Genomic DNA, 61,775 nt, shown 5'->3' with positions numbered 1-61,775 from the left:
ATATCCTGGGATATGGGGGGAAGAGAACCAGGATGGAAACTGGTGGAAGAAAGGGTGGGAAAAAATCTCCCACCTCTGTCGCTGTACATTGTCTTTGCTATCTTGTCTAAGCCCAATTTTTCAAAGCCATCTCCCATTCCCTGAAAAATCAGTGGGAATTTTACTCTACTTACAATGTTACACAGGCTGCTTGAAGCAAGATCCATTCAAATCAGTGGGAAAATTTGAATTTACTTAGATCTGCATTAGATTGCACCTTCACATTTGCTTTTAATAAAACAAAGAATCCCTCTTCTACTGAAGCTGGACATAGTTTATCAAATATATCTAAAAATCATAGTCCAAATGAACCACTATATAATACAAGTTAATAACAGTGATTCTAAGTAGGATCTGAAGAAAGTTGCATCATGCAATATAATCATAAAAGCTGAAAAAAAAGCTACCTTGTTGATTTTCTTCAAGTCATTTTTCTGAGGCACTCTGTCTTCTATGTGATTTTCAAAAAGTTTTACAGAGCAATACTGAAAGTTTCCACAGGTTAGTATTTCACTGAGAAGTGATACAACAAACTTTTCTGATATTGAGTATTTGACCACAGCAACAAAGTTTCTAAGGCTATACATTGTTAATGGAAAGATTTTAAAATTCAGGATTTTCTTATATGACATATAAAAATCAAAGATGACATTCAGCTAGATCAAGAATAAAGCATCATTTAATTGGAACACACTTTGAAACTGAACAAAAAAGAGCTGCTCTAGATTACTTTTTAAATAGGAAAAATAAACCTTATTACTTCCTTAACTCTTATCTCCTGCTCAATACCTTCAAAATACTTCTATATAACATTGTAAGTAATTTTTACAATGCTGACAAAGTGTAAATTTTGCTGATTGCATCTGGCCTCCTTTTTGGCAATCCTAATACAGAGATGACTGAATTGCTGTCATGCCTGTGTATTTCTTAGTCACCTACAAAATAATTTCCAGGTTTAAGAAAGATAGGGTTCTAAATTAGAAAGACAATACATCAACAGATCAAATCCTGTTTCAAACTCTGATCAATATCTGATATTGCAGGATGAAGAAAAAGCCCTGTTCTTAACCATCCACCTATTTATCAGTTACTACATGTGAAGAAAGGTGTTCTTTCTGATCTTTACAGGCAATCTGCTTAATCTTTGATGAATAAGATTTGAATAGCCTTATTTTTACCTTATTTTATAAATCTAATGGGAAATAATTAGGTTTACATAAATAATTCATCCACAGTATTTGATTGTTGGAAGCAAACCAACTTTGGACAATTCCTTTATTCTGAAATCACAGGATGACTGACACCAGCATGTACAACAGGAGAACAGAAAGCATTATATTATATTGATGAATTATGTCAAGGACATGCACCATATGGTGTTCAATGATAAACAGAAGTTGGAAAAAAAAAGGAGAGAGGATAGCAATGACTCTTTACATGAGGGTGCTTCTGTAATGTTTAGCAGAACAGCTGAATGGCCAAGAATGAGTATGCCACTATACTACTAAAGATATTGTAAAGTTACTAAGATTTTAAATCTAGTAAATCAAAGTTTCTTTGTACATTATAGACAAAAACCTGAACGTGTGCAAATCAACAGCAAAATAACCATTTCCTTCACTATGACAAAAATTTCCCTCCATTTCTATAATGATTTAATAATTAAAGCTTTTGATAGTATCAAAAACTGTAGTAGTATCATCTTTTAAACATAGATATCTGACTTTTCTCAGAGGTTCTTTGACTACTGGTACAGTATGGGCTTCACATGTATCCAAGCAGCTATACAGTAAAGCTGATCAACTGCCTTCTGAAATCAGTGGAAGGTCTCGAAATCATTTTGATAATCACCAGTTCAATAAACACAAGTTTTCTGAAAGAATAATGCACCTCCTAGAAAAAAATTAAGACTTTAGATGGCTGTTAGAAATAGATGAAAATTTCTATTAGGAAGAAAAAGCAAATTTTCTGTTTGTATCTTTAGTATTAACAAGTTTAGGTAAGGTACAATATGCAAGATAGGCCCAGTGCTATGGTCCTGAATGTACCTCCACATCTACGTCATTGTCTTCTTCCACAGTCTTAAACATCTAAAAAAACACTTACTTGATCTTTTAGGTACCTTGTTCTAAGGCACTTCTCCTGCAATGCCCATAGAAGCTTGTGAGTTTACACTTGTAACAATGCTTAAATAAATTTTCATATATGATACTGCTATAACTCATTTATCCTTATCATGTTCTCTCCTTGCTGTTTATTAGCTCCATTTGTTATGTCACATTTAAAATTAGATTGGGTGATATTTGGCGAAGGAATCATTAGTAGGTTTCAATCAGAACTCTAATTATGTTGCTACTGGAGGGTGCTGAGGAAGCCATAGCTGAGTGAACAGATGTACTCATTTTTAATAGGGGAAGTCATGTCATAGTAAATTACTGCTCTATTTTCTAGAATATGGGCCAGTTGAAGGACTTGCAGGTAAAAAGTGGTAACAGAACTGAAACTGAAAAGGCATTACATATCTGACATACTAAGCGCAGACACTTTGTGCTGCTGCTCAGACACTGCACACTGCTGCAGAATGCAAATAGACCCAAGGCTTCTTCCACTGGTTACCAACAAAGCAGCAGAAAGGCAGAGCTTCTGGAAAAGATAAACAAGGTGCTGACAGGAAAAGGTACAAGAGAAAGGAAGTGTTTATTGCTTGGCAATGTGAAAGAACCACAGTAGCTTTTTCTGGGGGCAAGATAATTTACCAGCAGAGGCACTAATGGCCTGAAAAGCCAAATTTCTGCTTCCTAGAAGAAATAGTCTGCTCTGGCTGAGTGGAAGAATGACAGAAAAGATATAGAAGCTAATTAAGAGCTTACTAAGCTAAGCAAGAAGCTTATGATGACAAAAGGGCCTAGGTCTGTAGGCCCTGAATAAATACATACAACTTGATCCTGTCTAGACTAAATCCCCACGTAAAGCAATGGAAAAAAATGAACAGTCCAAGCTGCAGACAGACACCATATATCTGAGTTCACTAGACGCATGCACTGTGATGGAAATGAGACTGAAGATAAATGTGGGGGAACACAGCAGCTGGACCAGACAACTCCAGCTCAGCATCCTGTCTCTCGCAGCAGCCAAAGATGCACAGGACAGAGTAGAAAAGCAGGGCAAATAGAATTTCCCTGGACATTCTCCCAGTCTTCAACCATTGTGTCCCAGGGGCTCTTTGAGCCAGATGTAGCTTCCACAAATTTAGTATACATTACAGATTTTTCTTCTGTGAGTTTATGCGGCCTCCTCCCTGAACTCATGTAAACTTTTAGCCTCCACAGTATCCTGTGGCAAGGACTTCTACAGTGTAACTATGCCCTGAGTGAAGAACCACATTCTTCTCCTTGTTTTGAACCTGTCAAGCGCTACTTTGAGTTCATGCCCCTTAGTTCCCACAAGCAGCATAAGCCTCCTGTGCTCAAGGTCTTCCAGTCCAGCATGACTGGTCAATGAGTACTGAAGCTAGGACCAGGAAGTCATACAATATTCATGCTTCTTTATACTGGTGAGAAAGGCCAAGGAATGCATGTCAGCACTGTATCACTGATCATCTATACTACCCAAGACTAAGCATGTTCCTTGGCACAATTTTGTCTCATTCTCAATAATGCTTTCTAAGCCAATGCCAAGGCGTGCTCTGGAGAACAGCACATGCTAGGGATTGTTCCTAACAGGCAGCATGGAGAAGACAGCACCACTTCTGGCTTCCTTCACCTTACCCAATCCTCCAGCACTACCCTAGCAGGCCCTTCATCCTCCAATACATGCCATATGCACTCATGTCATACCCCAGGGTATGTCATACATATGTTCAGTGTGGTGCTCTGAAAACTTCACTCCGGTAGGATGCAACTCAGCCCTCACATTATATCAGACAGTCAAGATGGAAAATACCACATACAAAATAGTTTTTATGTCTTAGACACTCCCCACTGGGACCAGAGGAGATTGAGGGCCAAGTGTGATGTAGTCTGTATGCTAGACACACCAAAGTCTGTATCACGCGGCTTCAGGCCCAGAGAATGGTCCTTAAGCCTAGTTTGATTTAGTAGCACACATACAGCCTTAGTTTACATCTATACTGATAGACCACACAGGGCCAGGGCCCACATCATTAAACTGTTTACAAGATCCTTGCCATGATTTTGGCTTCGGCCAGTGAATACTCGCTCAAAGCGAAGCCTCGGTATTGTCTGGGGAATAGCAAAGGTCAGGAGCTTTTCTCAGTAGGCCCCATGGATGGGAACAAACAATTGGTGTCCTCCTCCATAACGTCTGGTGACAGCTGGTCTCATTAACAGAGAATGGTCACTCTCTGGTTTTATTTATTAGTACAGGTGTTTGTTGTGATTAGCAAGTAAAGGGCAGTTTCACAAATAGAACTGTACAAGTTTATGTGGCCTTTCAGACATGATCTGCAATGTAGTATGTCTAGAGCTCTCAAGTAGAACCCATTGGCCAGGTCCAAAAAGATGTGCTAGCACCCAAAGAGGCAAGATATGCTGATCTTGCTCTTTACCTCTTCACCTCTTTCCTATAAAGCTTGTTAGCTTATCTTTTAGGTACAAAGAACTCATTTCAGTTCTGACCTCTGATACAGACTTCTAATCAGCCACCACACAAGGATATTACAAACTGCTAAAAGGAAAGAAGACTAAATGCAGAGAAAGTAGTAGAAAAAGAACAGGTTCCAGAAAGGAAAATTTTGTAGGAGACAGCAAAAGTGATGGTCTGTGCACATGTACTTTGACTGCTACTCATAACCACAGGATCCCCGTAAACAACTGCCTTAATGAAGAGCTGTTTGGAAACAAGAAGGTCCCTTATCACCCAGATCAGAAGCTATGAAATAGAGGCCATTTACAAAACTACCAAGAATGGTCATAGGTCTCTATATGAAAATGAAATAAAGTTGAGGACAGGGCAGCAAAAATAGCCCTAATGCATCATTCTGACAATGTGGCTCCACAAAATTTCAAACTGAGTGAAGCTGGCACAAGCACGGTCTTGCCAACCCCTCACACCCAGTTTAGTCTATAGGAGAAATTCCAGTGACCTTGACTGGTAAAAAATAATTACTTTCATTGCCCATTTAGCTCACTAAACCCGCTTTTCATGGAATTAGATAAGTACAGTAACAGAAAAGGGTAAAGGGTAGAAAATTGGGAGGGGGGGAGAAAGAAGCACAGCAGCCACAACTTAGATCATTTAAAGACGTTATAAAGTGCTAGCCTATGCACCTTGTTTCTCTATCACAAAACAGTGCTGTCACATATGTGCAGCTAGAAAAGAATTCATAAATTTTAACAACTGCGTATCTGAAGGATGAACTTAATGATTCTTCAAGGCCTGCACAGCCTGATGGTTTAAACTGATTCTTCCAGATGATCGACACCTGAGGCAAAATGAAACAAGAGAACAGCTTTGCTGTGAATACAGCAAATTATTCATATGAACTCAGTCCTACTTGCACTAAAGTTTAAAAAGAGGCTCTTCACACAGTTGAAGATGAGTTCTTCACTGTAAGAAAATGTAAATTCAGACAGACACTTGAAGAAGTGGAAGGACAAAATAGATGAAGAGAACTAATGCAAAATATTTATTTAACCTATTATGTCTTATTTTCCTTAAATTCAACAGCACAGCACTCTGTTCCTCAAGGTGTGTTTAACATTTAATGCTGGGTTCTGCATTGCCTACTTTAACAAAACCCACTAATTTTAAAGTTATCTTGCCTAAGAAAGATAAGAACCAGAGGAATGATCAGAAGACCTTATGACACAGTTTTCCTTTTTGTCCAACAATAAGAAAAGCACCTGTTTTGTCACTACAGAGTTGTAATATTGGGGAACAGGAAGTCAATCATCTAATCTCAGCTGGCAGAGCTTTTCAGCACAAAGAGCTCTGGGACTGTGGTACTTTCCAATCCGTATCAATAGCAATACAGCTGTAGGAAGACATATCAATACTAATAGCTTTTCATAGTAGGTATTGTTCTGTGGTAATTTTCCAAGACCACAGTCATGTAACAGTGTTATGTGCACAAATCTACTGTTACTAAAGGCAGATAAGCCTGTGGTAAACATTTTGAAAACTAAATTTCAATCCCAAATTTCTTTTGTCATTGTGTATCGGATGTTTTAATGTATAAAACAGGACATGGTTTAGTGGTGGACTTGGCAGTGCTAAATTAACAGTTGGAATAGATGACCTTAAAGATCTTTTCCAACCAAACCGATTCTATGATTCTATGTAGCATGTTTTGTTGTTATATATATATATGTTTATAACATAAACATGTATTAATTGAGGGTAGAAGAGTATACTGCTTTTAACTGAAAAGGAAAGTGTGAATATAAATTGTTGTTGGTCATACACACGGCATTACTTTTCATCCAGATCACAGAGAACTGTTCCCATCTCAGTAAACAGATTCCACCTACTTATATATGAACACGGTTGGCCTCAGATTAGCTAGCAAATCTGAGTAAAATTCTGATGAGTTTACTGACTGACTAAAACATCAAAACTTGAAAGATTAGCAAACTTTACTGAAACTGACACTGAACTTCAGATGAAAGCTCTTCTGAAAATGAAGAGTCTCAGGAGAAAACTAGGAAATTCAAAAGCTTTGGTATGTCCATTGATTCAACAAATTCCCCTCTAGAAGGGAAAAGACAAATTAAGAGACATGAGCAAGACTGCTGTGGCCTGAATAAGAGAGATCCTACAAACAAAATTTGATGATTTCATAGGAGATGAAATTATGGTAGTCAAGCTCTGAAATATTAGTGAGTCCATAAAACATAGTATGTGCTATAGAACCTTCGAGTTTCTTGCGGCAATATAGGTGCTCTGATGGGGACAGGGTGACATAACCTAGAGTGACAGCCAACACAGTGGCAATAATCTACTAAGATATTTGAAACTGAAAAGAAAAATCCATCTCGATCAGCTAAGCAGCCTGAAGGATCAAAGGATGCCAAACAGTCTTCTGTCTGAAAAACACAAGTTGCTGTACAGCAAAATAGTACTTGGACTTGTTAATGGCTACTTGGATCGCTAGCAGCAATCATGCTGTAAAGCTATTTAGGAGGTCTGTATAATAACGCTCTAATTTGTTCTAACACTGTTTTAATAATTGATTTAAAACTGATTAAAAACAGTGTGTATATATATATATTTAAATACTGGATCCGGGTCTTATAATTTTACTTCAATTTGTGTATAAGATGGAGCTTCTTTTATAGTGCCTGACATTGTGTTACTTTCTAACACCACGGCTGCTGGTAGTAAGAAGCTCAAAATGTCATTTGTAGTTAAAATCTCTATTTTCAGATACATTGTCTAGTTTATTAATGCAGAGAAGTCGTTTTACCTTTTGACCTTTCTGCTGGACTGAACAAAATCAGTGAAGATGTATTTTAACAGTCCTTATATTTGAGTGAATTGTGACTGCAGCTGAAATTGCCGGTCTCCTGTACTATTCACATTAAACTTGGCCAAACCATTCCATTTTAGATATTCACTTATTTTTGTTTAGATTTATAGTGACATTAAAAAATTAATGAAGTAGAAAATCAAAGCGTTCTAGAGCATTTTAATCAGATATAAAGTACCACAACTGCAATACTTCATGCAGGCCCAGGTTTTAGAATGATAAGTTTTTTACTTAACAAACTAATTTTGTTCATCTGCTTAATTACTTTTTACAGCAACAAATAACTTAACTGAAAGCTAAAGCGTAAGCCCATGCTTAAATGCAGTGCTGAGCTAGGGCACAATTCCCAACATTTTCTCCTCAGGATAACAAGAAAACCTATGGAAGTTTAATGACCTAGTAATAAAAAGAGCTTAGGGCCCTTTCAGAGATGCTACACATCTTCACTCCTCCTTGATCTCTTCGAGAGCTGAACGTATCTAAAAGCCTACTGGACTGAGTCCTACCTGCTTAAGTCTGAAAATGATATGTTTTCACTGATACTTTTGAAAGCCTGGAGTATCTGTCAGAGCACTTGCTGGAAGGTGGCATGTGTTAGTAAAAACAGTATCTCTGAGGGCTGGAAAAAATGAGTGGGTTATAAGGAGTTATCACAGAAGTTGCAATTAAATTAAGCATAACATTGATAGACACAAGAAGAGTAGCACATCACTCAGAAATTATTAAAAAGTCAGGCGAATGAGCAAAAGATCTGAAAAAGCTTAAAAAGGCTAGTCATAAATACAGCTAACCAAAGAGAATACCAAAGGAATTAATGGTCAAATTCAGAGATTACTCTAAAGAACATCAGGTGCTGAGTGGAGAGAAGAGCCACACATGAGTAATTATAGAGCTACAAAATCTAAATTTAGAAAATGGCAGAGGAACAGGACACTCTGTGGTGCTGACTAGAACAAAGGGACTCAAAGTGTAAGCAGTGGGCAGGATGTTGCTGCTGCAGCTTTCACAGAATCAACCACGTACAAGGGCAGTGCTGACAAAGCAGTACAAGGTGAATTTGCTAATTCATGGCAATCTGCAAATAAAACTGATTCATGAGTGTCTATGAGAGTAACGTAACTATTTTGGATAAATAGGTAACATGGTACTAACTGATGTGCTTTCTCTTTGCCCCCACTAGGTTTATGTGATCTTTATGAGCAACTTGAATGTCTAGGTTAATGAAGCTATTACCTGCACTATGGCTTTCTAAGTGAAAAAATGTGAACACAGAGTTGATAAAATATCAACAGTCACATGAACTTTTCACGTGATTGTATTTTTTTCACAGAAATCATGTAAGTAAAAAAATTAGGCTGACATTTTAGCCTATTCATGTGTATACTCACGTTTTATTACTTTAAGAAATTCTTCTTCTGCTTTCCAATAATATCATTTGTGCATGATGCTTCATTTATTAGGGCTATTACACAAACAATCAAAATGAGAACTTCTCTATTATATACATATTCTGTGTATAGTTCTGTATATACTTATTCTGTATATACATAAATGCACATATATAAAGGCACACACATAGATGGAGCTTGCAAATTCACAGTGTGATACATAGACTATGGGCAACCCATTGATTCATAATGAGGCTGCAAGTGTGGGATGACACCAAGACAAAGAACCTAAGGACCGTATGTTCCCCTGACACAGAAAACCGGCCTCTTTTTGCTGGCCATCTGTAGAGGTCAAGAGGTCGAATGCACACTGATGAACCTGGTCGCAGGCAGGGTGGGCAGACCATGACTGCCTGAAGGGCTCTTTTCTTTCAGCCCCTTGCTGCTTCCTTCCCCGCCAGCTCACCCTCACGTCTGGCTGGCGGGGTGCTGGGCCATCCCACCAGGAGGTCACCTCAGGTGCTACCTCTCTCCCCTAACATGCCTTCTGCTGACCCTGCCCTGGGAGGTCAGCCCGCACCGCTCACCTGCCATTGACAGCATGCCCTGCTGCCACCACTGCTTGCATCAAGTATCTGCGTATGACTTGTAAAAAAAATAATGAGTTAAGATTAGTAAAAATAATGAGTTTACCACAAACAGCAAGAGATCCGCGGCTGTAAGCAGGCAGCAGCAGTCTCCAGCGCTGGTGCTAGCACTGCTGGGCTGGGTGTTTGCTGGCCCTGCTGGGGGCATCCCCAGTGCCATGACCAGGTTTCCCCAGTGGCACACGCCCACGCTGGACACATGTAAGAACACAAGACCCCTTGAATACTGTGTTCAGTTTTGGGCCCCTCACTACAAGAAAGACATTGAGGTGCTGGAGCGAGTCCAGAGAACGTCAACGAAGCTGGTGAAGGGTCTGGAGCACAAGTCTTATGAGGAGCAGCTGAGGGAGGTGGGGTTGTTTAGACTGGAAAAACAGGAGGCTCAGAGGTGACCTTATTGCAGTCTACAACTACCTGAAAGGAGGTTGTAGTGAGGTGGGTCTCAGTCTCTTCTCCCAGGTAACAGTGATGAGACGAGAGGAAACAGCCTCAAGTTGTGCCAGGGGAGGTTTAGATTGGCTATCAAGAAAAACTTCTTCACCGAAAGGGTTGTCCAGCATTGGAACAGGCTGCCCAGGGAAGTGGTAGAGTCACCATCCCTGGAGGTATTTAAAAGACGAGTAGATGTGGTGCTTAGGGACATGGTTTAGTGGTGGACTTGGCAGTGTTAGGTTAACGGTTGGAGCTGGTGATCTTTAAGGTCCTTTCCAACCAAAACGATTCTATGATTCTATGCCCAGCCCTCAGTAACCGCAGTGGCACTTGCTGCCCCCGGGAGCACGGGCTTTGCAGCTTCCCACACAAAACCTGCCAGGCCACGGAAGGAAAAACTGTCATTTGGGAAGGAAAAAAAAAAACCCAAAGCTGTCGGGGGGCCGAGCGGGCGGCGGCGAGTCCCCCACACCCGAGTCCGGCCGGTCCGAGGCGCGGTCGCCGGCATCCACCCGGGGAGCCGTGGCGGGGGGGAGGCGCAGCAGCGCGCTTCCGTCCCTCCGCGGAGGCCGGTGAAGTTTGTCCCTCGGCCGCCGCCGTACTGGCCGCTCCTCCCGCTGCTGCGGGCTGGGGCTGTGCGCGCGCGGCGGTACGGCGCGCGCTTTTCAACCGCCATGAGCCTGTGGGTGGACAAGTACCGGCCCGGCGCCCTCGGCAGGCTGGACTACCACCGCGAGCAGGCCGCGCAGCTCCGCAACCTGGTGAGGGGGTGCCCGGGCCCGCCGGGCGGCCTTCCTGGCGGGCTTCGCCCTTTGCCGCTGCGGCCTCCAGCCGTGGCGGCGGGGGCCGCCTGAGGCGAGTCCGCCAATGGGCCTCTCTCCTCCCCGCAGCGGGGTCCTCCGGGAGTCGGGATGCCGCGGCCTGTAGAGCTGGTCCTGCGGGTCTGCGGGGCGGGGTCTGGGAGCTTTTCTTCGGTGCAGGCCGCAGCCTTCGGAGGAGCTTCCCCGCCGGTGGGAAGGCGGTCCGCTGGCATCGTTCCCTGCTCGGCAACGTGGCCTTTACGTTGAGGAAAAGGCTGCGGGAAAATTAGTGGCTTAGTTTTTTTAGGAGTGATGTGCTTCCTGCTGGTTTTGGTTGAGAGTGATCAGTATCTCTGAGACTAGGGCTTACCTTGTTTACTTAAAGTTAGGTGAAGTTGTAAGGTGAGCAGCGGGGAATAAAACTCAGGACTATGGATGTTAAAGGACTTCCCCCCCCGCGCTGTGCTGCCTTTGCTTTACTAGACCGATTCGCTATGTGTTTCTCTATGACTGTTATACCTAACTAATGGTAATTCTCACTGTGGGGTTTGGTCAGATGTTTTCCAGGTCATGCTTTTTAGCCTTTCAAGAAACAAACTCCTAATTTCATTTAAATACAGATTGTCTATTACTTGTTTGGCCAGATTCAAGGCTTGCAAATGAAACAACAAAGAAGTTTTGTATATATATCTGCTTTAAACTTTGTTTAAATCCTTTTTACTGTGTGTTTATTGTAGCTGTCACTCTAGAAATCCTGGAAAATATTTAAATGCTGGGGTGGTGTTTTGGATGGTTTTTTTTGTTTTGGTGTTTTTTTTTTTTTGAGAGGTGATGTGTTTGAAGTTAGGTGAGTTACATATGGTCTTCAGAAAAATATGATGTTGTATAGGAAATACTGCTTCAGGAAAGACGTTCAGCAGTTCTCATTCTAGGTACTATGTTGTGACTGGGCTGCATCTGGAAAAGTCATTTTATGTAAACTTGGGTGAGAATGGAAGGATGAATACTCTTTTTATAAGGAAAATATTATTGTAGGTAACTAATCTTGTTGCTTTGTATTCAGGTTCAGTGTGGTGACTTCCCTCATCTGTTGGTGTATGGACCATCAGGAGCTGGAAAGAAGACAAGAATAATGTGTTTGTTAAGGGAATTATATGGTGCAGGAGTGGAAAAACTGAGGATTGAGCATCAGAGTATAACGGTAAAAAAAAAATAAATCTCCCATCTGCTGCAAAGTAAAGGGGATATTTATACACTGATACATTTCTGTTGTGAGGCCTTTTTTTGAGTTTTAAAATGGGGTTTTTTTTGCATTCAGTATCTTCAAGCTTTTTTGTGTATTAACCAGACTAGTCTGGTTACTTGAACAAATGCTTTTGCCCGATATTCTTGTTCCTTAGGTCTTTGTGTGTTTTTTTTGTTGTTGTTTTCTATGGGTTTTTTTTTTTGTTGTGCGGTGGTGGTTTTTTGTTTTTTTGTTTTGTTTTGTTTTTATTTCCCCCCCCAGGCTGGTTTGGACAATAGCATGTGCTGTCATAGATTAGCTCTCAATTAAATGTATAGAATTTCATTTGTCTGTAAAAGTAACCCTTATTTTTAAATGATTAGCACAGCTTTCCTCATATATGCAAGTTGTAAGTTGTTGTCTTATTCCCATAGTGACAATTACAGCATTGCAATTTAAATACTTTTTTTTCCTATCTGCCTTGGTTTTAGGCATTTAATTGATTATTATTAAATGCTTATATTATCCATTCAAAATCCTGATTATGGAAGGCTTAACCAGCAAGGGGTTATCAGGCTTTATTGATAAGTAGGTTATTCAGTGCTTGCTTTTTAATTCTCAGTAGTGGAACAAATTTAATACTTGAATTGGATGATAGAAATATAGGGTATATTTAACTGTTCAAACCCAAATTTAGAGGTGATAGAAATGCTGGTGTTTTCTTTAAATCAAGTATGGACTTGAAATCCTTTGCCAAGACAAGTGAACAACCTCTTTGGGCTTGTCCACAGGTTTTCCCTCCAAAACTTTTCTTCGGAGGGATCAGGTATGATTTATTTTGAATGGCTGATTCCAATAATCAGATTTGTTGTTATGAAACTCAGTAACTGGAGTATGCAGTAATGTATACTGTGTGTTCCTATAATAATTATTACTGTTATTATTCTACAGGCTGGATGATATGTCAGTACTCCTCCTTTGGAGGTGGGGTTGGGGGTAGGAGATGTGTAAGTTTAGTGTCTCAGCAGTTCTTTGATCTCTGAGACTTCTGGTGTGCCTGTGAGCTATCCAGTTGTAATCTGTAAGATAAATTCGTGCATCAGATTTTTAGAACACTTTCTGAAATTTAATATTCTTACTTTCTACATAGGCACCTTCTAAAAAGAAAATTGAAATTAGCACCATTGCAAGTAATTATCACCTTGAAGTTAACCCAAGGTAAGTGTACAGTAAAAATGTCCCACAACAAATATAAGCCGCTGGTCATATTGCAAGTGGTTTCAACCTGGGTATATAAGGGCCTGGTTGCCCAATTTATTGCCTGAGCAAATTAGATAATGGTTTATGGGTTTGGACTGCAAATGGGAGCAGGGAGAGGATTTTTAATTGAACAGCTCTAAATGAACAAAAATTTGCGTTGCTGTAGACTAAAGACAGTAATGTTCTGCTTAACTAGCCACATAAGCATGCTGATGTTGAGGACTGGGTAACAAACAACTCTGGATTCATAGATTTAACCATTTAGGTTGAAATTGAGAACTTTTGTTGGAACCAACACCTGTATATTGTTAGTTCGCTCACAAATACAAAAATAAAGTGATTTGAAAGTAACCCAGGCTTACCCAGTAACTCTTAAAATAAAGAGTTCCTCAGGGAAATAACACCACCACAAAATACTGGGAATCCTGTCATGAGCGAGGTCAGATGTTGATTTAAATGACAGAAGCTATAATGGTGTACTGTATGTCTTCTTTGACAGTTGTGAAATTGCTGGTGATAGTTCACTGACTGAAAGTAAATACTTGTATTTACCTGAAAGCTTTTAATGTTGCTTTAAATCACATGACAGTAGATGTCATTGTTCTTTCCTCATATATGCAAGAGGCTTTGGTTATGTTGGCTTTGTTGTCTGGGTTGCAATTATAAGAAAATGCGTATCCTGAAGTAACTTTTAGCTTTGTGCTTATTGCTAAATCTTTTCTCTCATTGCTCTGCGTTTTAGAAGCTCTTCTCATGTACCGTGCCTCCTTTAAAAGCTTGCTCTGCAACTAATCTGTGTGCATTGCTGGTATTCTAATACAGCCCTGCTGACCAGACAGTGAACCTACGTGCACTGTGTTATAGTCTGTGAGGTTTGATTGAATTATAATACTGTGAAATCATGTTGTGCATCTTGAGTAACATGAGAAATGGTTAACAGGGAAAGGAAATTAACTTCTGGGAAGGACTCTGCAGATGTTGAATTTATTAAGGAACTTTATTAGATAGAACTGTTTTTTTTCCTCCAAAAGGAGGATATTGTCTGAATTCCAAAGTGTTGTCTGCTGGTCACTTGACTGCCTTGGGTAGATGCTTTAAAATAGGTCCTCCTGAGTAAGTGGGTAGTGAAAGAATTAACGAACAACAAAAAGTAAACATTTGTATGGTAACTCTGGCTCTGTTCATTGTTTTCCTGGAATGTTTGCTGTGGTGACATAATATCAAGGATAATCTTTCATCATGAAATTATAACCCTGGGTTGTCTGTTACTGCAGAGAATAACTGATCTTTAAATATTAGGAAACTATTTGAATCGCTTTCCATTTCCAAAAACTGGCCTAGCTCATAAGTGGGACTGGCTTGTTTTGTTTTGCCTTTTTTTTTCTCCTCCCCGCCGCCCCCCTGCAAACACAGGTCTGCTCCCTGCAGTCAAAGTCAGCGTAGCCTCTTCAGCAGGTTGTGAACTGTTGAGCTAATATGCTTCTGTACATTCTGCTGCCTTCTTGGCAAGAATGGGGAAGATCTAGTTGAGTGGTGACTAGAACAGGACAGACAAATGCCTTTTTCATTTGTTTGCCAGTGAAATATTGCAGAGCTACTGCTGCCTCTGTGAAGGCAATAGTCTGGGGATGCTAGAGTGTGTGGGGTTTTTCCCCTCTTTTTCTTTGCTTTTTCAGTAATCTAGCTTGCAAGTCAGTCCCCAATGGTTGTCAAATGTGAGTCAAGCTAGCTGAACTACTAACCTGGGGACTGAGAAAGCTGTGCAGTGCTATTCTAGGGGATAGTAAAGGGAGGATAGAAGAGGCGGGAAGGAAATATAGTATTTCCCCATGTTTTCCTGCCTTCTAAGAGGAAAAAAGCTAACCATCTGTGCTGTAGTAGTGTCTGAGTATCAGTCTTTTACTACTAACTCTTTAGCTTCATTGTGTCTGCCATTCAAGTTCACATTAATTGTATAGGTTGTTCATAGCATGACGTCACATTTTCAGGGGAAAAAACCTATGCATTTACATCAGTCCTTTTGAGTAAGGCATCCTATTATGTGATTAGACTTCATTTGTCTTCCTATAATGGGTAAAAATGTTCATATTACATGTCTTTGCCCATATCACAAGTAAGAAAAGTTTAGATTTCTCATACCAGAAAAATAAGTTATATTTTAAAGAGTTAATAAAACATTTGACAATGGTTTCACTACTTCCCGATACAGTGCTACTAATCCAGCTGTGCCTGCATAAGCTTTGGGTTGTTTTTGTTATTGGAAGGGTAACTTTCAACAAAGTATGTGTGTTGAGCTTAATTCTAACCTTAACAGCTTCTGAATTCTTTTGGCATTCTTGTTTAGTCAGTTGACCACGGGGCTGTGTAGGAGGATGTATTTTATATGCAGTATAAAGCTGTTGTTTTAAAACAAGTTTTATTCAAACTCCTGGTACAGTGATGCAGGAAACAATGACCGTGTAGTAATTCAGGAACTCTTGAAGACAGTAGCACAGTCCCAACAGCTTGAGACAAGTACTCAACGAGATTTTAAAGGTTAGTAAAAACAGTTAAAACCAGTCAAAGTACTTTTTAAACTTGTTTTTTAGAGATTTCAGCTGATTGTTTTGTTTGCACCTGTATATTGCACAAGAGCACACATGAACCTTTCCTAAATTAAACAACCTTCCATTTTTCTTCCACTGTTGAAATATTTTGAGTGGTTAAATACTCCATATGAGATTCTGTTGTGGTGGTTTCTTAGAAGGACATGGTGTAGTTGAATGACTGTGGCTGAGCAGAGGGAGCTGGGATTCTTGCTGTCTCTTTCCCAAGTCTACCATTGAAATGTACTATAACTTAGTTTGATGATCTACAGTAGTAGTTGAGTTATGAGCTACTGAGGCTTAATATTGAGTTGAGGGCAGGATAACCTTCTGGTAAATGATACTGTGTGAGATAGGTGTTAGCTGCTTATTTGTAGCTTTTTGGGGGATGAGCTGTCTTAGGCAGAAAGTTTAGAAGCATTTTATTCATAGTGTATGGAAGGACACTGTGTAAGAAAGTGAAGGCTTTCATTGAGTTTTCCAAGACACATGTTGCTACAACTGGCTTATTTTTCCTCCCCATGACTAAATTGAAAGCAAAATCAGAACTGTATAACAAGAAATTGAAGGAGAGAGGAAAACTTGACAGATAGAGTAGAGCAGAAATAGTTGAAAATGGTCATGGATTTACTACTTTGTCTTGCTTTCCTCACTGTTCTCAGGACATACTGTATTTCACCTAAGCTGCTAGACACTGATTGGCTCTACCAGTTATTGGTGTATATATCCTTACAGTGGCAGCTCAAAATATGTGGTAAGCTGGCTGGTCTCCTTAGGCTGCATGTGTAACCAGAAGAGAAATGGGAGAAGAGTAATGGGCTGATGTATTCCTCCAGGCTGTTCTCACTGGACCATTCAGAGTACTGAAATGAGCTGTCTATGAGTTGCCTGTGGAAGAACCTGTAGAAGGTAGCTAGTCAGGTTTCCTGCTTCATACTAGGTGTCGCCTGGTTGTTCTGAAGCATTTTTGAAATACATTTTTTTTTTTCTTTTTTTTTTTCTTTGAAAGACCATGGAAAGGTGCTGCAGCTACAATAACAAGGCAGCTTTCTGCTACTCCTTTGTTAAGCTAAGACATTGGCTTTTAAATATAAAATGTATTGAGGGAAGTCTTCAAGAAATTTTTGCTGTTTGATATGTCCTTTTGCCATAAATTCTTTTGCATTTCTTACTTAAAAATTCCTTTAAAAAGTTACTACACTAATTATCAAAGTGAAAGCTTCTACACCTACCTAGATTATTTCTTGGCACTGAAGTGTTGCAGGCCGTGCTCTGATGAAGTTGACATTCCAGGACATGAATACAGGGTGTGATGGAGCAGAAGATTATACAGTCAAAAAGGCATGCAGGTTGTCTTAATCTTTTATTTTCCTGCCTGTGGAACCATGGTGTCTTTTTCTGCTTGTATAATTTATTTGGGTATTATTGCTTGTATGTCAAAGTACTAATTTTCTTAGAAAGATTTTATATTAATAAAAAACCCCACTATTTTTAATCCTTTTTCAGTGGTGCTGCTAACGGAAGTTGACAAACTCACTAAAGATGCTCAGCATGCTTTGCGAAGAACAATGGAGAAATACATGGCGACCTGCAGGTTGATCCTGTGCTGCAACTCCATGTCAAAAATTATAGGACCTATTCAAAGTAGATGCCTGGCTGTACGAGTGCCTGCTCCCAGCATTGAAGATGTATGTTGAAACAGAAACAAAAATAATTTATTTAAAAACTAATTACTAGATAAGTTCTTGCTGTGGACTTAAGTTTTACTTTCACAAAGTGACTTAGTTTTAATTCGTGGTGGGTGACTTGTGAAGCATGTCTTACGAAAGACCGGTCCATCTCTGGTCCAGAAATGTTTCAAACAGGAGAATCTGTAGGTGCTAAACTGTTTGCTAAGTGTTATGCTCCCTGGTGTTTCGTGTCTAGATTTGCCATGTATTGTCCAGTGTGTGTAAGAAAGAAGGCCTGACTCTTCCTCAGGAACTGGCTCAAAGGCTTGCAGAGAAATCTGGCAGGAATCTTCGGAAAGCACTACTTATGTGTGAGTCCTGCAGAGTACAACAGTAAGTCACTGCTAAAAATTAATGTAAATTACACTCTCAGACACATAAATGAACTTACTTCTGAGGCCTTGTTAGAATAGGTGCCAGTTTGCTTTGATTTCAAATTTTTAAAAAAATATTATTATTATGTAGGTATCCTTTTACTGCTGATCAAGACATTCCTGAGATGGACTGGGAAGTGTATTTGAGAGAAACTGCAAATGCTATTGTTGGTCAACAGACACCACAAAGGTAGGTGAATCCACTTGCTTGCAGCTATAAATTACGGTTTTGGTGTACTCTTGAACCTAAAAAAAAAAGTTGTATTTAAAAATGTGGCATCTTTACTTTCATTATATGTAATTTTCTGGCATTTCTACTGGAGCTGGTACTTTGCAGCTGGAGGAAGTGAGCTTTAAAATTACCAGAGGAGGCTGAGTGAGCTTCAGAAACTGAAGGAATTGTTGATTTTTCTCCGTTGAAGCTTTGTAATCAAAAGTGAGCATAAGCTTAGTTGCATGTTGTGCTGTCTGTCTTTTTTTTTGGGGGGAGGGGGTGTCGTTGGATTTTTTTGTTTGTTTTATGTAAGGCTTATGTTTCACCGTCTTTAGCATAACGCACCTTTGTAAAAGAACTGGTCATGAGAAATCATTGCTTTTTTTAATCACATTAGGAGATGCCCCCTTTATCCATCTCGGTGTCATATGCTGTCACGGTTTAAAGCTGGGCCAGCTATTAACCAGGTGGCAGATGCTCTCTGTTAACCCTCTCCCCCCCCCCCAAGGGAAAGGGAAAAGGGAGAGAGACTTATGGGTTGGAAAGTTAAAACAGTTTTAATAAACTATAATAATGAAAAAGAATATAATAACAATAATAATAGAAATAACCAAATATATACAAATATGTACAAAACCAAGATCAAGAGCTTGGAAATCCTCCTCAGGCAGAGTTGCTCCCCCCAGCACATGCAGAGGGGAAAATGCAGTAGCTCCACCCAGCACAGGCAGAGGGCAAAATGCAGTAGCTCCCTGCCATCACACCTGCAGGCTTTTAACTGGAAAATTGGCAAAGCTGGTACCAATCAGTGGGAGACAGGAGGGCCCCTCCCTCCTGGGCCCCACCTCCAGGAGGCAGTGGGTTAGTGATAAATAGGAAAGTGAGAATGACGTGTGTGGGATGGAATACCTCGTTGGTCAATCTTGGGTCACCTGCCCTGTCTGCTCCTCCCTGCAGGTGTGAGCCCCCTTCGGCTCTTCACTCGTAAGCAGTGAGGAATTTAGCAGTGACCTTGGTTTCTCTAAGACTAATTGGCCTGGTTTGGGCCAAACCAGGACATATGCACAATCACAGAATCACAGAATGTCAGGGATTGGAAGGGACCTTGAAAGATCATCTAGTCCAATCCCCCTGCCGGGGCAGGATTGCCTGGACCATATCACACAGGAACGCGTCCAGGCGGGTTTTGAATGTCTCCAGAGAAGGAGACTCCACAACCTCTCTGGGCAGCCTGTTCCAGTGTTCAGTCACCCTCACCGTAAAGAAGTTTTTCCTCAAATTTAAGTGGAACCTCCTGTGTTCCAGCTTGCACCCATTGCCCCTTGTCCTGTCAAGGTATGTCACTGAGAAGAGCCTGGCTCCATCCTCTTGACACTTGCCCTTTCCATATTTATAAACATTAATGAGGTCACCCCTCAGTCTCCTCTTCTCCAAGCTAAAGAGACCCAGCTCCCTCAGCCTCTCCTCATAAGGGAGATGTTCCACTCCCTTAATCATCTTCGTGGCTCTGCGCTGGACTCTCTCTAGCAGTTCCCTGTCCTTCTTGAACTGAGGGGCCCAGAACTGGACACAATATTCCAGATGCGGCCTCACCAGGGCAGAGTAGAGGGGGAGGAGAACCTCTCTCGACCTGCTGACCACACCCCTTCTAATACACCCCAGGATGCCATTGGCCTCCTTGGCCACAAGGTCACACTGCTGGCTCATGGTCATCCTGCTGTCCACTAGGACCCCCAGGTCCCTTTCCCCTCCGCTGCTCTCCAACAGGTCTGCCCCCAACTTGTACTGGTACATGGGGTTGTTCTTGCCCAGATGCAGGACTCTACACTTGCCCTTGTTATATTTCATTAAATTTCTCCCCGCCCAACTCTCCAGCCTGTCCAGGTCTCTCTGAATGGCTGCGCAGCCTTCCGGTGTGTCAGCCACTCCTCCAAGTTTTGTGTCATCAGCGAACTTGCTGACAGCGCACTCTAATCCCTCATCCAAGTCATTAATGAATATATTGAATAGTACTGGTCCCAGAACCGACCCTTGCGGGACTCCGCTAGACACAGACCTCCAACTGGACTCTGTCCCACTGACCACCACTCTCTGGCTTCTTTCCTTCAGCCAGTTCACAATCCACCTCACTACCCGATCATCCAGACCACACTTCCCCAGTTTAGCTGTGAGGATGCTGTGGGAGACCGTGTCAAACGCTTTACTGAAATCGAGATAGACCACATCCACAGCTTTACCATCATCTATCCACCGGGTTACATCCTCATAAAAGGCTATCAAGTTGGTTGAGCATGACTTCCCGTTGGTGAAGCCATGCTGAGTGCCCCTAATGATCCCCCTATCCTTGATGTGCCTAGAGACAGCACCAAGAACAAGTTGCTCCATCACCTTTCCGGGGATGGAGGTGAGGCTGACCGGTCTATAGTTACCCGGGTCCTCCTTCTTGCCCTTTTTGAAGACTGCAGTGACATTCGCTTTTCTCCAGTCCTCAGGCACCTCTCCCGTTGCCCACGACTTAGCAAAGATGATGGAGAGTGGCCTAGCAATGACTTCCGCCAGCTCCCTCAGCACCCGCGGGTGCATCCCATCAGGGCCCATGGATTTATGGACGTCCAGGTTGCTTAATTGGTCCCTGACCCAGCCCTCATCAACCAAGACAGATTCCTCCTCTATCCTGACTTCTTCTGGGGCCTCAGGGGTCCGGGGCTCCTCAGGACAGCCTCCAACAGTATAGACAGAGGCAAAGAAGGCATTCAGTAACTCCGCCTTCTTTTTATCCTCTGTCTCCAGGACCCCCACCTCATTCATCAGTGGGCCTACATTGCCTCTAGTGTTGGCTTTACCTGCAATGTATTTGAAGAAGCCCTTTCTGTTGTCCTTGACCTCTCTTGCAAGGTTTAATTCCAAGGAGGCCTTAGCTTTCCTAATTGCCTCCCTACATCCTCTGACAACAGACTTATATTCCTCCCAAGTGGCCAGCCCCTCCTTCCATGATCTGTACACCCTCTTCTTCCACTTGAGTTTGCCCAGCAGTTCCCTGTTCAACCATGCAGGTCTCCTGGTACCCTTCCTTGACTTCCTACCTGTTGGGATGCTCTGATCTTGAGCTCGGAAGAAGCAGTCCTTGAATGCTAACCAACTACCTTGGGCCCCCTTACCTTCTAGTACCCTGTCCCATGGGATTTCCCCTAGCAATTGCTTGAAAAGGCCAAAGTTGGCCCTCCTGACGTTCAGGGTTGTGATTCTGCTAGCTATTCTGTTCCTGCCACATGAGATCCTGAACTCTACCATCTCATGGTCGCTACAACCAAGGCTGCCCTCAACCTTCACCTCTTCAACCAGACCCTCCTTAGTGAGGATAAGATCCAGCACCGCTCCTCTCCTAGTTGGCTCATCCACCATTTGCATCAGAAAGTTATCATCAATGCACTGGAGGAACCTCCTGGACTGGGGATGGCTGGCTGAGTAGGCCTCCCAGCAAATATCAGGGTAGTTGAAATCCCCCATGACAACCAGGCCCTGTAATTGCGAGACTGCTCTCAGCTGCCTGTAGAAGGCCTCATCACCCTCCTCATCCTGATCCGGTGGCCTGTAATAGACACCCACAACAGTATCACCCCTGCCAGCCTGCCCCTTAATTCGCACCCACAAACTCTCAACTCGCTCCTGATCCACCCCTGGACAGAACTCAATGCATTCTAGCTTCTCACTCACGTAAAGAGCAACTCCACCACCTCTCCTTAGTGGCCTGTCTTTCCTGAACAGGACATAGCCATCCATGACCACATTCCAGTCATGCGAGGCCTCCCACCAAGTCTCTGTGATTGCCACTAGATCATAGCCCCCCGACCGAACACGGATTTCTAACTCCTCCTGTTTATTCCCCATGCTGCGTGCATTGGTGTACAGGCATTTCAGGGAGCGAGCTGAGCACACCGATTTCACCCCAGGGGGATGGGAGGCCTCCTGGTCTACCTCAACACTAGAGCGTTGCCCCAGTGGTGCAAGCCCATCTACTACCCCATCCCCCTTCGAATCTAGTTTAAAGCTCTCCGAATGAGCCCTGCAAATTCCTGTCCCAGAACCCTTTTGCCCCTACGACATAAACCTTTCCCATGTATCACTGTCACACCTGTTGTCTTATAAAACCAGCCATTATCAAAGAACCCAAAGCCCTGCCTGTAGCACCAGTCTCGTAGCCAGGTGTTAATAGAGAGAATCCTACTGTTCCATCCCACGTCATCACCTGAAAATGGAAGGAGGGAGGAGAAAACAACTTGTGCCCCAGACTCTTTCACCAACCGTCCCAGGGCCTTGTAGTCTTTCTTCATGCCCCTCAGACTATGGGATGCAGCTTCTTCCCCACCTGTCTGGAAGATCAGCAGGGGGTAGTAGTCTGTGGCCTTCACCAGGTTGGGGAGTTTCCTGGTGATATCCCTGATTAGGGCTCCAGGCAGGCTGCAGACCTCCCTGTGATGAGGGTCAGCTCTGCATATTGGGCCCTCCGATCCCTTTAGGAAGGAGTCTCCAACCACTAAAACTCTTATCTTCTTCCTTGTGGAGGAGGTAGCTATACACCCGTCAGGTTTTTCTGACTGTGGTGGGACCTCTGATATAGGTTGCCTCTCCACCACATCCCCGTTGGACCGGCTGTATTCCACTAGGGCTTCATATCTATTGCTCAGAGGCAGCTGTGGAGGCAAAGTAGGCAAGGAGGACACTCGCCTTTTGCCACGGCCATAGACTTGCCTCCACTCACTCCTCTAGGTTATCGTTTTCCACCTGAGAAGGGCAGAGTACAGGGGTCCCTCGATCCTGGGGGCTCTCTGGCAGGTGTTCCCATTTTTGTTGCAGGGAGGGCAGAGCCCGGCTCCACCAGTCTATCTCCATTTCAGCCTCCCAAATGCTCCTAAGCCTTTCTACTTAGGCTTGAAGCCTTTCAACCTGGCTTTGCAGCTGTGCCGCTCGGTCGAGCGGATCATCTACCTGCTCACAGCACACACAGCCCCCTGACACCACAGAGACGCTGTAGCATTCCCTGCAGCCCACAACCTGCACCATCGCGTCCTTCCGTGGGAGCTCTGTCTGGGTTCCCACATCCATTTTGGTCTTCTTCCACCGGGTAGATACCATTGTTCTTTCACTGAGCTGGGAAATACCTGTTGGTGCCACCCCTGGTTCACAGCTCCTTGGCACCTTCCTTGCCTTGTGCACTGGGAGGGAGTCAGTGCCCTCCCCAACGAGCTGCAAACAACTGCAGCCTCTCCTGCCCTGGGACACACCCAGTCACTGCTGACTCACACAGTCACAGCTGAGTCTCCCACTCCCTTCTGGCCAGGGACTAGTCCCTGCCCTCCAGGAGGCTTTTTATCATCCTATCACAGGGGGTGGAGTGTTTAAATCGCCCGCAGTGCCTCCGACTACGCCCCCTCCTCTCCTGATTCGTTGCCGGGAACCTCCGGGTCCGGGGTCAGGAGGAAGCAGCTCGGGGCTGATGCTCACGGGGGGCTCAGGGGGGGCCCGGAGTACGAAAAACCGCCCGGTTAAGCCCGATGTCGCCCTCGCCCCCGCACTAACCTCAAGTCGCTGCCGCCGCTTTCGCTGCTGCCGCCGCTGTCAGATCACAATGTGATCCTTTCAGTCTGTTCCATGTATTACATGAGATGTCACTTAAATTCTTGTATTTAATTTAAATGCTTGTAGCCTCTGACCTCCTGATATCCAACGCTGAGAATTGATACCAGTGTCACTTTCTGCCACCTAATCATCTTACCCCCTCTTGTAAACAATGAAGGTGGAAAAACAGCGTAAATTAATCTTGTGGTTCTAATCAGCTTTGTGATGTCTCCTCACTAACCTTAAGCATGAATACTAATTTATATATGAAGAGGAATTAAAGGGAGACAAGCTTGAGGCAAATTCTAATACCCTTGTAGCTTCTAAATTAACTGAGACAATTGTAACTAGAGTATATGTAACTTATCTTATTACTGTTTTGAATAAAAGGTGATATGTAGCATTTGAATTGAAACTGACTGCCTTGTGCAATGCTTTTGGGTTTAAAATAACACACAAAACCAAAAACAGAAAAAAACTTTGCTTGGGTTGACTATTTTTTCCTGCAGTATATTTCACAAATAGTGAAAACACGTTAGTATGCTTTGGGGACATACTTCTGATATTTTGTGGTGTCTTTCCAACAGGCTTTTAGAGGTCCGTGGACGGCTTTATGAACTCCTGACACACTGCATTCCTCCTGAGATTATAATGAAGGTAATTCAGCTATCTAGCTCTTAACGTGTTATAAATACCAACACTGTGACAGTCTCAGTTTCAGTTTTAAAAAAGAAACCACACCAAAACATCACAAATTATCCAAATATTGATGAAAAGCTGTGTCCTTTCCAAACAGACGTAAGTGACCAAAAGATACTTTTCTCTTGTGTTTCTTTCTGCTGGAGTAACCAAAATAGTCTAGGTTATCGCTCTGAAGCAGTAATTAAAGACCTCGTTCCTGCAAAGACTGATACATAGCATTTGCTTCTCATGACCCGCAGTCATTAAATACCTAGACTGTTTAGTTAGGATCATGCCTAAATATATTTAGGCATGATGGTTTTGAGTTGTGTCGATTTTTGGGGGCACAAAGATTCTGTTCTCTAATTTGGAAAATGTAAATGTCTAGTTTATTTTTGTTGCAGGCTTCCTTGTTCACACCTGTGTTGAATGGTTTACTAAAACTTGTTCTGTGATCACAGAACAGCAGCATCATAGCTGAGTAAAAACAAAGGAGGACATGCTTTGTCCCCCTGAAGGCTTCTCAGGCCGGTTTCTGTATTGAAGCATAGCCATATTTTATGGGCTAATTTTGATATGGCTTGTTTTCTTTTGTAAAAGTTTTGGTTTTATAAGTTGAATATTTGCTATGTCCCTAGTGGAGAGGTTTGCTGAAGGATGCTAGACCAGCAGGTCTCTTCAAAGACAGAGGTCATCTTGGGAGGAAGAAAAGCAAATGGAATGTGCATGTTTTTATTTTAGGCAGGTTGAAAGGATGCTGAAGACAACTAGAGCAGAACAGAGATTAAAGCTGATGTTTGCAACTTACACTAGGTGGGCTTTGCCATGAGACATAATTCCAAGATAAGAAGTTTCTTTTCACATTAACTGATTTCTGCTATCTGACAGTTTTGGTAGTCAAGATGTTTCTTTAACCTTCCTTTCTTATGGTAAGTTAGTAGATCCTGCCTTGCCCTGTTTGAGGACTGTGGTTGTCAGGCCAAAGGTGGATGTTTTCTACCCAATTCCTATTGATAAACTTGAAATGGTCTAGAGATACTTGTCACTCAATGCTGACTGTTTTAATAGAGATGGATTTGCAATAATTTTATTGCTGTCTCAGTTCTAAAATAATGCATTTTTGGTTTTTGTAATGACTGAAGTATAGTTGTAAAGTGTCTTGTGTGTGTCTGCATGTATGTATGTACATAAATGTAAACAGATATACTTCAATTTTAAATAAGCCCTTGTTATTTATTAATGTTGTTTCTCTTTGTGCTCAATGCTGTTGAGAAAGGAAGTAAGTGATTTTAATACACTTGCTATCTTGGTAAAAATTGTCCCCAGGGCCATGAACCTGCATGCAGTAGAGGTTATCGGATTTGGAGATGAGGTTAACATTTTCTTTATTAAGGCATAAGTAGTTCCAGTATATGATTTTTCCCATCTAAGAGCACAATAGGTAGCATCTATTTTGACATGAGGAACTTATCTTGAATGAAAGTTTGAGAGACATAGTTCCATGAATCTAGTTCTGTCAAATAGGTGGTGTAATGATTCTTGAATATCTTTTCTGTTGGATTCAGGAGCAAACTCATGGCTTGGCTATTTTCAGAGAAATTAGGTTATCCTTTTAACAAAAAAATGTATAATTTTTCAAATACTGTTCTGTTTTTTTCCCTTTTAGGGCCTCCTGACAGAACTTCTAAATAACTGTGATGGACAACTGAAAGGAGAAGTTGCACAGATGGCGGCCTTCTATGAACACCGCCTGCAACTGGGCAGCAAAGCCATTTATCATCTGGAAGCATTTGTAGCAAAGTTTATGGCAATTTACAAGAAGTTTATGGAGGATGGACTAGATGACATGCTGTTCTAACTCTGATGCCCAAAGTTGTACACGGCATGTTGTGTTGTGATGCCAATAATGTTGCAAATGTTGTCTACTTGTCCATGCTTGATTGCATGTGGGTCTAGTTCAAAGTCAAATATTATATTTTGCTATTAATATAAAACACATTGAACTAAAGAACAATATTTGTTCAGTTTTAGAAACCAGATGGATTGTTTGACAGCCACAAATCTATCTTTAGATCCATACAAAATACATCGACCTTTCAGAAAGACAAGAAGTCACCTTGGAGGATGTGTAAGATCGTAGTTGCTTTGCAGTATTTGTAAGCTGACTTTAAGAAGAGAGAACATGGGTACTGCATGCTTGCTTTTTGATTGTTTGGGGTCAAGGCTGTAAGCAAAAGATGTTTTTTCCATCTTGTGTCAAGTTCTAGTTTGAGCATGTATGTTCTGCCTACTGATTTATATATCTTGCTGTTTGGCTTCTTTTTATTTTAGCCTTGCTGTTTTCTGTGGTATGCTGACACAATGTTTTCTGACTCGTTTGTAAGCAGTTGCATTGAAATTGTGGGTAAACAATACTTTTGTGTTGCTTGTAAATCAATTTGACAACACGGCACATTTTGTTTAGAAGGAAGATGCCTATATAAAGCAAGTCCACTTGCTGTCTGACACTTTCAGGTTCACCTCAACGTACATAATGATGTTCAGGTAAAGATTATTCCTTTGACTGGTGTTTAACTAAGGGTAAGGTTTCAACTTTTAACAAATATTCTTTCACCTCTTAAAATGATATGTGAAATTTTTAAAATGGCAAAATAAATTGTAAAAATATGAACAACAAAATGCCGAATTAATATTTTACACTGTGACTGCCTTTTGCTTTGGTGTAAACCATCTTTCAGAAAGATGGGATATATGCCCCCTCCCCCCCGCCATTGTAAGGCTAGAGGGAGCCACTGAAGTTTAAAGAAAAACAAACTCAAAGAGCAACAACAAAAAAACCAACCCCACAAGATAATAAAAAAACAACCAAACACCACCTATGCTTCTTTGTGCTGCAAGTCTTTCTCATGTTATGCCTATGTACTATGGTACCCTAAAAATGACTGAATTAATGTCCTTTGTTACTTTGATCTGCTAATTTAGGCTATTGCCAGATAAAGTTTAAAGATAAAGTGAATTCCCATCCCCTGTTCCTTTTTTTTTTTTTAGCAGGGAAGGGTTTAGTATTTGGGGATTTTTGTGTCAGAGCTAGTTATGCATAATGGCAGTTTTTTTGGAAACTAGAGCTCTCCCCTGAGTAACTGCTAAAGAAAGAATCTCACTAGTTAGTAATAACTGTCATCCCCTTTAAAATGTACAAAAGGCAGTATTAATCCTTGAAGAGGTAGTGTCACTGCTGTTCTCAGGAACTGGACCATCCCATGTGTGGTGTTAATGCACAGCTTGCCTTCAGATTCGTTCTCAGTAAGATGGTGTTGGCTTGCTTCATGCTAAACTGGTCTCCTTAAAACTGAAGAAGTCTAGAAGATGGATTTTTTTTCTTCCATCTGCTCTTGTCACCCAAATCCACAGCACTGGTAACTTGTCAGAGTGTAAATGTCTTGACTGTCAGAGATCTTAGAAAGCCATTAAATCAGTGATAGTGGAAATAAGTACTTAAGCCGACTACAAAGAAGAGTACAAGAATGGCAGAGGGGGCATAATTATGCATGTACAAGTTGTGTGCTCTTTCAAGAGCCTAGTCTTATCTACTAATTTTTAAAAGCTAAACAAACTTTCCCATTTGCCTACTACAAGTACAGTGTGTGATGAAGTGAAAGTGTGAGTTCAAAAGATCATGAGACACTTCCCCCTGCAAAAAAAAAACCCAAACAAAAACCCCAGAAACTAATGTGGGAGAAGAGGAATGTATGTAGGGATTTGTGAAATACAGTTGAAATGCACAGGGACAGTGTTGATGTGGAGGGTGGAGGGGCAGCAACTAGATTGTAGGTTTGTCAGTTGGAGGAGGCAGAAGAGCAGCTTGCTGTTTTGTTTCAAAAGATCTCAGCAGCTTTGTCTAGGAGACTGAAGCCCCAACGTAAACCTCTAGGTGTTCTTGCTGCCTCTTCTTGAAGTTCTGTTTTTATCATTTTCTGCCTGGGACGAATCAAGAGTAGTCAAGGATGGAAAAATGGGATAATGCTGAGGGACTGCTGACAGAGGAAATGGCTATCACTGTTCCCAAAAGCCAGCATTTCCCCCTGCTGATCCTGCTCCTGCCCCTTTGTCTTCCACAGTCTAGAACACATAAATTTAAACACAGGGGCACAGTGTCTCATAAGTCTGCACATGTTTTTCCTTCCTACAGTAATTTTTAAGGCAATTTTGCCTTAGTATTCATAACAGGCTCCCCAGGGAAGTGGTCACAGCACCAAGTCTGTCTGCTCAAGGAGCACCTGGATGACACTCTTAGTCACATGGTTTAGTTTTAGGTAGTCCTGCGAGGAGCAGGGAGTTGGACTCCATGACCCTTATGGGTCCCTTCCAGCTTGACAGATTTTACGATAATGAGCAGTAAGCGTTGTGCTCTTTTGGGAACATCCTAAGAGGCTGCTAGCCCCCTTGGATGCTGCTTCCCCTCCCTTTTGGGTAGCCGTAGTACTTGCTTAGAGGCAGTGTGGCAGAGAACTGAGTTCCTGGACTGCGCTGGAGGAAGCAGGGACCAGTAACCCCCATCCCTCATGCTGTGCACTGACAAGTGGGGCTGATGGGTATGTACGAGTAGGTGGCTGTCAGAAACAAAAAAGAGTTTTCTGCCATTTCTTCCCCTCGTGAGGCTACCATGTAACCCTTTTACCAGAAAAGCAGAACCTTAGCCTGGTAAGTAAGGGTGTCCCGGGGTGGGCATGGCTCCCTCCACGGCCTGCATGCACACAGCCCAGCATCAGCGCTGTGCTGGACCTACGCTGAGCACTTCAGACCTGATTCACAGATCAAGTGGGAGAGGCAGCGCAGACAGACTTTTAAACACTGAATAGCACAGGACCAACCTCGAGATGATCCATTTCTTCAGCTGATTTCATCTTTTGAGACCTGCTTAGAATTGCTTCTGAAGTGCATGCTGAGAGGCTTACCCTTGCTTTCATCCAGAGTCACCTCCTGCTAGTTCCAAATGAAAACTCCAAGCTGCTCCCACCCAGGTGGGACTTAAGCACTGAACAACTCTAAAAGGTTGCAGAGGAGTCAGCTTCCTGCTAGCACAGAAAGTCAGAGGTGAAACTGGTTTTAAAAAAAAGATCAAGAAACTAAGGGCAGCAACTACTTTAGTTAAAACTTTCTCTGCTCTGCACAGATCAGCTGTGCAAACGGCGAGTGGTGCATTCAGACTTTATTCCCCGTTTCTGAAGTCCAAGTGTTAACTCCTGTGGGAAACATTATTTTAAAAATCACATTATTTTTTAGACATCCATGGTACACAACTCTACTTGAGCATTAATCATAATAAACATATTGTCTGATTGGAAGACTGATTTTAAAAATGTATTTTGTTAAATAAATTCATATGAGCAAAGCTGACATGAGGAATGTCCTCTTCTCTACCAAAGAAGTACCCTGGTTATCGCAGGGTAGAAGGTAAGGTAGGTAAGAGAAGAGTTCATTATCACAATTTTTCCTTCCAGTGCAGGGAATTCAAGATTATTACAGTTCATTGATATAAAATAATAGCTGTAATTTATCTTGCTGGAAAGAGCTCTGGTATGCCTGAGTAGCCTTTAATCCTTCTTACTTAACATTTTATGCCTGCGCTAACAGTTAGTGCTATATGAATTTGTTGCATTTGGATTTCAATCAATGACCCAAACCAAAACCCAGAGGTGTAGTCTGCTAAATAAAAGTTGTCTTAATGTGACAGTGAAATGTGCTTCTCCTTCTTGAAGGCCAGCTTACTTATCTTGATGTTTATTTTTCATAGGAAGGGAAGGAATGTAAATATGCAAGCATGCAAAAGAAATTAACATCTATTGTTGAAGTGCCCTGCAGGCTAATCAATAGTACGTCAGTCAAGTTGCACGTCAGGAATTAGCTGCACATCACAAAATGACCAAGATGAAAAGAGTTTGCCATTAACTTCAATACGTTGAGGAATTGACTCAGGATTTTCTCTGTCATCAAAATTGAAATTATTTTCTGTCCAAATTAACTAGGACAACTGGAGTCTAACTCCATATTTTTTTTTTTTTAAAGCAGCAGATGCTTTGCTTGCCTGAAAAATGAGCCTATTAGCCATTAAACATTCCCATAACAGATTTTCTTATACATTTGTGTACAGTGTGCGTGCTGAACTTCTGGAAGAAACTGTATACTCTGTTCTAGCAATCCCCGAGCTAGTAAATACTGTGCCAATCACTTGAGCATTTGGGGGTATTTTAGTGGGGATGGTTTTGGCATCTCTTAAATAGGAGTGAAACATAAGCTAATACAAGCAGAAGGGGCAGAAGGGGCCTGAAGCACATAACTTCACCACTGACACCACTGGCCCATCTGCGTTTCTCCTAGCAGAGGTGCTGGGGCACCCATCACCATCTCTGTCCTGGCATCTTCTTGGAGCTGATCTTCAGCCCTGTTCCAAGACGTGGAGCAGGTGTCAGTCTTTCACCATGGACCTTGTATTAGGAACAAGACATTTTAGATGTCATCTAGGATGCTGGGCAAAAGCTAAGGTTGCCATCCTCTGCTTCCCTGCAGCAATGCAGCGGTGGGAGCGTCCTTGCTGCCTCACTACAGTGCTCCACCAAAATCAGTCCTGGTCCAGTAGCAATGTGTATGGGTGGTTCAGCAAGACAGGAGTACCCGCAGCTTGGAGGAATGTCTGTTTTGCTGTGTCAAGGGAAACCTCTGCCACTGATAAAATGTACTTTTATCAGAAATGTGTCCCTGATAGTCCTTTAAGTGACATTCAGCTCTTAATCAAAATTACAACTTGTTAGGCCCATGGAAGTCCTGCACTTACTTTTAACTCTCAGGCACCATCTCACAGAAGTTAGTCAATCACAGTTATTATTTTTCTACAGACTTCTCAGTGTTATTCCCCAAGTAGTTTCATGCCATGATAACTGCTGGAGTGCAGGCTCCTAGCTCCACCTTGTGCATGCTGTCTTCTGCCCAGGGTCCCTTCAAACCATGTCTGTGCTGCCTTTGAGATTTCTCCTCCTCTTCAGGTCACCTTCCCACCTGGTTTGCAAAGAAAGCTGAAATATCTGAAATTGATTTCCAGGAATGAAGGTGGATGGAAACAGCAAGAGCCAGTTTGAGAGTGGCTAGAGACAGGTAGAGACATTCATTTGAAACTCCTGTGAGATTTGATGAATCAGTGGTCTGCACAGCTGCATTTGAGGGAAACGGGAGCACTGAAATCTCTTAAAATAGCAGTAAAAGCGCAAATTGATTGTAATTTCTGAAAATGATGGTCAGTGAGCTACTTTTACTGCCTAATAGCTGTAATTCAAATCCAGCTCACTCACCTGTTTTCCTCACTAGCCCATGGGGTTGGCAGGGCTCAGGAGGGGGCAACTCCACTCCTTTGGTGGATGTGGTCCACTGCAGCCATGGTTCGTGGGCTAGAAGGAGAGCAAGCAAAAGAGCCTGGTTTGGTGCATGAGAAGGCACTGAGGACGGAAAGAGTCCTGGCATATGACTATGGCTACTATATGCCCAATGCAGTTTCTGCATGTTCCCCTGCCCTAAAACACGGGATCTTCAGGTAGCCCCAGTACTTCCCCTCCTCAAAGCTCCAGGCTGCTGTGTCCATCAAAGCACTCTGCTTTATAGCCGCCAGTGCTCAGGTCCTCCTGCCTTGCACAGTCAATGTTTCCCAACCCAGTGCTGCTGTCTTCTATTCCTTGGTTGCTTCCTAACCCAGAGCCCTTGTTTTCATGAGGACACTCCAAATTAAATAGCTATAATACCCCAGTCAGTCTTAAATCTTTCCCCTCTCAAACTTCCTCACAGCTTTTCTGTCAGTCTGGCACCAGAGTTGTTCCTTTTGCTGCCAGGCCCCACCATATACCTGTTCTCACTCCGGTCTCTTTGGCTGTGGCTGGTACGCCTTGCCAAGGATAACAGTTCTTCAGCAACCTTTCCTGTGAAAGACAAGATTTGCCTCCTGCCTCCACTGCTTTAGGTTGGAAGGGACCTTTGAACGTCATCTTATCCAACCCTCTGCTCCAAGAAGGTCCAGCCACACCAGGTTGCTCAGCCCTCACTGGATGAAGTTTCAGTATCTGAAAGGACAGTGTCCACCACCCCACCCCGAGCCTGTTTCACTGCCCTCACAGAGAAAATATTTCCCTAATTTTCTCATTTCTAAAAATTTCTAATTGGAACCTTCCCTTACACGTTTGAGCTCAGTCAGGAGATCCCCACTCAGCTATGCTGCCCTTCTGCCACATCCGCTGAATTTGCCACGCATGATATGGAGGATTCCTGTGCTTGGAAGAGGTTGTGCTCCAACACGTAGTAGATCAGCAGGCTGCAGTATAAAACATTTTCAATTTTTATTTACAAAGCTGTGTAGAGATACCTGAATATGGAGGTGAAGGAAAAGTGGTGGGAAAAAATGCTGCTGGGCTTTATCATTAGGAAGCTTGCATTTTGCTAGCCAGACTGGTTTTGTGGAAGGTACCTTTTCTGTTCATGTTCCCATAAAGGCTCTATGACAACTCTGGCATGGCTTACTCTTAAGATATCTTTTTTGGGTATTTTTAACCTCTTTTCAAGCCTCTGTATAGAGTTATAAAGAGCAGAGTTTGGGTATGGGGGAATTGAAGACTGAGAGATGAAGACCTCCTGTCTTGCTCCCTCTCTCGGCTGACCCAATATTTCCACAAGATTTTTTTCTTGTTTTTGCCTAGGACAATTTACTTTGCTGTATTAAATGCAATGCTGTTAGTTGGAAGTCTGTGACAGCCAGTGAATGGCACAGTTTAACAACAGCTAAATGTTGCCAATGTGGGCTTTCACTGCAAGCAAGCTGGTGTTCTTTTTTAAACTTGCAACAGTATGTTCATGTGAAATGATTTGTTGTGCCAAATTATGAAGGCGACACTTAGCACAGTCCTGGTCACAATGAGATCTGAAAGGCATGCTAGTAAAGCACATGTTTTGAGTAATCTGTGGAATATTTTCTGTGCTTTTTACCAGTTGGAATCCTTCTGCAAAGTGTTGCTTTCAGTCTTGAGTGAGAAGGAAGGAAAGGAAATCAGGAGCCTCATCAAAGAGAAGAAAGAAGTCAGAATGACAAAGCAGACAAGGACAGATCCTGAGGGAAGACAGGTATAGTCATTAATTATATTTACATTTCAAAGATGAGTTAACTGCGGTATTCTAAATCATATGCTACACTTGGGTTCCTTGACGCACACCATGAATAATAAATGCACCCAATAGTTACGCAATAGGCTTCTTCCACTTTTAATTTAATGGGCAATCTTAATTTGAGAGGTCAGTACAAATGCCTATGGTAAGTGACAATCTTAGGCCAGTAATTACTAATTAAGACAGAAGGCAAGATGCTGGCTAAGGCACTTTGAAATAGATCACAGATAACCTTGCAGGAGCTGATTAACTCAAACAGAACACCTCCTTAGGTGATAGCTACCAAGTGATACTGGAACAATTTTTAAAATTAAAAGGGATGAGGGAAAAGGATTTATGAAACTCTTGGCTGAGTTTCCTCTGGAGAAAGAATTTTGATAATAAGTGGGATTAGCTGTTTTCCAATTAGCAGACAATTAGAAGAAAGACTTTTACCCCGTGGGCAAAAATCTTTTATAATATACTCATACTCATCAAATCTCTTTATGCCAAAGGAGGATAAACAGTGCTGTGCTCTCGTGCCTTAGGTCTAGCAGTGTAAGCAGCATTGGCTGCAGCTACCATGCCAACTTCACGTGGGCTGCGTGGGACTTGATGTGACACTGCTTAACGTGGCAAGCACTGAACAGAGGACCCCAGGCTGTGCTCATGGATCCCAGGATGGCCGTGGACAGCTTCCAAGGGGTCCACAAAAGAAATTAGGAACAGCAAACCAACTGTCTGTGGAGAAAATTGAGTAATCCCTGACACTGGGAAATTTTTAGGGACTGCAAAACAGAAAAAGCAAGAAGACATTGGCTTTATTAATATTAGTATCTGTAAAGGTGATCATCATTTGTAGATCAGAGGTAGTGTCAGACATTGGAAGCTTCTCTGAAAGTGTCCCTTGTACAGGTGAAGCCTCAAATGACCATAAATTCAGAGTGGCCAATGCTGTAACAGAGCTGAGCTAGGCTGCTGCTATATGTCTTTTTTTTTTTATTTCCAGCTTAACAATGAATTTTTCCACATGGTTTCTACAAACAGGGATATGTAGGCAGCACTGCTTGGCCAAAAGGCGGCATGGGGGAAGAGTCTGTCTGATTTTACTTTTGTTTGTGCTCTTCCATCCTCAGAACTTAAATGATTCCTATGTACTTCCACAAGCCACAAAAAGAGATGAGCAGGTGCAGAACATAAGCCCTCTAATCCAAACAGTTGCTCAAGGTGTATTTCATTATTTGTCTTCTAAAGGGGCTATTTCTTGCCATTAACTCCACAGGCAATACGGAGCACAAAGCTAGACTTACAGGTCTGCATTCTAGATGCCTAAATGAGGCAAGAAAAATTGTGACCTTCTATTTGAAAATCCAGCTCAGAAAAGCAGAGAGCACAAGAGGAAGACAAATTAGGACCAAGCACTGCTTAGGAGTGCAGAGCATTTCCCTGCTGTATCATTTGGCAAAGATAGCACCTACCCTGAGGACTACAAATGCATACTGTAATGTAGAAATGAAGGAATGAACTCAGTCCTGGTTTTGCTACTGGCATCCAGATCAAAATGGGAATTTCAAATAGAGCTTATGGCATTTTAACATTTGTGACATGAATAAATGTGAGGAAGTATTAATACGTTATCCTGCCAACCAAATCCATCTTCTTTACTTTCTTTCCCTGCATAGTCAGGGTCTCGTCCTGTGGCAGCTTCATTTTCAAGAGGCTGAATTTGCTCTGATCCCAGGAAGCGCTCAGAGCCCTCCAGGGATAGTGGAAGCTATCCTGCATGGAAGCACGTCTAACCCATGCCTTAGGCAGCACTTTGCTACACAAGAAGTGGGCCTTTGCAGTTTGTTTCGTTCCAAACAAGGACATTAACTCCTTGTTGAAGGGGAGGGTTACTTTTAGAGCTGCTGACAGTTGTCCAGAGGTTAAAATTCCTTCCAGTTAGCTTAGTACTGTCCCTGTGACATGGATCTTGTTTGGGAATGCCTGACCCGGAGCAGGCAGACCAGGGGTGTCGGCATGAGGAGAAATCTAGTGATCACTCATTGCACCCTAAGGAAGAACTGGAGATGATGAGCACCTTCCCTTCAGCGAGTGGTGGAGCAGGCTAAACCCTTCCAAGAGGACCAGTCAGGTTCAGTTAAAATACCCGTGATCGTTTCCAGGAAAACTAAACATCAAGTGTGCTTGAGGGCAAGGACTGGCAGCTACGATCAAAGGCATTTTTTTCTGGTGCGTTGTGTGCATTAACAGCCTGTTGAACCATAGGAGCAGACATGATGGAGAGGCTCAGAGCTGCAACGCACTGCGCAGCTGCTTAGCGCAACCTGAAGCTGCACTGAAAAATAGGGAGATGCTGTCAAGTCCTTCTGGCAATGGAAAAAAAGCGTACAAAATGAAGGGAGCGGTGTCATCAGAGCCAAAGGGCAGCAACATTTTGTGACTGAAAATTGTTTTCTTCACTTGTACAACGATACTAACGTTTAGGGGAAAAAAAAGGAGCACTGCAGGGGCAGTCATTACAGATGGAGGAGACTGATTAGCCCCTCTAGCTTTTCCACCTGAAAATACAAGATGTACTATGATGCCGCTGATGTGAACTCCATGGGAGGAAGTAAAGGAAATGTGATTACAGATATTATATCCAAATTGAATTAAAGCTGCATTAAAAAACTCAGATTACTGTATGGTTCCATGCTACGTTTGAAAACTGACGTGCGGAAAACAGACTCCACAACCGGTAGGGTCATAAAGTAGGTATGTTTATTCAGCGCTGGGCAGCACGGGGCGGGGTAGTCCCACCAAAATCGTGTGCCTTCGCGGTAATTCAGCTTGTATTTATGTGGCAAAGTGTTACATATTCATCATAATTTCAAGGACGCCTATACATATTCATGACTTTCCCCGAGAAGGCGGTCTTTATTATAATAAGTTCCTCCTGGTGGTTATGGGCCGGGGTCTCAGGGATGAAGGCCGTATGTCTTCCTCGCTGTGCACTTCTCACCTTTTCTTCTTGCACAGGCGCGGTAACATCTTGGCTCAAACCGCAAGACCAGTTCTCGCTGGGTTTCCTATAACCTTAATGTTCTGCAACTTGTTCTATTGAGATATGCTTAGGCAGTTAGTTTATGCATCAGGCTGATAAAGAATTTAAAGAATTTCTCGACCCCTAGGACAGCTCACAGGCAAAGAATTTCTCGACCCCCAGGACAGCTCACACCCAGATCAAATAGCAAGTAAAAAAAAGGAAAAGGAGTTATGTCCCTTATCAAAACTTGAGATGAATCTGCTACTGACAGACACATAAAGAACATGCAGGGGCTTATTTCTCAGAAAACAAGTTTGATCTCTGACTTGCTGATTCACAAATCCACAGAAACAAAGGCAGGAAGTAAAATTACAGACAGACCTCCCTAGCACATAAATAATCATCAGCAAAGCAGCCGTATTGCTTGGGATTTTTGTTTGTGTTTCTTTCAAATATTTACCTTGCAACCTTAAGCAAAGTTATTTACTTCAATTTGTTTATCTAGAAAAATTGGAGAATGAATCTGATCTTCTTTGCAAAAAGCATTAATATTGCATGCTGATTTTAATATTTTCTCAGTTGACTAGCGGTCACTGGAACACTTTTCTGTCCTATGCTCATTCACTGTACAAAGTTAAATGAGTTATTAAATCCTTCTTACTCCTCCTAGTTTTGCTGACAGGGAGAAAGAGCAATCCTTAAACTGGTTTATAATATTTATATATGCTATATACTTAAGCATACATGTGAAGCTCACTTTTAAAACTGTTTTTTGGTAGGGTCATGTAGTGGCATACCTGGAGGCAAATATCTCTTTGCTTTCTTGGCTGTGACTGTTACAAGGCAATGAAAAAGATCTCAAGACTATGACAGTGTCATGAATTACTGTCTCTGCCATGAGGGCTCTATACACCTAGTAATTCTCATAAAAGACTGTCTCATATGACTAGAAGTATCATATAGGCTGACAAAGTGAATTGTAGTAAAATAGTGCATCTTTCAATTACTTCCTGTGTTATGTTACATCAAGTGGCAGAGTACAATAAATTTTAAACTAAAAGGTTGACATGAGTGATGATATAGTTATAAATGAATAACTAAGACTTTTAATGCACATGTAAAAAAAAAATCCATCAATCACCTTCCACCTATTTTCAAGCAACAAAACACAACAGGCAGCTGTTTATGAAAAGGGATCAGTGTGTTAAAATGTGCTCAGTCTGAAATAATCACTCTAGAAAAAGAAATTTCAATAGAGATGTATTTTAAGAACAAAATCAAAGAAAACAAAGTCACAGAACCTGAGAGTTTCAAAGCAGTCTCCTCCTCATACACCTCCCTCTCCTCCAAAACAAACACAAGGCTATAAAAAGCTTCAGGAAAGATTTTCAAAGGCGCTGAGCTTTCAAAACCAAGAAAGCCCCTAAGTATTCCCCGTGCATTTCAATAAGGAAATTTCCCCTAGGTCTTCCACACTTCAGTCTTTTCTGCAATCACGAACCAATTGGTGTGGCCAAAGTATGAATGAGCAATAGGTAGCTCAGGAATGTGATGCTCTATCAGCTCAGCCAACTCCCCTTCTTTAAAACCGTGGCAGTACCTCAGCCAGGCCCCACCACGAGCCGTCTGCTGTCTGCTCTGCATGCATGGTCAGGGCGCCTCATTGGCTGTTTTCTGCAGAGAAGAACCTACTCTGCTTTTGTTCTGAGGTTGGCAGAAAGCTCCTTGGTTTGGGTGATGATCTATTTTAAGTTGTTGTCCGGCAGCTAATTCTTTCTGATGTGAAATCAGGTCAGGTAAACACATGCTGCTGTAATCGTGAAAAGTATCTGCAGTGATAGGGAGCTGTATAGTTGGTTGCCCTAATTCTGAATAGCAACTTCTGAAAACCTTCAAGCAGCGTGACATGGGCAGCACAGGTTTTAACAGCCACTTCAAAAGCTGTTGTATTTTGAAAACTCGGTTTGCAATGTAGAAAAAAAGTCAGAAGTGCATTTCAGAAAGCCACGTTCTCTGTTTTTTTCCAACTTTTTTTTCTCTGTTTAATTCATTCAGCTCAACACTGTAATTGCAGTAACTAATGAGCCTTCTTGGTGCCACTGATCACCCAAATCTAATACTGAGTCAAATGATCTTGAGAACAGAGGCCATCTCAGAGATTTCTCTAACACCACGCACGACGCTTTTTTCTCCCCTCCACAGGAAGAGCTCCTTGCTGTCCTGTGTACCTCTGAAGTCCCATCCAACTTATGACGGGGCTGGTTCAAAGCCAGCTCTTTGTCCTTGTGAAGAACTGATTTTTGTACTCCACGTGAGCAAGGCTCACCGGAGGAGCAGGAAGGAGGTGAAGGATTCCAAGGAAGAAAGACATCTTGCTTTTCAAATCTTCTCCATTTTTGCTCCGTTGCCCACACATATATCATTAGCTGGCCTCCTACTCTAAAGATATGAGCCATCTCTTTTATTGCTCACATGTGCCTCTCTTCCATTGAAAAATGGTGACTCACTAGAACAGAACAGATAAGGTGAATAAGTATCCCTCGAGGCACTAATGAATACAGAGTGTAAGGACAGGGACAGCCAGTGCTTTGCACCACAGGAATACATCATTTATCTTCCATTGTGCTATGCATTATTGTACTATCTCTAACATGTGAAAAGAGTTCATAACACACTGACTTATTTTAAAAACACAGCAGAATTTAGAAATGTTGACACAAGTGACATCTTTCAGATTGGCAATAAACAACACAACAGTCTTGTTTGCTCAATGAAAGGCTACCACTTGGTCAGTGGCAAAGCAACCTGGCCCTTTTTTATCCTCGCATAATGCTCATCTGCAACCTGAAAGAAGCACTTCTGAAAGACCGAGGCCATACATGGTCCTTGCAACAGCCATGCTAGTGATCCTACTGACGATAACCATTAAAATGGACTAAGTTCAAACTGCCTTCCCATTTCTTCTCCTTTATTGACAGACATCAGTAACAGAGCAGGAAAAATGAACAGTCACTATAAGACTGGGATATATTTAAATCATCAACACATGGGTGAAAGACACTTAGCCCATTAGCATTTGTCTACTTCTGCCATTAACAAGCATATTTCATGCAAACAAATAAGTAGATAATTCCACTCTTGCTTGATAACCCCCCACACTACACAAACACATGTGACGTGGAGAATGCCTCATCGTTACGATGGCGAAACTCAAGGAGCACAGCTTCGCTTGAGTCAGAACTGAGTTTAAATTTGACTCTCATTTCAATAAAAATTTTGGCCCCAAAAAGGGCAGTTGGTCTCCTGATTTGGCAGAAATTTGCCGGACGGCAGTTCTGCAGGTTGGTTCCTACTCTCAGACTGTGCAGCTCTAGAGCAATTCACAAGAGACATCGAGGTTGATCAGGTCTTGGTGCACAGCAGGGACTTCAGCAAAGTTTCAGCTAAATCAAATGAATGTTACATGAGAAATAAGAATAGGAAACAACCCTGGAATAGTGCTGGAAAGGAAAGGGCACATACTGAATGCTGAAAAAGAAAAGCAATAGAATTAGTGATATTTATCCAACCTTGTATTTTCCTTAGTGAAAATGCCTGTGCCACTTTGGGAAGATATTTCTGGACATACCACTTGAGGTTACAATGATAAACCAGTTTTTGGTTAGGCTGTTGAGGTGCTGGTTTCCACAGAAAAAACCCAGATCTTTCAAGGAAAAAAAAAGGTGCTATCTTTCCATTCTTTCTAGAAACATAACTATAGGAACGCAGGCAGAATCTCTGTATGTGCAGCCTCTCTGTGTCTGTCTGCGGCTATTCACCATCAGATCCATTTTGCCTCAGAAAAAGAGACACTTTGCAATTAGAAGAATAACAGCATGCAATCCAGCTGAGATAGGAGAACACTCTCCCTGCAATGAATGATGCATTCAGAGTCTTGTGTCAGCAATGTGAGGATCAAAAGGCAAGCTTTGAAGAAATAGAGTCTTTTAACATTTAGTTATTCAGCTGCTCTGCCTATAGGTTTCACTTGTTTGAGATGAACAGAAATCGATTCCAAAAGCTCAGTTCTTGTAGCACCAGTCAACACGTTGACATTGAAACATTATGGCCTTTTTAATTAAAACAGCACCAAGTATAATTTAAGAAATTACAGCATATTAATAAAATCTCATGCTGAGCAAAACTTCAGTGCTGTCAAGATAAATTTGTCAGATAATTTTAAAAGCTATGGGTATGTATTCCATTTAAAAATGCATGACTCAAGGAAAGAGAGCAACTGCATGGGGCAACATCACACTATCCTAAAATCACAAATTATCGTGCGAATTATTGCACATGATTGTTTTTAATCAAAGCCAAACGTGTCAGGCTCCAAGATCACCACGCAGTCACATTCACCTAAAGGAGACAGCTTATAAAAAATCATTTCTTTCTTTTCCTTGACATTACATTCCTTGCATGTTGAAACTGTGTTTAAACTGAATAATCTGTACTGTGCAGTAAAGGTGCTGTTCCAGAGATGGAGCGGCTCACATCAGCTGGCAGAGGCAGAAACATTCACCGAGGGCCTGATTGCAGCCCAGCTGTGACATGAGCCTGCTTCCCTCCTCTCCACTGGAAATGGTTCAAATCTGCTTCTCCTGCAACTCCTCTCATCCTGATGAGTAAATGGCACTGGGGGTGATATTTCATAGAAACATAGGATTGTTTGAGGTGGAAGGGACCTTCAAAGATGATCTTGTCCCAACCTCCCTGCCATGGGCAGGGGCATCTTCCACTAGATTGGGTTGTCAAAGCCCCATCCAACCTGGCCTTGAATATTTCCAGGGAGAGGGCAGCCACAGCTTCCCTGGGCAACGTGTTCCAGTGTCTCATCACCCTCACAGTAAAGAATTTCTTCCTAATATCTAATCTAAACCTACCCTCTTTCAGTTTAAAACCATTGCCCCTGTCCTGCCACTACAGGCCCTGGTAAAAAGTCTTTCTCCAGCTTTCTTACTAGCCCCCTTTAATCATTGTAAGACCACAATAATGTCTTCCTGGAGTCTTTCAGTGCTACACCCTGAGAACAATCTTTCACCAGCTATTTAACATATTTTAAGGTGATTTCCCACCATCCAAACACTATAAAACAAGGGGCCAGATGCTTGAAAGTGCATTTGACATAATAACTTGTACTTTAAATGAAAATTAGTTTTGTCCTAAATTACAATAAATACAGAAGCTTGCAGGTGGTGAAAACAGTATCAGGGCAGAGGAAACTCATCCTGGGTTGGAGCAAACATCCCTCCAATGTGGGGCTATGGCAGCAGTCCGCACCAGATGTTTGGGAAAGAAAGAAGGGAAGAATAGTGATGCTCTATCCCCTCGCCTCCCACAGTCAGCAGCCCAAGAGCTTCATCAGCCACAGGCCAGAGCTTGTATCTGATAGCCACTGATGGGTCTGTCCTCCATGGATACTTTCATGGACTCACCTGTACTTCCGATTACACAAATTCATATGTCAAAGGAATCTGCAATTTAATTGTATATTTTCTAGAAAAATGGTTCCTTCTGTTCTAAATCTTTCCCTGTGGTTCTCCTGTTGTAAGAAACCACAGAAATTTACTCCCTATTCACTAATTTAATATCATTTGTGGGTTCCAGGGTGCTATCCCCCTCTCCCTCAGGAGCAGTATGATGTATACACTTTTTTAATGATACTTTTATGATTATACTCATTTTCTTCTTAGGTGAAGAGCCCTAGCCCATTAATCTATCCTCATACACAAACAGTTTGTACCTTTCATCATTATAAGGACCTTTAGTATTTCATCTATATCCTCCCAGAGATGGAGAAAACCTGAATTTCATGCAGTATTCAAGATATGGATGCACCAGGTATTTATCTTCTACCATTCTTCTGGATTTTCATTTTTGCTTTTAATATTTCAATACTTTTTTGACCAGGTTTGAACACTGAGCTAATATTTTTCAGGGAAATAAAAATGAGTCTGCTAATGGCTTCAGTATCTCTTTCCTGAGCAAGAATAGAGGGTACCACTGTGCCTCTACACTTAGTTATTTTTTTCTATGCACATTACCTGTCATCTATCCACAAGTACTTTTCTGCAATTTTGCAGCCAGTCATGAGTTTCACAGGAGACTTTTTTTTGCAGCTTTTTGCAGTCAGTAATCCTGAATAACCAGCAAACTTTATCACTAGCCTATTCATTCCATTTGTAATTATAAATTGCATAGGAATCTGTTGAATAGCAGCCTTTTCACAGGTGCCATGCACCTACACTAAGCATTCAAAATTGAGTCTTTCAGCACTTTCCACATTCATCTGCTAGCGTTTTACACTTCTGGCTTTCCCTTTCACTTTTCCTTAAGAGTTTCTTCCTTTTTGGTAGTAAACTTTTATGCAGTGTAAACTTTTACAGCATTTTTGTTCCTAGCAGGAGGTTCGATTACATTCACATTACGGGCAGTGAGATAATGTGGTTCTTGCACAATCACTTATTGATGTGGGCCTGATGCACCATTTCAGACTAATAAGAGTTGTTTCCCTTCTGTGGGTTCTCAGATTAATCTTTCCAAGAGGCTTTGTGCCCCTGTGTATCATTTACACAACCTACATATGGATAATTGTGGTTTCTCAATGTTGTGCTTTCTGCCCTCACAGCCCTTGCAATCTCTCTTAATAATCTGTGGCAATTTTCCCCAAGTTTATCGGAGAGTTAGTGATACATCCTTATTATTATACTGCTCTCCTCTGTTGCTGTCTACCTACTATTGTTTCTTCCAGAAGTTAATCCTCATGCTTTTTTCCACAGAGGACTATTCAGAGCTTTTTAGCTGTTATGCAACCCTTGTAACAAAAGCTAGAAAACCCCCTTAAATTCACTACAAAAAGGGCTTTAATGAACATTATATCATCATCATATGAACCAACACCATGCCATGGTGATGAGGACAAGTAGAACCACGTTCAATTTTTTAAACATCCAAATGAACCATTGCAAAAAAGAAATCTAAGCACAAAAATGTTTGTTTGGGGTAAGCATAGGTGCTTGTCCAAACTCCCTGACAGCTCTTTGCAGCATCAAGGCCTTGCTTCATGGATTAACGGTTGTTATAAACAAAGCATTCCTTTTCATTTTGGCCGTACGTTCCCCTAGCATGCCTAAAAGTCAATCCAAATTAATTTTGTGCCATGTACTGCTCATTCCCACCACTTTTGCTTAAAGTAAAGACTGAAAGTGAAATATTTTCTGTAACTGAAAAATACATAATGCAGTTCTAGATTCCAAAGGGAGGGGGTGGGGAGGGCAGGAGAACATTTCAAAGATTCTTCTTTATTTCATAAGAATATAATTAATTGCTCCTTCTCTTGATTTAATACTGTGACTAATCCTACTAAAAGGGATTATTTCGAACAAGCAGACAATGCAAGATACATTTTTGTGTCATTCAGCTGTCTTCAGAGAACTAACCTGAAAGCATCAACAACTTTGTCTGAATTTTTTTTTAGAAGTCATTTTCAAAATGAATATTTTAGGTCAGTGATTCAATTTAAACCCTGTTAAATGGCAAAGAGAAATCTGTGTAATCAGAAATTGCTTTTCTCTGTCAAATTTCTTTACTGAAGTTAAATCCCTTCAGAGACATTTGGAAAGTAAGGATCACAGAATCTTTATCTCGGAGACTCTTTTGTGTATACTGTATGTACACTTCAGATGTTACTTTATCTCTGTCAGCTCTAATAATAGGAACAATTGCAACATACATAGAAGGCATGATTCTAAGTTAAATATAATTTTATTATCTTCATTATGGTGGTATCAAAAATAAAAAGGGGAGGAAAAATACTAATATAGAATCATAGAATCATAGAATGGTTTGGGTTGGAAGGGACCTTAAAGATCATCTAGTTCCAACCCCCCCCACCACAGGCAGGGACACCTTTCTACTAGACCAGGTTGCTCAGACTCATCGAACCTGGCCTTGAACACTGCCAGGGAGAGGGCATCCACAACTTCTCTGGGCAACCTGTTCCAGTGTCTCACCACCCTCACAGTAAAGAATTTCTTCCTAATATCTAATCTAAATTTACCCTCTTTCAGTTTAAAACCATTCCCCCTCATCCTGTCACTACTTGCCCTTGTAAAAAGCCCCTCTCCAGCTTTCCTGTAGGCCCCCTTCAGGTACTGGAAGGCTGCTATGAGGTCTCCCCAGAGCCTTCTCTTCTCCAGGCTGAAGAGCCCCAACTCTCTCAGCCTGTCTTCATAGGAGAGGTGTTCCAGCCCTCTGATCATCTTCGTGGCCCTCCTCTGGACTCATTCCAACAGCTCCATGTCCTTCTTGTGTTGGGGGCCCCAGAGCTGAATGCAGTACTCCAGGTGGGGTCTCACAAGAGCAGAGTAAAGGGGCAGAATCACCTCCCTTGACCTGCTGGCCATGCTTCTTTTGATGCAGCCCAGGATACGGTTGGCCTTCTAGGCTGCAAGCATGCACTGCTGGCTCATGTTATATATGTAATATACCACAGAATTATTTAAAAGAATTACTGAATAAACTTCAAACAGTGCTTTCATTAAGATTTTTTTCCTATTAAAAGCATAACTCATTAATTACGTAGGTTGGAAAATTTGTTCCTTCTTTAATTTTCCCACATTTATGGTTAGCATTAGCGAATGAGGTTGCTGCTTTTATAGAAGTCATTATAATGATGAAATTTAATTAACTTATCAAAGCCTTCATTCAGGAATATGAGTATATGCTTAATTCTAAAGATCTGAGTAGCTACACTGGTTTCAGCGGGATTACTTCTGCATTTATATTAAAGGCAATTCTGAAATGCTTGTCACAGCAGCATAGAACTGGGGACACCTATAGCTAAAACCAGCAAAAGAGGGTAATAAAATAAGGTCAGGTGGAGCAGCTCACTTCAAGCTGTTCCCCTCCCTTGCTTCGTGCCATCCTTGAGGTGCCTGCTCTGAGCCTGTGTTACTCCTCCCCTCTTCCCACCAGAGTATCAGGGCTCTGCCTGAAGCTGCTGCTCCTGTCTCACCCGCTGCAGAACCTCTGGAGTTCACCCAGTGGTCTCTCAGAGCTGGCTCTGTCTGCTCTCAGGCATCATCTAATCTTGCTTACTCACTGTACATTAGTCAGTCAGTGCATATAGAGGAAATAACGCAGGCAGCCGCTGTCCTTCCTTCCCTCCCGGGTGTGCTCTTATGTGCTGGGCTACAGGATTGGGCTCCCCTTCCACCTCCTTTGGGCTTTTTGGCTGCAGGTTCCAAGGGATGGTAGTGGTGGTTTTCTCCACCCAACACAGCTGAAAGTTGGAGGACTGGGGCACATCCCCAAGTACTGGAAATGCACATTTGAAACCCCTCTGGCTGAGGAAGGAGGTGAATCGAGCTCTCCTGCTTCCTGGGTGAATGCCCTGAGGCTGCACTGGAAAGAGAAAAAAAGCAAGATCTCTGCAATGCTCTGTTATCCCGACCCCAAAAGAGGCCTTGGCACTATGGATCTTTATTTCGCAGAATCACAGGATGGTTAGGGTTGGCAGGGACCTCTGGAGATCATCTAGTCCAACCCCCTGCCAAAGCAGGTTCCCCTAGAGCACGTTACACAGGGTCGCGTCCAGGTGGGTTTTGAATATCTCCAAAGAAGGAGACTCCACAACCTCCCTGGGCAGCTTGTTCCAGTGCTCTGGCACCCTCAAAGTAAAGAAGTTTTTCCTCATATTGAGATGGAACTTCCCATGTTTAGTGAAGAAGGTTTAAATGTGCACCCAGCTCAGGTGCCTGAACACCGTTCTGGATCCATTCTGGATCTCAATGTCTTACTCAGCAAGAGAATAAGCTTTTGATAGTACAGGGTGAAACCCCCATGCTCAGGAGCCTGCTCTTGGGTGACAACACAAACCTGCCAACCCCACCACATGAAAGCTGCTCAGGCATTCCTCCTTCCAAAACCACAGCCACATTACTCTGCACCCCGACAGAGCAGAGAACAACAGCCGTACATGAGCAAGTTGTGCAGCTGGTGACAAGCTGTCACCTCTTCTAATGACACCCAACAGCTGGTCAAGACCTTGCAACCAGGTAACATGTTGTTAAGAACATGTAGGTGAGATTTAAAACAAATACACTGTCAAGACCATGACAATAATAAGACCACAGATAGCCAATTGTGGTCTAGAATAAACAATTATATTTAAACATGCTGAGCAGGCTGCTGGATGGTATGGTGAAAATTAAACTAAATATAAGGCATATTCAGAGTTTGCATCAGTTCTGCACTCCAGTAACTTGGAGCAATAGAGGGGACTGAAAGCTCATTCTGTTTTGATGCACATTTTTCTAAGAAAAAAGAAAAGAGTCAAATTTTCTGACCTGACCCCATTCTGAGATAACTATGTATCATCCACTGGAAATAAACTTAGGATATTTTTGATAAATCAGTTATAGCTTGCATGAAAATATCAATGCAAGGAACAAAAAGCTCCTGATTTAATTAAGTGAGATAAAAGTCAAGCTCCTGGCTGTTGGTGAGCATTGCACCGATAGACAACCCTGTCAGCTGACGAGCCCAGTGACAGCCACCGTGTGAACGACAGATAAAGCCTGCAGATGTCAACCACAGGCTCTGACTGTCCTACGGAGCTTCTCCACATCTCTAAGAATTTGCAATTATTAGCTTAGAAATAACTGTATTATTCACTTTAAATAAAACATTAACAGTGGTGAGACCAAAGCTGAAATCAGGGCTTGCAGATGTCTCAGAAGAAGCAGAGGTACTCTGTGGGTTGCCTCGTCGTAAGCAGAAAATCCCACTATGGGTGGCATTTCTCCTCTGTCTCTGAGACCTCTTGTGATATTCAGACTTGGTTAGTATTTTGCACCTCTGACTTCCATCAGGGAGGAGAGTTAGCTGCTGTGAGAGGAGCTATATTAACATTAGGCAGCAACTGGACACAGGAGAGTCAATGGATTTTTCTCAAAATGCACAGGTGGCCTTCATTAAAATAGATCCAGAAAAATAGAGGTAGTTCATTTTCCAGCTCCAAGGCAAAACTAAATACTTGGCCCAAATGTGACCCAAATTGGTCTAACCTGCTCTTAAAAGCCTTTTAATATCTGAGGTAAATAACCTTTGCTGTAAGTTAAGATGATTATTTTTTTTTCTATGTAAAAGTAATATCAGCTTTCTGTAAAAATCATTTATGTGTTTGAAGACTATTGTTTCCTTCAGTATTTTCCTTCTTTTTTCCCTTGACTAACCAAACCCTCCAGTAATTCAGATTTTCTAAGCTTCAGTTATTTAAAATGTCTCCATATTGATTGCAAATGTTTTAAGGCCTGGTCCCCAAAAGCAGATATATTCCACCTAGGATCTTAAAAGTACCAAGCACAGAAGGGTGACTCATTCTTCTGCCTTCCATGAAACTACTCTGTCACCACACCGCAGACTGGTATTTGCCTGTTTTTGTGACAGCACGACACTACTCACACGTATTGGGCCTGTGGTCTATCTTGCCTGGCCACTGTTTCTCACTTTGTTCATTGGATATTTTCCTTCCCCAGCATGGTACTTCCCTCTTGGTATTTTCTATAGATCTTTTTTGTTTCAGACAACTCTCCATCACTTGGATGTCAAATCCCATCTTCCAAAATAATTCCAACTCTTCCTACACAGGAGCCATTCACAAATTGTTCAGTTTGCTCTCTAGCCTGCCATCAAAGTTCTTAATCAAAATTTTGCATAGATACGGATGTAGAGTGGGTCCCAAGAGGATCCCATTTGAAATGTGTCCTGATTGGACAGTGAAACATTGATCTATTTTGAGAATGATTTTTCCCCATATTCTTAGCTCTATTTACTTGTTTTACTTGCAACAATGACACGAGAATCAAGATATATCATGTCTTCTCCTGCTACCATCTCCATTGGGATGATTACACTGTCAAAGACAGAAAGCAGATTGGCTTGCTCTGACAAATATGTTGGCTGTTTCCCATTACATTAGTATTCTGCAGGTTTAAATAATTTATTATATTTAAATTAGATTTTTAAAATTATTTATTCTAGTGTCCTTGCATAAATCTAACTTAGGCTGGCTTCCTCTTGATGTTCTTTCTCTGTCTTTTGGAAACAAGTATTATGTTTGCTTTTCTTCACTTGCTGGAAATCGTAAAGATAATCTGGTAGTTCACAGTAGTTTAAGATTAATTTCATGATTTCCTAACAATTTGTGTACCTTAATTTATCTAGATATTCTTTAAGACATTATTTCCTTTTTATAGTCTAAAATCCTGTCCTCTGGTTAAAACTCTACTAACTTGTTGATGACTACTATTAACTTTTTTTAAAGACCAAAGAAAAATGCAACTTCCCATCATCTGTTATTTGCTCTTCTTTCCTTTTTGCTTTCCTCTTGCTCTGTATGCATTTATAAAACCTTATCCTATTCCTAACTCATGTTATGCTGTAGTCATCCTGATTTGGTTCTTCACACCATCCCTTATAATTATTGATAGTCATGTTTTTTAATGATTTCTTTTCAATTTCTACGGCATTAGAGAGTTCCTGATGCTGCCATACCAAACCTTGTTCTACTCTGCTTTCTACTGGGACAGATTGCTTGTTGTGCCTTTAATATTGCTTCTTTTAGGGAATATAATTTTCTGACCACAGTGCATTTTTGTTGGAAAAACATATAAAACTGTTAGATTATAATCCCCACTGATCCTTAGGAAAAACAGAATTCAGGAGAACTGGCAGGTAGTGATGATATACCCATCTGACAAACTCAGTGTTACGCAGAAATAACCAAGGTTGCACAGAAATATGAGGTTTCTTTACAGGGTAAAGAAACTATGTCATGACGGCATTGCAATGTTGTGCCCATATTAATTGGCACAACGGTGCAATATAACTACACTGATATGATCTGATACTAACACTTGGTTTCTTCTTGCTCAACATATCACTGAATTTTGCCATAAAGACAGAACTTATATAGTAAGAAAACTCTCCAGGACCCCTTTTATTTGAACTTATTTTTTTTCCCCAAGAGACTATTTCACTTTGTAAACTATAAGAATTATACTATTTGCAATTATGCCAGCCATTTTCTCAGACAGTGTAAATTAGAGGACTAGACAGGTTTACATCCCTTAGGCTCCCCTCACTTTCTCTGTTAAATTGCCACATGACTAAAAGATCACAGATTAAAGCAAAGTTAATTTTCACATATTGGTATTACCACCAAAGAAAGCCATTTGATGCTCTTTACTCCAGGAACCCTTTTTTTCCCACTGGGATGAAGAATCTGATCAGATATTTCAGTAATATAAAATAACTTCACTGATTTGAGTATCTGACTCCTAATAAGAGATGAAAATGTGATGTCTTCACCTTTGCATTTGGGGGAAAGAAATCACTTACCTAAATTAATAGAAAAAGCTGCTTCTTATCCCTTGCCCATCTCAGAGTCCAAGAGCTCAGCATATAAAAGATTTTATTAACACAGAACATGACCTTTCCATATAAAGGAGAAAGCCACCTTAACAAAGGTAAAGCCATGCTAAAAAATCAGTCCTGCATTATGATTTGGAACAATTCCTTAGCCAAAGTGGAAAGATGAGTGCCAGTCCTCTTTCCATTACTGCAGATGGCAGAAATCCTACTTATTTCAATAATACAGGAATGCTTCATCATGCTAACAACAACAAAGCCATCAGTATATGGCAAAGGGGATAATTTCTGTTGTTTGGTGATATTAAATCTCAAAATTATACTATGAATACACTGGGAAAGTGAGTATGATTTCTTTCTTAAGGCAGTGAAAACATTGTGGAATTAATTGCATACTCACAGGGCAAATTTGTCTCCTTAAACAGAAAGTTAAGCATTTGAAAGTAGCATATTTTAAACTTTTGCTGATACATCATGTCTAGATTTGTTTCTTGACCGTATAGGTTATTCCATTCATGGAACTGGCAAAAATCCTTCGTTATATATGCATATGCAATAGGTGTTGAGTACAAGGGAAAATCATCAAGTTAGGCTTGACACTGCTCTTCTGCCAATATTTCCTACTACAGACCTGGCTTTAGAACACCTACAGAGATTTCTTGCCTCCTTTGAAAATCTCCTGAAGATTAAGAGAACACATGCTTACCCAAAATATAGTATATATCTACTATACTACTATTATACTATATACTAGTATATATAATAATTCAACGTATTATTTGAAGCTTTATAATGCATCTGAACCATATTTTTCAGCAATAATAAGCAAACAACGATCGTTACTATGGTTCATGAGTGATCTGTGATGGTAAAGGCTGTAACAGAAATAACTTTGTAATTCACAGCCATATTATAGTGCTGAAAGGGCCACAGTCCATAACCACACAGTTCTATGTGTCACCCAAGTATGCTTCTGGATTCCTCACTGATTCTAGCTTCTCACACAGCAGCCATGCAAACAGGGCTTTCAGCTTGCTGTGGATAGGAAGATCTGTAGTTCTGCATCTCAGCAGCAACCTCAGCCCAGCTACTCTACTTTTCTGTAGACTGTTCACAAGCACTCCTGGGGCACAGACTCTTTTGAACATTGCTACATACCCTTTCCAACAAATCTGGCTTGTTCTTAACTTCCTTGCGCTGGATTTCCAGAGAATACGAAATCACCTTTGGGCACACGATGGTTGTTGCTCTATCTGGGCAAAGGATGTCTGACATTAAAATCTCCCAACCCAATAGTAAGGACTGTTAGCTATTGGTCACATTTCTTAAATCATGACTGAAAGATTTTCAGACAGTGTAGCCGAGTATGGGTCACAGCCCCATACAATGATGTACCAGTGACAATAATGCAATCTCAAATTTCCACCAAATGTCAAATTATATGACATGGACTTGGACTTGAAAAGTAAAGTCCTTCAGGACTTAAAGAAAGGTCACCTGAGACATGGAGAAGAGGCTGTGTAAGGCTACTCACTAACTTCAAGAGATGTGAGGTATTAAAATTTCACTTTGATTTAACAAGGCTTAGAGATCTTCACACTCCTTTGGTTGAGAAAAGGCAAATCAAGTTCACTGAGCATGGTAATTTGTTTTATTTACAGTATTGTCCAACTTTTAATCAGTATAAGCTTAATATCTAACTTTTAAAAGGTGGTTGAGTAATTTCAAGACTCCCAAAACAAAAGAACCCTCAAAATTTGAAATGGAAAAAAGTAAAGGCTAAAGCTACCATTCAATGTCTGCTTTGAAAGTATCAAAGAGAGGTAGTTACTCCATCATTAAGTTTAATTGTAAAGGACAACTAAACAAAAAGGAAAAATCTTAAAAGAAATGAAATGTGAGGTTGTTTGATTAAAATGTTAAGGCAGCAGTGCCACTGAAACAAGGACTTCTGCTTGCTTTGTCATTGGCTCCTTGTTCTTTCTCTGCATTATCCCCTGCTTTTGCTGAAACAGGTGTCTGCAATGAAGCAATGGGTAACTGATTTGGCTAAAAGCAACCTTTCTTTTTGCTGGGTTACATTCCAGACGGATCAGTGTCATGGTCATGGTCATCAGCACAAAAATGATTGTGTTGGCTGACAAAGCATGGAGCATGGGAGTAAAAAACAGCGTTTGGAAAGGTGCAGAAGGATTTAATCCTGAGCTTCAAATACACTTAGAGTTCCTAAGCAAGTTTTGTAGTATTTTTATAGAATCATAGAATGGTTTGGGTTGGAAGGGACCTTAAAGATCATCTAGTTCCAACCTCCCTGCCACAGGCAAGGACACCTTTCCACTAGACCAGGTTGCTCAAAGCCCCATCCAACCTGACCTTAAACACTGCCAGGGAGGGGGCAGCCACAGCTTCTCTGGGCAACCTGTTCCAGTGTCTCACCACCCTCACAGGAAAGAATTTCTTCCTAATATCTAATTTAAATCTGACCTCTTTCAGTTTGAAACAGTTTAAAACCTCCTGATAGAGCTAACATTTCCAATTTCTGCCATGTAATAAGGCAAAACCAAGGCTCTCCTTTCCTGTTTTGTACATTGTACTTTAGTTGTGTCTGGACCAGAATAAAACAGCTCAGGTCTCTCTGATTTACCCACTTTGCAGCTTTGCACTGAATTTGCAATAATATACATTTCTTGTGTTGATACAGATTTACCTGGTCTACAAAACCCAAAATATTCTGCTCGTCACTGAAAAAAAACTAAACCTAGAAGAGACTAAATGCTTTAGATCCTTTAAAGGTCTGACCTATAGACACTGGCAGTACAGAGAACTTGTCAGCAAAAGACGGGACAGTGTACGATTACCTCATGGCCTTCATTTCGTGCTGATTCCACCAATGGGAAACAGTAGTCACAACTCAGTTTATAGACTTAAGAATTGATGTGAAGTTATTTGCCATTTCTGCAGCCTGAAGAAATAATGAGGAGGAGAAAGAAAGGTGGACATTTGGTGTCTGTACAAAAGAAAATGTATTCCTGACATAAGCCATGATGTACGCCCTTGACTGGCCTAATAGCTTGAAATTCTCCACCCATTTTAAAGGACATGATAGAACTGCAGTGGAATTCAGGTTATTTTTTTACCATCACAGTACAATGAGCACAGACTGATCCTTTCTGTCTAGCAGGCTCTCTGCTGTGTGACAGGAGGCATTCAAGTGGGACTGCAGGAGAGCATTTACCTTGGTCTTCCCACCACATATGGAATCAAAAATATTTATGGTAATGATGCTACTGCAGTTCTGCTTGTAATAGACTCAAAACGCTAAGTGAAATCATCATGTAGGGGGAGCACAGCACTGAATGATTCCCGTGTATTGAAATGCTGATAGACAAACTAGACTGCTAAGTAATTAAGTCACTATTAGACCAAACCATTAAATCCATTGTTTGCTGTTTTAACTGCTGCTAATTGCTATCACCATGACAACAGTGGAATTTCTTTTTCTGGTATCTCCACGCAGTTTCCTTTTCATAATAGAGCCTACAACACAGAAATTTACATCTTCCCAAACTGAAATACTTCTTGTGTTGAAATAAAGGCAGACATCTTTAGATAAGGAGATTTTAATGTCAGCAGTAAAACAGATCTTCTCTAAATTTTTGATAATTTGTTTGCAGAATTATCTGGATCTTAACACAAAGTGAATTTTAAAGTACATTATTGATTTTAAAAACTTGCCTTCTCACTTGCATCGTAAACAACATAGTTCAGATTAAGATCAGGGAGGTAAATGCACCAAACTAACATAATACGCTGTACCTTGTGCAGACCTCAGTTCACATCGTGTTTATGGCTACGCTTACATCAAACCTTAAGCTTAGGTCAGAGCCCAGATTTTATCTCTAATTGGTTTAAAAAAAAAAAATACAGTTATTTTGGAGCCTTCCAAATATTTAAGTCCTTATATTTAGGATAGAGCCATCCCATAGCATCTATTCTGAAACCCTGTGTGGGTCCCTGTGTTCAGTAAGGAGCCTTCCAGCCCCATCCATCTGTTATGCCATTTGAATGGTAGATGAACCATTGCTGAGCTGCAGATAGAAGTCTGTTCCTAACTGCTTGTTTAATATTACCTGTGGTTCCCATCTCCCAGGAATGAAAGAAAAATATCCAGAGAAAAGCTGGAGCTCTCTCAGTCCTTCCCATGCCTGCCTTCAGCACCGGCTGAGAGGAGGTCCCGTGAAATGGTGGCTAATATCAGACTCTCTTTTCCACTGAGAAAGAGCAGAAAGAGGACTATCTACCTCTTCTGACCAGAAGAGAACTCCAGGACTTTTACTGGTTTTCACTTTTGAAGGGAAAGGCTCCCCTATAAGCCAAACAACAGCTATTAAAAACATTTCCGCTTATCTGACACTAGAGGCTGCTTCTCAGGGATGGAGGGGCAGAGGAGAGTCCTGCAGGTAGGGTCCTCTCCAACGCCATGGCACCACTCTTGGCAATTGTGTCTTGCACAAAAATCGTCTCTGGTCATGGACATCACTAGAGCGTGCCAGCAGCCTCTGAAGGCCAGAGTCCAGGAGCCAAGCCTGAGCTTAAATTACAGTGTTAACAAAGTCCAAAGTCTGTGACATCGGTAAAAATTCAATGTGCTGGTTCTTTGTATGCATTTTATTTGTTCACATTGAAAACATTGCAAAATCTGCCAAGATCTGGTAGGAATATAGTGCCCAGCATTTAGACTGTGATAAACTGGGAAAAGTATATGGTAAAGTTTGAATGACACCTAAAAAGTTAGTGTGCTTAGCCCAACCTTCAGTAATTTTTCTCTTTCACAAATGTTCCCATGCTATAGTGGGGAGACTACACATATGTGTTGCTGGAAAGGATTACAGGTCCAAAAAGGTGTTTAGAAGTCTAGCCTAAACATGTAGAAAAGATGAGTTAATGCCTAGATCTCATTTGGGCAACCAGCATTCAGCTACTTCTGGTGCAGTTGCTGAAGCCAGCACAGGGGCTTCCCTCATACCATTTAGACAATCTCAAACCTTTGAGGGATTAAAAACTGTCATGCATTGTTCCTCAAAGCACTCGAGACAGTGTCATGATACTTGCCTCAAATTGGCCACACACAATACATGTTGTAAGAGTTAAAGAAGATTTCAAATTCGAGAATTATCATACCAATACACAACATTGAGAAAGGGAAGGGAGAAAAACAAGTGCTGAAACTCTTGTTACCAAAGTACATTTCTGTACTTTCTGTAAGTTAAGCAGTATGACATTGTTTATTTAGGAAATAGTATTTCCAAATATTATGTTGCCGTTAAAGAGAAATTGCTGAGGATTTTAAAGGAGGAAAAGTTATCTATTCTATGATTTTATGCAATGTACTGTTTTCTTATATAAACCTGAAGGAAATTTGATGACCTACTACTCAATGTTTATTAACTTGCTTATATTGCTGTACTTTGGAAGCTCTTAACTTTTGCTTCATAAAGTCTGTTTCACTCTACCCTTGAAAAAGATCTAAGTCCTTTGTTTACAGACACATCTTAAAAAAAAGCAACTGAAAATGATGATGAATACCAAAAGATGCTCAGTGTCTGAAACAAAAGTTCCAAGAGGCGTCATTTCACCTATGCTTCATTCAGCACCCAGAAAGATCCATGCTTACAGACTTCCCATTGCACAATTCATTGACACCATGTGTTACTTGTGAACAAAAGTCTTCCTAGCTTTCCAAGCATCCTTTTTTTTCAGCTGTTCTGGATTGGCATGGTGCACTGGTATTAACAATGCCCCCAGGAAAACCCTGTGATATTGTGAATAGCCTATTGCATCCTAAGTCATTGTTCAGTTCACCATGAAGCTTTGTAAAGGCTGTAAAAATTGTGATCTTCACTGAACATATGCTGTCCACACCAGGATTTCCATTGATTTATGTGAAGGTTTGGGCCACCAAGACAGGCTGCTCCTGCTTCACTCACATGCTGCAAACAACTTCATGCAGAATAACTTTGCCTCTGAGCCAAAGGTATCAATGACAGCACCTCACCCAAGATCTCTGCACTGCAGGCTAGCCATTAATCTGACTGCCGATGCAGTCCTTATCTGGTCCTCATTTGCAAACTCATAAGCATTTAAAATCCTGCCAACTCAAAAGACTACTGTTCTGTGATTTCCTAGGCAATTACATCAAAGAGAAACACTGGAGCAGACTAAGCCCAAATTCGATCCTGCAGTAACAGCAAGCAAGTAATTCTGGAGGGGTTTTGGTTACGTCATTTATTAATCTGAAAAACTGTGCTAGGATTAAATCCTGTAGCCCTTGGTGTCTTCTGTCGTATCAGATATTCACTCAACATCACTGTGAAATTGCCCGGACTGCAAGTTTCCTGAATATCGTGCCTAGATCAAAGTGATGACAAGTATTGGAGTGAGGTGAAGAAATTCTTTGGAAGATCATCACTGTTTTCTTCATTATATGTGTTGCTAAATAACAGCCACTTTAGAAACACAGACAATAACAATAAAAAAGACAATGAATGTGAGTTGCCTTGGTTTAGTCTCTCCTGCACTGCGATGCCTATCTTTTTAGCTTCTAGTGAGATTTAAAGCCATCACCTTGCAAGCATTTACAGAGGTACTTAACTCTGTGTTGTGCAAACGATACCACTGACTGAATCCAGTGGGGATATTCCAGGCACAGAGTCCACCATGTCCATTAGTGCGTACAAGACTGGCTCTCGAAGGCAGAAGGATTTTTTATTGTTCTTCATTGTAACCAAACTCTGCTGTAGAAGCTAGTTTTTAAAAAATACCTTCAGAAAAACCCCAGTTGAAATAGCTGAAGTGCTCTACTGGGGATCATTTCAAGAGGAAGCTGATGTACTATCAAATATACAGGGAAAGGCAGAAGGAGGCGAGGGAAGAAGAGGAAAATTGTTCTTTGGAAAAGCTGCAACATCATTTCAAAGCTTTGCTATTGCTTCATTTGACAAGATGAAATAATAACTGGTGAATTGATGTAAGATCGCAGGAGTGAAGAGAACAGAGCTGTTTCTGTTTAACTCTAGGCTTACACTCAGGATAGCTCACTTAGGCAGAGGGACAGCCTGGAAGATGCTGCCAGCTTGAGACAATTACCAGGAAAAGAAAGAAGGTGCATACGAAAGCACCTAGGAGGAGAAACCACATATTAAGACACCGTTTCAAACTGAGGCAAAAGAATTTTTAAATGCAAAAAACCCATCACAAGTTGTATGTAACACAGTCTCTCCTCTGGAACAGGAGCAAAAAAGATGCAACAGGGGCTAGGATTAAACCCCACCTAGAATTAATAAAGACATAGTATCTTTTGTTTCAAAATGGTAGCTCCAAGAGTGGAGCAATGGTCTGGACTCTCTGAAACTTAAAAGTCCAACTCCGCAAGGCACTATTAAAATAAACTTTCTATAAGGTTCTTATAAGAAAGTAACCCTTTGTGGGGGAAGCTGGAGGAAGAGACCAGTCAGGTCAGTCCCCAGAAACCACCAGCAGTCATGTTATGGCATTTCTGCCTAGGGGAGTCCAATGAATGCCCATCTCCTACGCTTACCAAGCCATAAACCACAAAATGCTTGTCAACACTCCATTTAATGCTCTCAGTAAAACAGACTGAAAAACGTATAAAATACAGTGTGCCAGAGGAAGGGAGCAGAGAGATGTTTGAGAACACAGCCACTAAGTTTACCAAGTAAAAATGTTCAGACAATCCTGGGAAGCTGGTTATGATCTGAAGTAAGGGGAAAAACGGGGGGGGCGTGCTCGCAGGTGCTGGGCGACGGTCCGGAGTAAACTTCACAATCTCAATGTGAGTATGGAAGCTTCTCGTTTATTAACAAAGAAAGCAGTGGTTATATAGACTATGCATATGTTAATCACGCGCCTCGATCGCACTTGTGATTGGTCCATAGGTTTACATATTCAGAGCCGTGACCGCCCCCCCCCCCCCGGACTCAGCTCTGCTTCCCGCCGAAGCAGGCACCACGGGGTTCTTTGTTTTGCACTGTTCAAGGGGAGTCCAAGGTCGCTAGCTCTGGGCTTAACCCTTGCTCAAAGCCTGGGTTGCTCAGACTGCTCAGTGGCACAAGATCGTGCCCCTTCTCACTTCTACAATGATCCACATTGCAGAAGCAAGAAGAAAACCAAAAGAAAAAGCAAACAGGGATGCCCACCAATCTAGCCTGGGGGAAAATAATTTCTGGGGATTGACTCACGTTCAAACATAAGATTTATACATGCCAATCTGAACCTCAAAGACTTTCCAGTTTCTCTATCATCCCCAGCATCCTTTCTCTAGCCACAGGGAAAGCCGAAAAATAACTTAGAAATCAAGCTATGCATGAGGAAAAGAACTATTTTCTGCTCAACACAAAAGTGGATATTTATTGCTGCAAATGTCACACAATGGCATTTTACATTGGTGTTGTTTGCTCACTTGCATAACAAACGCTTTGGGGAATGCAAATATTTTCTTTTGAGCACACTCACCCCTACATTTATGCAAAATAAAATAAAAAAATAGTTCTGTTCATCAGGGGACTGCAGGAAAGCAAAACGAAGAGGTACAGAGCAGCCATTCAGCCTGACTGCCTGTCGCCTAGTCTTTAGCTAAATTTGACACAATTTGATTGAAAGTGAAATTAAATTTGAGTTTAAAAGCCATTAAAAACTTCTGAGTTCATAAGTGATTATTAACTTCCTGAACGCTGTGAAGCCTCTGACTGTTCGTGTGGGATGCCAGCCTCGTGCAGGCTGTGCCCCATGTTTCGTGGAGCCCTGGAACCCTTCAGCATCGCTCCGTGGGGGTGCCACTGGCAGCTGGTGGAAGGGGCTCTGGCTCTTGCATCCAGAGCAGGCGCTCATCCTCTGGCTGTGGCATGGCAGCTTCTGCTGTAAGAGTGCTTAAAATTTATCTTTGAGTTGAAAATGAAATTGTTTGCAAGCAGAATAGGCTTTCTAATTCTAAATAATTTCACACTTTGGGTAATACCCAATGATGTCAATTTAACTCAGCTGCTCTGTGAATCGGTAATAAGCTTGTTTTTGACAGGGAGAGTCTTCTAGAAGGGCATGTCATCAGAGAGTAATTCTTGATTTTAAAAAACACCCATTCTTTCTCTCTGCCCCTGAGCACTTGCAGCTGTGGAGGCAGCCGCAGAGCCAGGCTGTCCAGGGCTGTGCCATGGCTCTTGCCAAGCTCGGCCTGCTGAGCTGAGAGCACCTCTGCCATGGCCCCTCTGGCCCCTCCAGAGCCCCGTGCACGTGGGCCACACTGTGAAAGAGCTGGAGAAACGGGGCTGGCTCAGAGACACGTCCCGGGGCCACCGAGCCCTCCCTACTGCCGGCTGGAGAGAAAAAAGCGGAGCTGCCAAGCTGAGCTGGGCTGCTTCAGAAACAAGATTAGCTGAAGTCCTGCAGTAATTAGTGCCAGCAAATGACATAACAGCTGGCCTATCATAGCTCAAAATCCAAACCAACACCTCCAGGAACACACTATTTCTAATACCTATGAAAGAGATGGCGATGCTTTCCTCCCCTCGGTTAAATGAATATTTTTGTGACGATGCTTTTGGTAAGCCTGCTTAATTCTTCTCCGTCTCTTGCACCATCATCATTCCCACCTTATATGCAAACATTGCACTATGACTGCATTGAAATAGCTTTTCTGTGAAGTGCCTAGTCTGTGTGTGAAACACTGCAAATATTCAGCTGGACCTTGGTAGGGTCCCTTCAGGGACCCCCAGCAAGTTTTTTTCTTCCAGCAGCAGAAGCAGCCACAACAGGAACGCTCTGCCCATCAGACCGACAGTCCCTACCCCTGCGAAGCAGATAAGAAAAGAACAAGAGAGGAAAACCTGTAAAATCAGCCTTAAAGCCCTTGAACAACAGTTCCCATGAGGTGTCAGGATCTGGGGAAGGACTGATTAACAGAAGGGGAAATGCACTATGGGGCACAGAGGGGCTAGGAGAAAAGGGGAAACGAAAGAAGCTAGATGGGAAGGAAATGATAAAAGGGAATTTTATAAATAACAAAGAGGGAAAATGAAGGGCAAAGAAGGAAATGAAAAGGAGGAAAAAAAACTGAGAAAAAGAAGAGGGGATGAAAAAGCAAAGACATGTAGAGAAACTCCAGGTTAGTATTTTAATTAGTTTGCCTTGCTGCATTTTTCCTGGATACCATCATGCACGGGCACAGCATCACAATTTGACAATTAATCAGCCATTTGGGGATTCCTCATAATGCTGTATTAATATTACCATAGCACAGTGAAACCTTTCCACAGCCTCCCAGTTCCTGCAGCACATCCTCCTGGCCTTATCCTCACTCTTTCACAGGGCTGAGAGGCAGCAGAGCTGCATCTCTTTCGCCATCCTAAAGCCACCGGCAGCCGCAGCGTAAGGTCGGTAGATGCCTTCCTGAATTCCCTCGGTGTTGCAGGCGCTGCTGTGGAGGTGGTTACAGACAGAAGAGAAGCAGGAAGGAAAAACTGGAAGGATGGGATTTGTGAGACTGAGCCAGCGCTCACTCAGAAAAAAAACACAACTTTTGGAAAACCTGACACAGGTACAGGCTCACCTAATCCAGGAAATGAACCCCGAAGGGCAGCCTCACTAATTGCCCATAACCAACACCGCTCCCAGTGCTGCAGGTGCAGGCAGGGAGAGAAGCCTGCCTGGAAAGGCCCAGCATATTTTGAAGGGAAATTGAGGGGAAAGCTAACTCTGGAGAGGAGATGGTGGTGCTTTCTGGGTGTCCTCATAGAAAGCCAGAGCATGGAGCCTGATCCACTGTCCTGGAGTCTGGAGAGCAACCCGGCAGCAGGGTCACATGCGACAGGAGAACTTTGTGGCCCTTCAGACTAGAGAAGGTGCCAAACCTCGCAGACCTGAGCTGCGCCCTGAGGCCATCTGTGGCTTTCAAGGTGTGACCTTTGGTCCCGATATAAAAAATAATTTTACCAGTACTTCTGTAATGGAGGCAAAACTGTTTAGGGAATTTGAGACAGTGGATACCTGAGTGTTAAAATAAACATGAACCCACTTTGCCTTAAGTATCAGTGTTAAGTTCCTGGACTTCTGTTTTGTTTCCATGGTGGCTGCAATACCCTGACCTACTAAGCCATAATCAGTCATCAGATTCCCGTCTACCCGTTCTTGTTGCCTTCGCAGATGGACAGAAGATCTCTTACTGCTCACTAGCTCAGATCGCAATGATACAGTCTGCTGATCCCAGCCCTTTGGAAGTATAGCACTACAATTAATCTTTTCCTAGGAACCCCTCACAAGTCTCTAAGTAAACACAATATATGGAAGGAACAACGTCCATCTCACAGAAAAGGATGAAAGAGACAAATTTAGAGCCTGAAAAATAACAAAAGCAGCCTTCTTCCCTGTCACGGTTTAAAGCTGGGCCAGCTATTAACCAGGTGGCAGATGCTCTCTGTTAACCCTCTCCCCCCCACCTAAGGGAAAGGGAAAAGGGAGAGAGACTTATGGGTTGGAAAGTTAAAACAGTTTTAATAAACTATAATAATGAAAAAGAATATAATAACAATAATAATAGAAATAACCA

At 41.8% G+C, this 61,775-nt stretch overlaps 1 protein-coding gene across 2 annotated transcripts; it reads left to right on the top strand.

Moving 5' to 3' along the window:
- Positions 1 to 10,624: 10,624 nt before the first annotated feature.
- Positions 10,625 to 30,211, top strand: RFC3 (replication factor C subunit 3). 2 transcript variants are annotated; one of them, XM_068423242.1, is made up of 9 exons: positions 10,625 to 10,756; positions 11,859 to 11,996; positions 13,171 to 13,238; positions 15,718 to 15,815; positions 17,372 to 17,553; positions 17,792 to 17,928; positions 18,061 to 18,159; positions 24,387 to 24,456; positions 26,147 to 30,211. In XM_068423242.1, exons 1-9 carry the CDS (start codon positions 10,670 to 10,672, stop codon positions 26,336 to 26,338), a joined length of 1,071 nt encoding a protein of 356 aa, XP_068279343.1. In that variant the 5' UTR covers positions 10,625 to 10,669; the 3' UTR covers positions 26,339 to 30,211. The 2 variants fall into 2 exon arrangements, with proteins under 2 accessions (XP_068279343.1, XP_068279353.1); XM_068423252.1 differs by lacking the exon at positions 10,625 to 10,756 and adding an exon at positions 11,131 to 11,197.
- Positions 30,212 to 61,775: the final 31,564 nt, after the last annotated feature.

This window comes from Nyctibius grandis, chromosome 2 (assembly GCF_013368605.1).
Source record: "Nyctibius grandis isolate bNycGra1 chromosome 2, bNycGra1.pri, whole genome shotgun sequence".
NCBI lineage: Eukaryota > Metazoa > Chordata > Aves > Nyctibiiformes > Nyctibiidae > Nyctibius > Nyctibius grandis.
Note: the sequence above shows the minus strand (reverse complement) of the source record. Positions and strands in the feature narration are given on the sequence as shown.

What these genes read in the sequence shown, in the direction of transcription:
- RFC3 (XM_068423242.1), top strand. Translation starts at nt 10,670, where the DNA reads ATGAGCCTGTGGGTGGACAAGTACCGGCCCGGCGCCCTCGGCAGGCTG. An exon ending in CCGCGCAGCTCCGCAACCTG is followed by an intron (nt 10,757 to 11,858) that starts GTGAGGGGGTGC and finishes CTTTGTATTCAG; the next exon opens with GTTCAGTGTGGTGACTTCCC. An exon ending in CACCTTGAAGTTAACCCAAG is followed by an intron (nt 13,239 to 15,717) that starts GTAAGTGTACAG and finishes CTCCTGGTACAG; the next exon opens with TGATGCAGGAAACAATGACC.